The sequence below is a fragment of the Buteo buteo genome, chromosome 13, assembly GCF_964188355.1.
Source record: "Buteo buteo chromosome 13, bButBut1.hap1.1, whole genome shotgun sequence".
NCBI classification, from domain to species: domain Eukaryota; kingdom Metazoa; phylum Chordata; class Aves; order Accipitriformes; family Accipitridae; genus Buteo; species Buteo buteo.
This window is the reverse complement of record NC_134183.1, coordinates 10,351,786-10,423,874: the sequence shown is the minus strand read 5'-3', so window position 1 is coordinate 10,423,874 and position 72,089 is coordinate 10,351,786. Positions and strand designations below refer to the sequence as shown.

Below are 72,089 nucleotides of genomic sequence, written 5' to 3'. Positions count from 1 at the left end.
GGCTGTGTATCATTAATGATGTTACTGTAATGATGTTACATCAGACCAGCTTCAGGGGCAGCATAACTGTTTTTCTGTCAACCTATAAATTCTTGAGTAACAACAAAATTATTGTGATTTTTCTTACTAAATAATTCATATATCACAAAGCATGTATATAACCAGGCCCATGAATCACTAAGCATGTAACAACCATATCTAATGCCATTTCTTCTTCTAAGAATAAAAATAGGTTTGACTTTGTAATATTTTATAATCTTGTTCAAAAATTTCACGTGCTTTAAAAGTAGTCTATTTTGAAATTTACATTTTAAACTTGAAAGTTTCCTTGATCAGACTTTTTGTCTGAAGGATTGCTTTTAATCATGTTTTACAGTTTTAATTCTATTAGGATTATTAATATCACTGAAAGTAATAAATTGGTTTTATAATGAACTAGAACAGGGCTCATAAACTGTGCTTAAAGTGATGCAATTGCTATTAAAATCACTCTAAGCCATATGTATTCTACCTTACTAAGCAAACAGCAACCGTAATGCACCCAAACTGGCTAAATTATAACACACAGTATTCCATCATCTCAAACCTTAGTGGTTTCCTCTGTATTTTTTTAAATGCTGAACAGATATATATTTGAGTTTTCTATAAGACAGCCTCGTCACTGAAAATGTTAATGATCTGGATCATTTATAACTTGAACTCAGACAAAATCATGACCTCTTACAGTCTGCTGCAGAAAGCTCTCATGCTACACAGATATCATTACTTCCTAAAAAGCCTATCGCAGTGCATCTACTAGAACGCTATGATGTATTAGCATAAATAATTAAGGTTAAACTACACTCATCCATGAGTAAGAAATATTTTGTGATACATTAGCCCTCTTTATTTCAGCGGCATTTATTCAGTTACTAATTCACAAAGGTCAGTAATTGACATCGAGTGTCCCAATCATTAATGCAAATTTTAATGTTCTACTGCACACAAGCTTTATTTGAAAGACTTAAATGCAAACACAGTAATAACATCTTACTCTTTTCTAGAAATCAAAAAAAATCTTGTAAATAAATTTGGAACATATTAGTGACAATTTTTATTCTAAATTCCCCTTGCTGTAATGCTGAAGCTGCCACTTTTTCTTAGATGTATTTAAACCAAACCATACAGCCCCAAAAAAGCTTAACGTGACATCTACTTCCATAAATATGTATATTTTGGGATGACATCAAGACAACTCTCAGAATTATTAACTTACTTTTCTGTAGTGAACATGATTAAGGAGTTACAGCAAAAGCCAGTTTAAATTAAATGGCTGAAGTAAATAATATATGAAGCAAAATCTCCTTTGTTTTAGGCAAAGTGGTCTAAACCAGAAGGCTAAGGGCATTCAACTATTAATAAATACCTAAATTTCATCCAATAATAACCTGCATCAGGGAGATCTCCAATTATGGTTTGCAAAGACATTTCAATATCAAGGATCTTTTTACTGCTACTAGATTCTCAAAGGGGACCATCTGGTCAACTCATACGTTTCTACTTAATTTTTCTTGCCTATAGAATGATTCCAATAAATTCTATTTCATCAGAAACTTTAAATCTCTCCATGACAACTGCAGTAACACTTTTGAGTGCTGGAAGAATGAACTCTGGATTCCTGTTTTCTTTTTCCAGAAAGCTTTAGTAATGGAAGGGGCATCAATAGGTTTGAGAATACTTACAGCTGAAGAGTACCAGGCTGAAGCAAGCAACTTCTTAAAACCTAACTTTTTTTGCTTATTCTCAGTCCCATTCTAGACATCCTTCCTACCAAATCCATCCTTCTCCACCTGAACACCACTCCACCCCTTCTGAAAACATTTTTGCTAAAGTCTCTCATTTACTCAGCACATTTGTCAGAAAATGAACATTTTCTCCACTCCATTATCCTGTAGCAGCTCCAGGAGTTCCACATCATCGTTCCCCTTCCCTCCTCCAACTTCTTTAATCTCAGCAGTTCAAAAAAAAAAAAACAACAGGAAAAAAAAAAATTAGTAGCCTTTTTCTCTGTTGATGAGTAATTGCCTTGCCTTCCTACTCTACTGCTGCCAAGTTGGAATAAGTACATTATTTTAATAAGTACATTAACTGATACCAGTGTGCTTTACCACAAGAGCTCCGTAAGGACTGACGGCTTCTTTCAAATGATTGATTCAAATTAAGGCTAAGGTTATTGATGTAGTTATCGTTTTACAGATTTTCAGTATTCATACTTTCATTGAGCACAAGCGAGCCTAGCAAGCCTAAGCAAGCACACCTAGAAGCTCAGACTTGCATACAAGCAGAGATACATCACTTCGTCAGATAGTTCTGTTGTTAAATTTGAGATACCACTGCTCTACTTTGCAGGAGTCTTGAGAAACCGAGATCTGTTCATGCCTGCCAACTTTTGCATGCAAAGTAAGCACAAATATGCAAAACCAAAGAAAAAAACCAGAAGATTCTACCTAATGCTGCTAGGTGCTCCGAATTACAGTAGGTCAACCACACAAAGCAAGTTGAGGACAGATCTAACTTCCGCTTAAGTCATTGAAAGGTCAGTTGGCTCCAGGTTCCTCTGAAGACTGAAGAAAAGCACTGGATCTCGCTCCAGGCAAAGAAAGGAGATCAAGAAGAAGGGGATACAGCAACTTATTTTTGAGACAATGAGAGAGTACTAATCATAAACAATTGGGAATATCAGTCCTTACTAGTATCTACATCTCGTATTAATTTACATTGGAAAAAAAGTTAAGAACTTCATGCTGAAATTGTGTCCAGCTGAAGGTTAGCAAGTAGTACATCTTCTAGCGATAAAAGGAGTGCTATTACGTGTAAAAATTATATTTAAGCACAATGAGCTGCCTAGAATGTTTGCATTACTAGTCACAAAACTTCATTAAAACAAACATAAAAACACCCACATGTTATCATAATTTGGAGTAGAAAATACCAGAAAACAGTATTTCTTGGTGTACTATCATTAGTGCTACACAGTCTCCAGTGAAACATTTGTCAAACATACAAAAAGGTATAAAAGTGAAATATAGTAATTAAAACCTGGGTTTTATCGATTGTGTGGCTTAAGTAATTTTTCACAACAAACGTAAGATTTAATAAGTATAAGTAGTTAAAGATCCTGACTTGGCTGTAGTCATTAGCATGTAATTGAACTGGTAAAAAAGATCAGTTAAACCTATGTTGATTACCACCTTATCTTTGAAAGGCAATTAAGGACCTCAATCATTGCAACAAGATTTGATTGTGCAGCCTTTATTGGACATTGATCTTTCAGCAAAGCGCAGTTACATTTTCCATTAATTTACAGTAACACAGTTTAACTCAGATACCTGAGACCATTGACCTAGGTAAGATGTAATGCTAAGCGCTCGTTTAGGTTAAGATGCCCCCAATAGTCATTACTGTTTAAAAAGACTGCTACAAGAAGTAGCTACCTGATCCTCTGGGTTTAGACTAAGGTTTCATTTACCTGAAGTAGTTGTTAAGTGAGGTGAAACAAAGCTCTCTGCCTTTTTATGTCATCTCTCACTCATTTAAACATCATTCTTGAATACAGTAAAGAGATAATTAAGGCAAGACTTACAAGATAAACTACACTTTATTTCAAATGGAAATGGTGCAGATCAAATCTGTAAAAAATTAGAAGGGTCATTCTGTAGTTCAATCATCTATAAAAAAATACATATCAACATTAGCATATGTTGCATACACAACATATGCATAATATAACACATACAGAAAGGAAGCTGCCAATTAAAACAAGTACAAATAAATTATTCCAGACCAGAGGAATTAACAAAGCCTGGTTCCCTACAAGTTGTCTTTCGAAGCAATGGGTTTACAGGACAACCTGAAAGGACCTTACAGGCAAGAGAGAGCAGTTAGGTGCTACACATGCAAATAATTCATCTTTGAACAACTAAACTGCTAGAAGCTCATCTTAAAAGTCCACTTCAGCAAAACTCTTTAGTTCAAGCATTCGGACTTCTCCACAACAGAAGACCCTGCTGTCCTTTTAGGAGCTGACTGCCACAAGGGAAGAGTTTGTGCTGATGGGGATTAGAAAGGTAAAGCAGCAAAGGTTCAGCTGAGAACTATACACTGCATGCTCATCCTTGCTTGACATTCCTATCTTCCCCCAAGCCTTACAGAAATTTTTGAGTCAAGATAGTATGAATCGTCTTGGATCTTTTGGCCCTCAACATTCCTCTCTTGCATTCAGGCCAAAAATTAAGATAAGTGATGAAAAAAGATACTAAGAAATAGGTATTTATAGCAAAAAGAGAATGAAAGCCAGATGAAGTATTTTACCTTTGGTTGAAGACAAGCAAGTAGGTTTATATTCATACTTGAAAATTATTTTTGTCATGATTTAATAACTCAAGCGTTATCCCTTATAAATAGCACATTTTCCCTTTATGTCCTGTAACAGGTCACATACAAGCCTTTACGAAATGAACTTATGATACCGTATTTGCACGCTGCCCTCAAACATCTTCTAGTTCATCCTTTAGCATGAGCAACTTCATAAGAGCAAGAGGTCTATTGATTTTCATGTAATACAAGAAAATATTACATTTGCCTAATTGTTACACAGTGAGATCATTGAACAAGAAATCAAGTCTCTATTTAATGCTGCAAGCAGCACAGAATTGCAGGAATCAATAGGGTAGTTTGTCAAAGATGTTCTCTAAGGAGACTTGCCCATCACTGTATGGACAAGAGTCATGTTGCCGGCATTTATTGAAAAACAGGTAAGCAAAGTCAGCAACACACATTATCAGAAATCAAACAAGCTGCAGCGAGTGGAGGTGCAACTCCAATGAAGAGCTGTATTTATAGTCTGGTAATTAAAAACCATTTTATCAACCTTGCGTTGAGACTAAACCTTTACAGCAAGATATTGACAAGATCCGTGGCAGTGAATGAGCAGTATTTGACTTTAAACTTATGAGCTGCAGTTATTTATCCAATACAGTGAAAATCAGTTCTAGAAAAATGCTAAGTCATTATTTTTATTAATGAGGCTTCTTATAATACTGTCTCTTCATCTTTGAGACCATTTAACTTGTGTCAAGAATATTCTCCAAAATTAAACAGAACAGTGCAAGCACTTCTCTGATTAAAGTGTTATTTAGTGTTGCTTTTAGAAAAACCACATGTATTGCTTCATTAAGTGGGAAACAGTTCCATTATCTGGAATTAAGTAAAAAAGTATTTAAATGAAATTATATTGTAGTCATAGCTTGATAATAATTTATTTAGGAATAGTGATTACCCTCCAAAAACAGCACCTACATTTATCTTCCTACTTACGAAAACTGGAATAATCAACTTACGTCACCAGACATGGGATTTGGAATAGACAGCATTATTTGCTGGCACTAAAACCAAGCACCAGTAATATAGCCTGTTTCTGTTGTTTGAACTTACTATCCAATAATTCCATATTTCCACTATCCAAATAATTCCCTAAAAGCTTTTTCTTTGCCCAGGTTTCCAACTGAATTTAAGACATTCTATCATTGTATGCTCCTGTTACAGCTGTGCTCAGTTACAGCTGGACAAATCAGTTATTTTGCATCCAACAAATGATCTTCTCATTCTCCTCTATTAATTAAAAAGATCAGCAATTTGTAAATTAGCACAGGGGACTACATCTTCTAGACTACTTAGGTTTTGTTATGTACCTACAAAGCAACCAAAAGAAAAAAATATGCAGGTGTCGAGTTCAAGAATTGCAAAAGATAGAAGCATAAAACATATTTTAGATATTTTATTTAAATATCATTTGAAGAAATATGATACAGCCATTTTTGACTTCTTAGGGTGCTAATTCCAAAGAGTCTTCCAGGTAATTGTGAATAGTCAGTGCCATGGATTCATTCAAACATGCTTGCAGCTATGACAATTAATGCATTATGAAACATCTAGTCAGAGTTTAAACCTAAGCAGCTTAATCTTTTCAGAGACATTCTGAAAATGTCTAGTGTGTTCACAGTTTCCTTGCCCACATGCTACAATTCAGTTATCTAAGTTGGTAGATGTATCTCTTTAAATTATCACAAGTTTGTTCAGCAGTCTAGTCAATGACTTCCATAAATTCTAATACCCTTGGAAATATTAATTCTTCTCCTAAGGCTTCTACTTTTTCAACTTTACTAACCTCTGCAAAAATAAACCTCTTATGACCAAAAAGTCCATCAGGCTTCCTGAAGACAGCATGTTAAGTAAAAGAAAGCACTGTAAAAAAAAAAAAAAAAGTTGCCTTCAGTTCTTTTTAGTCAAAGGGAGTAGATATTTGTAGCAGCTGTAACACAGAAACCCACCAAATGACAGGTACTTGAGGGCATGATTTCAGTACATTGCGCCTTCATCTTCTTTATTTAGAAAATAAATAGTAACTGGGCCATGACTCGTATGAACAGTCTCTGTGACACTGACAAAGAACCAGGAGCCAATTCCATATAGTAAAGTTGGGATGCCTAAGAAAAGACAAAAACATGTTACATACAAAGATAGCAAGCCAGGAAAATTAAAACCACCTACTAATAGTAAAGAATAATGACTCCAAAAATGAAATTAGAGGAAAAGCATTCCTGTAAAAGCTGCCTTATTAACATTTTGCCTTTAGTGAAATGCTTACAAGCAGCTATCAGTACATAATACCACCCTTCTTGTGTATCAAGCAGACAAGAATCAGAAAGCAGCTTAAAAAAAGGAGCAATACGAGGGAATTAATAGAAAAAGAAAAGGGGAGGATAGCAGTATGAAAGAAGTGAAACATGGTCATGTCTACAGCCTGATTTCTACCAATTAAAGAAAATACATGTATATAACCAAACACTAAAACACAAAATCCCTGGACATCCACTTAGATATCAGTTTGGAGTTCATCTATGTACCAGAGTAGAGATAGGAAGGAAAACAAGCAGTGACTTCACACATCAACATGAAGCTGCTCTTGGGAAAATTAGATCAGTAGTCAAGACTACCAACTCCAACAAAACTGGAATGAGTAGAAAGGTGTATATATAAAAAGTGCCATCATTTTTAGCACTGCCGAGCTACACATCTATTACAGACAACAATATTTTACTTAATGTAGGGGAAAAAAATGGAGATGGATTTAGGCCCTGAATTCAGTAAGGTGCAGAAACACCGAATTTAACGTGGTTAAAGTTACCCAAGTCCTTAAGCTAGAGTCTCAGAAGAGAGAGATGAGTTGACTTTTTAATCATGCTTGCTGATCATTTAATTATGAAACATGCAGGGTAGCTGCCAGAAAGATGGGGAAGATAAAAGGTCTGACTATGCAGAGGGAAAAATAAAATCAGATTTAAAATTGTTATTATTAAAAAATCAATCTCTATGATTATATTTTCTCACTATGTCAGTTGGAAAGATCAAAAAATAAAGACTAGCAGACACGTTTTGTAAAAAGTCACTGAAGACTTGCAAAGCCAATGAGATTTATTTTTTTAAAATGAAACATGAAAACAAGAAACTGGTGAAATTAGTTACGTGACTGTCACCACTTAAATAAGTGTGGTACCCACATACTAAGTTTTGAATAATAATGTATTTCAAAACTTACTTATATCCATTTTTATATTAATAAGCTACTGATAGAACATTTTTATTTATAAGCATTTTTATTACAGCAGCACTTTAGGATCAAGCATGGTCCGAGCCCTCCACTACCTTAGACGCTGCCTGTATGCAAGATACAAAAAATTAGCCCAGGCGCTTTCTAAGAAACACTGTTTTGCTTCATCTAGCGCTCGCGTATTTGCTTAGAGGACAGAATTTCATCCACGGTAACAGAACGCAGATTTTTAGATGGAAAGTGATCCATACCAACTGATGTTAGCCATTTAAATAACAAGCGCTGGCGCGTTTGCCTTCAGGCGGTTTAATTTTTCTCTCTCACAACCGGACAGAGAAACACGAACTCGGTAAAACCCCAAAGACTATCGGTTTACAGCTCTGCGTTCTCACAGCTACTGAAAGCTCGGGCATTTTGTGATTCCCGTTTCCTTACGCCGCCTGCTCCGAGCCGGTGGGGGCGGAGGACGAGGCACCCCAAGCCGATTCCCTCACCTCAGGTGGAGCGGAGCGGGGAGGAGAGGGGGAGTGCTGCCCGCAACCACAGCCCCCTGCCCCGTCCCGTCCCGACTGCAGGGGACGCGGCCCCCACCGGCCAGCCCCGCTTTTACCTCACAACCCCCGCCGGCGTGTCCCTCTTCCCGCGGCCGTCCCTTCTGCGAGGGGCGCAGCCCGCCCGCCGCAAGCGCCTCACTCCACCCGCCGGCTACAGGAGAACGGCAAGAGCCGAGGGGGAGCGCCTCTCCGCCCGCCTCACAGCCGGCGAGGTAAGCTGAGGGGAGGCCGCGGAGCCGGCCCGGGACGCGACTCACCGGCGTTGAGGACCTTGAGGGCGGTGAAGGCGGCGTCCTGCAGCGCCAGGTCCTGCGGGGCGGCGCGGGAGCAGTGGTACTTGATGAAGGGGAAGCAGCCGGTGCGCAGGATGTGGTAGTTGGCGCCGTTCACCCGCCAGTTGAAGTGGGAGAGGCCGAACTGGTCGTTGCGCACGGCGCTGTACTTGACGCAGTACGAGGTCCAGTGGGGCAGGCCGCGCTGCCTTAGGTGCTGGCTCAGCACCTCCGAGGCGGCGGGACGGGACGACGATGACGACCCCCCCCGCCACAGCAGCAGCCCCACGGCCGCCTCATGCAGCCGCCTCAGCGCCCGCATCCCGCGGGGCCGCTTCCCCTCCCCCCCCCCCCGTGCCTTCCCGCAGCCACCCCGCACTCAACGGCTCCGGCCGGCGCGCGTGCGCCACCTCGGCGCGTGCGCCAGCCGCCAGAGGGTGGGAAGAGGAGGGGGGGCGGCGGCGGAGAGGGTACCCCGGCGGCGGCTGTGGGAGCGGGCTCTGCGGTGGGCTCTGTCCGTGGAGGCGATGGGGCTGGTCCTTGTCTGTGGGTGGAAGGGAGAGCGGGGCGGTGTGGTGTGTGCGACTCCCTGAGGGGAGGGTCCGGGCAGGGGGAGAGGCGCGAAAGCCCGCGGCGGAGCCCTCCGCGCTGGGGTGAAGTGGGGTGAGGTGAGGCGAGGCGAGGCGGGCGCCGGCTGAGGCGGCCGGGGCAGCCCCACGAAGCGAGGGGAGCGAGTCACCCTGCCCGACACAGGCCGAGAGACGGGCCGGGCGCCCTACAGAAGGGCGCACGTTAGCGCTCCTTACAGCGAGTGAGGCAATCGCAAAGAATCGGGCAATTACATTTTTAGAAATGGTTTTGTTTAACAGCGTGCGTGCTGACGGGAGCACCCTGTGTGTTGCTGGCACATCTCACAGCTGCGGCATTAACCAGATTAACCTGCGCTCAGGAAAAAAATGTATTATGCTGCATTGATTTTATTTGGTGAAATTTGACAGTGATATCAGGTAAAAAAATAGTTCTTTGAAAGTGTTAGACCCCTTGGAAGAGAAACACTTTAAAATCATAGCCAATATTCCATGATATGATTTTTCTAAATAAAAGCTAAAGTTTTGAACCATTAAACATTCTATTTGAGAGGAAAAAAAAAGACTGTACAGAAGAGTAAACTGAGAAATGGAACAGATTTTTCCTTTTAATAATTGCAAGCAATATCTCAAACTCAGCAATCTTAAACCATTGAGCTATGTAGTATGAATGTGCTAATTAATCAATTACTACCCAACAATGTACCCTGTTTATTTACTGTAATGTACTACATGTGTGTAGAACCAGTAATTATTAATCATAGTAACAAATTTCACTCAAGTTCACCTTCCCATAATTAATAGAGCTTATAGTTAGCTTTAGTATCTTTGTTTGTTAGTGACAATGATGACTGAGGACACGAGAAGTTGGAATCTGATAGTGCGGCTTGCTATGGTGAAGGCCTGAACTCATGTATTACACCTGAAGAGTGATATTCTGCTGTTGTATCTCATGGTCAAAATTACCTCCTATAAAGCTATTGCCTATAAAGTGGACATACAACAATTACTTTGGTTTTTAAAGTATTTATTTCAAGCTATTTTGCTGTTAATTTTGTGTTGCTCTTATTGTTAAAAGTGCAAGAAGAAAGGAGAAATCCTTCAGCCTCTGGCAGCATAACCTTGCACTGGTTAAGAGAACGCAGATGCACCTCTACTTGCACAACATACTACAAATGCAATGAAGTAGCATCTGTATTTACAAACGCATAGCAAAACATTGCATACTTCAAAAGTATGCAAGAATCATGACCAAACCTGAAGATGAGGCTGGAAGTTTTATGAAGCATTCTTCCAAATGTATTCTGTTAATAATATTTGGTTGCACAATTCAGGTCTCTGTGTTCATTGGATTCAGCTACAGTCTGAACATTTTTACATCAAAACCGTCTCCTGAAATGCACATCTTTGTGATGACGCTAAAAACCAGTCTAACCATTCTTCAGTGGAGATGATTAAATTATATTAATGAAGGTTGTCAATGATTGTAGTTCCTAATCTTTAGTGCCTGATTGCTGTAACAAAATCTGTAGTCTAAAATGAAGTACAGAGGATCTGTGTACCATAAGAGGGAGTACCTCAGATCTATGACAGGAGATGTGTTAAATGGGAAGTGATGTTAGGTCATCACTGTGAAATGCTGAGGACCAGGTTAGTCTTAAAATTCTAGGGATTTGTTATCTTAACCCAGATTGAAGGTGGTAAATTTTCCTGAACAATCCGTTTGAATGAGGTATCAGAGATCTTTCAGGAAATGGGTAAGGTGAATACTTTATTTCAGAAGACATCTGGAAGTGGTTGTGCTGTTGAACTGCTTTATTGCTCTGTGCTTAGAGTTGTCATTCTAAATGTAAAAACTTGGGCTGAATGCCACCCGCCCTGCCTTTTTTTTTTCCCCAGGGCTTTACACCCAACTATCTGAAAAGGGAGACACAGTTTCTATTATCAATTCCAGGTAATGTTCTCTCAGGAGAATGACCTGAAATGGGTAGCACATGTGCTACACACAGTATGTCAATTCTTGCAAAAACAAACATGAAGTGGTATCAGGTGAATGCACACCTTCATTTGCAGCTCTGGCCTATCGGGAGCATGAAACCTTTATTTTAATTGCCCACATCTTCTGCAGTTGATGCCAAACCCCACTGCCCCTCATCTCCTTCCACAAACATTCCTCCACACTGTGCAGCTGGGGAACCAGCTTGGGCTTTTGCTGTCCCTAGCTGCAGAATTCTCTGCCAATTTCTGATGAGGAGCCACACCTGGGCCACCTTTTATCTTTCCATTCACAGTTGCTCTGTTTTCTTCCTAGTCTAGATCATGTTCTGAAATTCAAGCTACAGTTCAAGAACTGTATTATTCCTTTAGTGAGTGGGAATAAATAATCCAGTTGTGTGAACAGGAGAATCATGACTATATTTCTTTTTTTTTTTTAAAGATTATGATTTTGTTTTATATCTGCTGTATTGCTAAAAAAATACATTTTTGGCACTAGCAGCATGGGAATTGAATGTGAGAGACCGTAAAGTTTCAATCCTTCCATCAGCTCAATGCTCAGAAGTGTTAATAGTAATTAAAAACTTTTTTCCCCTCAAAATACATTTCACACTTTGTACATACTGAGAAATCTCTCTCACCATGGGAACTTTCAGGTCACTTGTTTCCTGCAAAAACAGGTACAGTTTTCTTTTGTCAGAATAGAACAAAGACATAAGGAAGTGCAGGTTTCATTTACTCCTAGGACACTGCAGTCTATTAAGTGCCAGTGAACTAATGAGCCTCTCAGACCTTATGTTGTTCTGGCTTGGATCAAGGCTTCATTTTCCTTAACCCTTAAGAAACTAGCTGACTCCCAGGTTGGTACTGTTGTGCTCTCCTATGCCTCCTTTTCTCCCAGGATATTGCTTCTCCTGACCAAACTGGAACATTATATAGCTTGGGTGTGAAGCTAGGTGAGAAATCTACAAAGAGCTTCTTATCAGTAAAATAGGAGAGAGTGCATTATAAATATGGTGAGGAAAAAGTCAGAACAACAGGCTGGTCTGCAGCCCCTCAAAGTAGAACAGAGCACAAATACATCTTATCTTGTTGCAATTATACTGTGCTTTTTGGCATTATTTCTTGGCAAGTGAGAGATCATTGTTGTACCTACCACAGCCAAAAATACCTCTGTTACTTTCATTTCTAACCATAAAGACTTCCAGGAAGTTTCTTCATTGGCTAAATTCACATTAGAAAAATCTGTGTGGGCTCTGCTATACCCAAAACCAAGACCATATTGAGATTACATGCAAGAAAGGAACAAAACCAAACAAAAATTAAACAAAAATAGTCTTTTAGATTTTTATTTCAAACAGGGAACAGCATTTATGCAAATGTTCCCATCTGCAATTAATTACTTCTGTGACCAAAGTAGAAGAGAAAAAGGGTAACACAAAAGATAATGTATGAAGCCAACAGACCAAAGACTTGGTCATCGGAAAAACCTGGCACTGATTGCTGCAACTGCATGGTCACGTTCATTATTTATCTTAAAAATGGGTTTTGCCCAAGCTTTTGGGGAAGTAATCGCAAAGATATTTGCCAGGCTTGGGACAATAGTATCCATCCAATGGAGAAGATGCACTCTTCTAGAGTGAAATTTAGAATCTGTTGTCTGTTGGGATATTAGAGATTTGATGGATAAAGATAACTTTACAAATGTAACTGTTGCCCTCTAACATAACAGTGCATAGCAATTGTGACAAAAAAAGTCACCAGTATCTGAAATACAGAATCTCTCTGATGGACAGATAGATCCGTAAAAGTCATGGTACACTGGGAATCATCGTTCCAGTATAATTCTAATAGTCCTCTCTCAGAATCCATTGTTGAGTTAGTGCTATTACTATTATTTTTGATAATTTGAAAATGAACATGAAACAGCTGCTGCAAAAATTGTGTAGATAACAAAAGAAATAGCGGACAGTCAGTTCTGAAGAGGAATCCAGGTTGCTAGCCTTACTGCTAGGATGGCATTTAAGTGTATTTGTTTATGGGCAGAGGAACACTAGACCTACTTTCATGTCAGAAGCCTGTCTTTTAGAAGGTTTGAAAGGGAATTCAGGGGTACAGGACTCTTTTCAATGGAGTATGATCTCCTAGTTTGATTTAGTGACAAAGACAGTGTGACCCCTATTAATAAGATTTTAATAACAGATTCTGTACCCTCAGGAATGACAGTATGAACTTCAGGGGCATTTATCATGATCCTCTGCTTTTCAACAGTTTATTTTTGTGAAAGAAGGGATATCCTTCTAAACACTGCGCTTGGAAATCATGGAAATGTACTGTCTCAGTTAATATTACTTCACATGCCAATACAGAAGGAAAACCAAACCTGTTCTTACAGATGAGAAAGTGTTTCCAGAAGCATAAAGAATAAGGCACTTAAACATTTTCCGTTAACTATTCTTTCAGAGCATCTGCTTTCAAAGGTTGCTCCTCTTCCAATTTCAGTTTGTTTTCTGCTGTAATTCCTAGAATTGCTTTGATACCTTGAATTGCCATCTGTAACGGATTCAAGGAATACAAGTTATTTAATGGGCATTATAATGAAATCTAGCAGCCAAAATGCACAGCTGGTAGTACTTGCCTTGAAAAGGTAACCAGTGTTACACAGGACATGATGCACCAATTAAATTTACTATTACTTTGGGGACAGTTGGGGAAATTATTAGTAAATATGTACAAATCTCAGGTAAATAAAAAATACAATTCATTGCAATTTGTACTTCTAATTAACTAACAGGTGTTCTATTTCATGTATGTAAATCATTGTTAACTCACTACAAAGACGAGTTCCTTTTTATGTTTTTCTTCAATGGTTGCTTTCCACTCCCTCATATTGAAAAAAGGGGTGAGTTTTTGTTTGTTTGTTTATTCTGTAACATGCTAAAATTTAATTTTATCTTCTCTAAAACTGTCATTTCATACTCTGCTTGTCAGACGAAAATATAGTCAGAGTTAACACTGGAAAGAATCTGATATAAATTACAGTATGTGCTTTAAGACACGAATCTGTTACACAGTGCTCCCCTTCACCTTTCTACAAAACGCTTACAGACAGGATCTTAGAAACTTTTGATAAAGTTAAAGGTGATGCAGTTTAGCAAAAGAACTCCCTCTGGAAAGTTTAGCTATTCTCTGGAATCAAAAAGCACCATTGTAATGAGTGCTTGTTTCAGGGCATGGGGTTGGATTCATTATTGCTTTACTGTCTCCTTTTGCCAGCGAGGTCGTCACAAAGGAGCTTCTGAGTAAAGGTGGGCGCTCCTGGGGGAACATTCCCAGTGTGACAAGCCCCAGCGCTTTGTCCTGCCTCCCCCCGCACCACCCCAGAGCATCCTCTGGCACTCAGGGATGGGCACTGCGGGCAGATTTAAAGAGCAGAGAAAATTGGGAGCAGAATTGACTTGTGAAATTGATGGCGGGGTGAAAGATGTGAACTAATGGAATAAATACTCAGTGGCTGCCTGCTTAAAAGAAATCAGTGTTAATAATCTAAGGAGCTATTATGAACCGAGAAGTTTGTTTCTAATTTAAGATTCCTACCTTGATGGTGTCCCTTTAAAATAAAACAGACAATTGTGACAGAACTGTCTGAGGCAGTGCCAATAGCTCCTTTGCTCTTACAAAGGACAGTTGAGAGCATTACATTACAAGTAATTTCACACTAAAGTATGTCTCTTTTCAAAGAAAAAGTTTCAAACTTAATTTTAACTAACAGGTTCGTTGGGAGACTTACTATATTGACCTAGACACTGTAAAATACATACCGCTAACAATAAAAAAGGAATGGTTTAGCACTTGTTTATGATACAGCATGAGGTATTTTCAGCCCTTGTACAGAAATTAACCAGGATCGTTAGTTAATTAACACCTCACCTTAAAATTGGTCTCGCCTTGCATATTAGGTGCTGATATTTCTTGATGGATGATGAAGAGATTGCGAGCAAAGGTCATGAGGACCCCCTGGAGATCCTCTCCGATTGTTCTGTTAATGATATCCAAACAAATGAGTTTACCAATGATTCCCTTCACATGCTTAAAAACAATCGCCCTCTCATTTGTGCCTGTCTGGTGATGGAATTTAATGAGTATTTTCAATCTCACAAGGTGGCAATCTTCAGGGAGATATGAAAGATGAGGCTCCATTTTAACTTGTCAACAGAAAGGATTTGTGTAATAAATAATTTTTATTAATCAACTCAGCAGAAGTAAGCAGGAAGGTTTCAGCTACTCCAAGTAAAAAGCTACTCTTGAGTTAGGACTCAGACAGTAGAACACTTTAAACACCTAGATTAGTTCAGAAGAACTGTTGCTTCTGCCTACTATTTGTGAAAGACATCGGAAAGAAATTTCAGCAGTATCAGCATTTCTTAGACTCTTGTAGCTTTTGAGGCTTTGATTTCTCAGTGGCACATACAGACTCTCAATACATATGAACTTAGGGAACAGGATATTATGCTGAGGAAGAATGTACTTCATTTACTGACTGGAACTGACAATAGATCTCCAATGTAGTAAAATGGATGATGATTCACGTAGGTGTTTCTGGTATTTCAGTGATTTTACAAGCTCAAACTGTTACATTCTTGAAAATATTTCCAAATTAAGATAATGAAATTGCATTGAAAATCTGATGGAAGACAAATCTGGGATCAGAATATATGGCAAATAAATTTGAGAGTATTCTGGTAATATATTAATAACTGTCCATTCAAGCTGGTTATCCAAGAGGTATTATTACGTTTCTTACTGGGGAAGCAACCACCAATGTATTGGTCCAAAGGAGTTAGCAAGAATGTAGGTAGGATGCAGTATCTCTAACGTTAGGACTCCATTTTCCAAAGTACGTGACTAACAGAGTGAAACCCCACAAACAGGGACAAGCCAATCCAACAGTTCACTGACTCTGAAAGGGACGGGTCCTTCTCCTCTCTTCACTTCCTCCCCACCTATCTTTCACAACTCTCTTGCTCACTATATACCCCTCTATGGGCTGATTCTATCTTAGCCTCACAGAAAACCAATCCAATAAAAGAAAGCTTTCTGCTGAATTATTCAGCTGAATCAACTCCTGGAGAGGTGTACAAGCACCACAGACTATGCAAAAGGAAGGTCAGGAGGGAGGAGGACTTCATAGCTGGGGTCAGGGAAGGAAAGAGCTCACCTTTCAGCATCAGTGGGCTGTTAAGAGAGTTTAGCAGCTTATGGACACTTTCAGATGCCTAAATCAATTTTTAAATGGCTCCTGTAGATATTTTACAAGTTCTAGTTTAGTGATTTCCTTTCAAATTTATCTTACAGCTCAATCATGTAAGCTGCTTACATTGTGACTGCAGTATAGTATAGGAGTATCTAAGCTTTGAACAAATCTGACTCACTTGCATACTACCAATAGCCTCATCCACAAGGAGCTCAGTACAGGCTGAAAGAATCATAGCCCTAGAAACAATCTTCAGGATTCATTTAGTCCGTTCCCTGTGCTAGGGCAGGATCAATGCTACTTAATATTATCCTGACAGAGGTTTGTCTAATCTGTTACTAAACACTGTCAATGACAACCACACTGAACAATCTAATTAGTTCTTCCCTTAGTATCAGAAATTTTACTTATACTAAACGTGAATCTTTCTTGCTGCAAGTTAAGTTCATTTCTTCTTGTCCTACTACCAAAGACATGGAAATCAGTTTTTTCCTTCCTGCAGAGGCTTTTTATGTGCTTGAAGATTGTTAGCAGATCTCACTCCTGCCCCCCACCCCCTTTAGTCTTGCCTTGTAAGTCATGCTTTCTAGAACTCTAAACATTTTCATTGCCTCCCTCTGAGTACAATGGAAGGATTACTTCCAATGCCTCCCAGGTTATATTGTTTACCTTCTTCCATAAGATCATGACATTGTGAGCTGCAGGCAGTTTGTAAGCCACTGTAACTCAGATCCTTTTCTGCAAAGCTAGTTGTTCCTCATATTCATTACTGCTATTCAAATGTAATTTCTTGCACCTGCTTCCAACTGAATGCAATTCTGTTTTTCATATTGTCTCTTCAATTTGTCGAGATCATTTTGAATTCTATTTCTGCTCTCCAAAATACTCGCACTCACATCCAGCACTCGAGGAAGCTGTTTTCTTATCCAGCTCATTAATGAAATAGCTCCAGCATCAAAGGAATACAGAGCAGACTGAGAACAGACCGTTTCAGCCCCTCACTCTTTATGTCCTACTCTGGCAGTAAACTTTACATAAATTCTCTCTGAGGAGAGGTTTTCAATCAGTATATAGTAGATATGTCCAGATTATGCTTTCTTAGACTTCTTAGGAGAGGTTCATATGTCTAAAGAATTACTAAACTATCAGATCTGCTGTTGCCTGACTGCCAGTGATCACTTTGTGAAGGACAATATAAAAAGGCATTAAACTTCAACCTTCTTTGCGTCACGTATAGTTAGGTTTTTAATAATGTTGCCTGTAAAAGTAAGTCTGTGCTAATCCATGTGCTCTCACAGCTAGATTGCTATTGACAGTGAATCTAGCTCTTGTAAAGCTAATTGCAGTAGGTCTTTAGTCTGCAATGCAGTTAGGCTTTGACCTAAGCAGATTCCTGTACTTTTCTTCTTTTATTACTAAAATGCTTAAAGCCTCCCTAAAACTTTTCAAAAGGCCAATCTTATAAGAAGTCATTATACTTTCCTGAACAGTAGGTGACAGTCATTGAACTTGAGTGCATGGTGTTCAGATTGTTCATTTCCTTCATGACCTTTGTCAGAGCCCAAGCCAGCACACGCTGTGGGGTCACTTGCTTCGGATCAAGTGTGGCAGACTGTGGAACTGACAGTGTATACTTACATCATGCCCAATCTGTATCGCTTCTGATCTTCATACAGTATAAAAACTGTCCCCTGTTTTTCCTGTTAAATAAAAAGACAAAGGTGCTTTAATTATTCCTAAAATAGTGCTAATTATAATAAATGTATTACACAGGGACAGTAAGTACATAACTGTGTCTAAGAAAGGCTAGTTTTGAATTGTGTAATGGATTGTAAGTAGATCATTGCTCTAACTTATTGTAGCAAATACAATACGTTAACTTCATGTAAATAGAATACATAAGGCACAGTCTATTCAATAGCAAGTATTTTTGTTTCAAAACAGTAAGAGATGGTCATAAGTATCTTAAAAATTATCTCCTTACACAGTTATTTTTATCAAGAGACAGGTTAACCCCTGAAAGCCTTACACACACTTAAGTTGAAAGACAGTGAAAATATGCTTAGGTTTTCCTGTTCTTCAAGCTTATGAATCACCTTAGGTATACACAGGACATGAACTTTCATTAACCTTCTTTCTGCTTTGGTTCATCATGGGCCTGATACTGGTAACAGTTTGGTCAGCAGCAAAACTCACCATTCTATTTTTAGATGCGCTAAGCGACAGTTAGCATGTCACTGGGAGAGGTCTCATGAGCAGGTGCCGTCCCTAGGGAGGGTTTATACTGAGAAAACACGTAAAACTCTGCAAAACTCTGCATTTCCCAGTGCAGCCCTGTGCCCTAGGATCTGAAATCTCTATCTGTTGTTCTGTCTTGCATAACATCTTCTAAACTCTTTTACATTTCATTCTTTTACAATTCTGTTCATAAGCCTGAAGCGCTTTGTTGCCTAGCAAAGACTGCATTTGCATTTCTTCATTCTTTCTGTTCTCCATTATCACCTGACCTCTTGGCCTCTGAAGGTGTATCTTCTCTTATGGGTACAGAGGTGTGTGAAAGGGCCATATGATGCCCAAGTGCTCTCATGAAAACTCAGTGCTAGCATGGTCCTAAACCCAAGCACAGCTCCTGGCTGACAGCCACAATCCTTTTTGCCTGCAGAGCCGCGTGAACAAACCTGCCGGGACAGCATTCTCTCCGTAGTCTCCAAGAGAAACACTATCTCACTCCCTACTGTGTAACATAAACATGTTGTAATACTCTTCATCCTTCACTGCTTCCAGTCTTAAGCCAAATCAGACAGATATCTCAGTAGTGCCATTCTTCAAGACTTATACCCCAGCTAAAATAAGCTGACAAGTAAGTGTTAGAATATTGGACTAATTTGTACAGGAACTACTGAAGACCTTTATGCAATTGAGAGTTCATTAATTAGTGTCATGAAAAGAATTTAAAATGAAACAATTCTGATTTATACTAAGTCCTCTTCAAGAAAACTGTAGAGCAACACCTTGCTGTGTTTTTAACAGAACGCTTAAACATTATACTATGCTAAACAGAACACTTCAACTTTACATTGTGCTAAGTGGTTTCACCATATTAGAATTTACATACAAAAATTATGCAGAGTGAATATCATGTTCTCTAATCTTTCCTGTTCATACCTGGAGGTCAAATCCAACACTGTGAGCTTTACACATCTGGAGGAGAACATTATAGTAGATTACTGAAAGGCTGGAGTGCCTCAGTTGACTGCTTGCTACTGCACACCGGTTGCTTATTGGAGAAGGCTAGAGGAAACAACACAGGATTCTTTATTTTCCTACCAGTTTATATCAGAAACCAACAATTTACTATTTAAATGGCTTTTTCTTGGTGAACTCATCTAAGTGTGGAGTAAGACTCCATTTGGAGGAATTCGTGTTCATCACAATGTCTATTGAACATAAACACTTCCATGCAGCAAAATTAAATCCTCACCTCACACTGTATGTAAAATCTTATATTATAGATCAGGTCTACAGAATCACTCTTTATGAACCACATTTTGATATTTTCACTGCTTCATTGGTAACAGAGCCCTGTAAAATCATTCTAAGTGGATCCTCTGAATCCATCCTGCCCTGTGGTAACATACATTGTTCTAGAATCAGCTCTTCTTGATAGCAGAAATTCCAAAGTGGATAATCAGTGGTTTTTGAAATTGGGTTTCTCCAAGACTGAGCATTCTGCTATAGCATTAGTGTGCATAATTTTTCTAGCAAGTCTTTGGGTAGACTAGGCGCAGTGACTCCAAGGAGCTACACAACTGATACAGGTGGAGTTCATACTATGGATAAAAATCAGTACTGCATTTGAGTTTAAACTCTTACTAGTGCTTTGGACAAAAGAATAGAGATGTTGCATTGAGTAGAACTGAATAGAGATGTTCTCCTACACCAAGGCTTTCCTGTGATGTTATTTTTAATACTGGACTGTTCATTCAGAGTGGGGATACTGCACACTGAAGCATATAATTTACAGTATTTTTTCTAAAATGATATTTGTTTTGACATTGACTCATTTAAGTTGACATAGTTGAAATCCTTATATAATACATCTCTGCCTGAAAATTAATCATGTTTATAATATTCTGAGAATTAATAACACCCATTGCTCAAGTCATTAACTTAAAAAAGGAGCTTCCAAAATCTGTTCTCTGCAGTGGGGGACCACAAATAAATGAATGCTTGATAAAATAATCCAAGTAGCAGTTTAACAAGCGTAAACTTGAATGTGGCTGCAATAACACAGAACTATTGTTTAAGGGTTGGCATCAGGTTGATGAGGTGCTTATTTCAGCTACAAAGCATGCATACACATGCATAATGAACTGCAGTATGAATTATTAATGTGTTGCTTATTTAGCCTCATCTGTCTAGAAGATAATGTATCCTAACTATAATGAGTGATTGGTTTTGTACATAATTACAGTAGCAGCAGTATCTAGGAAATTTGTTCTTTCAAAGAAGGATTTCTAAAAATAAAATCATCACACAAACTCAGTTGCTGCTTCATTTTATCAAAATCAAACCTACCAGGATTGAGAATATATAATAAATTAAAAGGGACAGAATCATTATTAACATCATAATTTTACAGAAAGTGTTTTACTTAATCATTCATTACAGATCATGTGCTGTAAAAGCATTTGTCTCTTGGTTTGTTTGTTTCTTTTTCTAAAGATATTTTCCTGAGAGAGTGCATTTTTGTAGTTAACTCTTAAGGAGATAAAACCCTCAGAAATACAGAAAGAAGTAAAATAAAGGATATAGTGACAATTTATGTTAATTCTGACAGAATTTTAATTAAAAAAAGTTGCTACTTGATTACTTTTCATTTCTAAAACTTGTACTACTGGGACTAATCATATCTAATTTACTTCTCTCCAACTAAAAGTGGTTGCTTGACAAGAACAATAGATCAAGAGCTCATTAACCTCTAAATTATAGCTCCATGACATTTTTGGAATGGTGCTACATTCCTCCTCTGTGTTTGAAAAAAAGGGAGTTGTGAATCTTCTGTCAAAATGTGTAAAACAGCATCTGTTTTATATCTATATGTATACATATATATACATTTCTTACTCTGACTTTTCTAAAGGCCTTTCTTCCCTTTTTAGAGGGACAGTGTCAATGTTCAGAACGATAGTAAATCCTGCAGCAAGAGTGTTCTAATACAACAAATCAGCATAATAAACAAGTAATATGTTAACCATGCTTCTGTGACAGTGCGTTGTTTATATGGATTTCAAAGCAATACACAAATATCATCTTATTTAAAATCACATCCCTGTGAGGCACTATTACGGACACAATCTTCAGAGTTTTCAGAGAGATTAAAGGTGAGATCTACAAGAAGCAAGTGCCACAGCACTCATCATTTCAGTACCCAAACCTACAATCCTGAGCACCTCAGCTTTGTGTGCAAGACCCATGGAGAGGCAAGCACACCTGAATTCCCAGCACGTCACACCGAGTGTGGATGAATCCGACCTGGCAATAGAAAACAGATTGAGCCGGGGTTTTCAGGGCTCAGCTATCCTGCTTGGTGTTGCAAACAGGTGCTCCTCCCCCTTGGGCTTTGTAACTTGGCCAGAGAGAGCAAGCAGGAGGGAGTATGACTGTATATTCCTGCTTTGGGAACTCACCTTGGTTAGGGTGCTATGAGTTTGTCTTCCTGTTCAAATGACCGTATCCATAATTTATTAATACTGAATATTAATACTGAACAGTTAGATGGATGCAGAACTGAACGAAGGTTCTGAGAACCAACATTTGGGTTTAACTTAAGTGAGAGCTGGGAGGGATTTAGGTGTCCAGATCCTTCTGCAGCTGTAGCCCCGATTGCTTTACCCTCAGTTTTGTGCATGGAAGTACAAAGCTGGGGTAGAACTTCAGTGCTCTAACTTCTGATCCCAAATCAGACCTCATCAGCTGAAGGCTCAGATTTCTTCTTGACTGCTTTTAAGTTACTCCTGTAGTCAGGGAAGTGCTTTCACCTCCTTCCTTTTTCTTGCAACATATAAACTACCACATTTTTTACAACTTGAAAACTACCTGAAATATTTAGAAGTTAATTACTACCACAAATCAATATTGCTGAGTACACAGGATGAATAATCAGGTACCCATAAGCATCCAGAACCTTTCCTTTAATTTCTAACGTGATAGTAACCCGTTTACTTTATTAACCTTGTAAAATCTAAAAGTAGCAGTTTAAAATCTGAAAGGAGCAGTTTCAGCTCGTCTAGAACAGTGATCTAGGACAGATTTTAACTTTTTGGTAGTTTACATTAATAATTTTATTTGTAAACAAATCACTGCTTACAGTTTTTGTCTCCTCATGCTCAATACATTGGCTTTTCGTTTTCTTTGAACCAAGAGATACTTCAAAGCGGCTAGAGTGACAATCCAGATTTCCATCTGTCACGTACAACATAAGCTGAGTCAAGGCCAGCTGGTCACTATAGCAAAGGTCAAGGTCCGTTGCCCATACCTAATCAAAACACAAACAGGTGCATTAAAATTTAAAAAAAAAAAAAAGAGAGAGAACAAGAAGGGTGAAACTTAGCAATCGCGTAAAGGAACATCTATGCCTTTATTTTCATGCATGTTGGTAGGCTTGCTTACGGTTTCCTTGTGCCAGTGCCTCATTTGCAGTGATAAACCACTTCCAAATGGGGATTTCAAAAGTAGCTTTTGCGAGAAAATTGAAAGGCTTAAAACAAAACAGTGACCTGCACTACCAAGATTTTAGCCACAATTGGAAAAAGCAAAGAGATGAGCTCAACAGCTCTAAAGCCTGTATCATATTAAATAGGTAATTATCCAAACACTGAATATCACACCTGGATTTTTCAGCTGAAGAATAATTAATGTTAAATAAAATCAGCCTTGAGTTACAAATAGGTATTTTGTGATAGAAAAAGGGAAGTTCCAGATGGCAAAGGTAAACTGAGTAAAAGGAGCAGGGAAGTGTGAAATCTGTAAGGATATGTATCGGTCATCACAGGGGTAGAGCAAAGCCTGTTCCCTTTGCAGTACATGGCTTATCAGACTGGATACTTCAGCATGCAGGAAACCATATGACTTGCAGTATGGTTCTGCTTCCACTCACACTGCTGTTTTGTGGTGCTAATGCAGATTTATACTTGCAGAACTACACAAGAAATCAGACCATAAGATTGTAGGGCTGCCAGTGGGACATGTCCCACAGGCAGGCAGAAGGGAAGCCCACCCCACCCATGTGCAGGACTTATTTGCAGGCAATGATAAAAGCCTCATATAAACCTCAAGATGATTTCAAAGCATTAAAGCATGTACAAGTCAAGCAGGATTTGTGAGGCTAGTCCATGCCAAGGGTGTAGCAGAAGGAAGTACTGTGGATTGCTTCTGCGAGGCTCCTCTGCCCCCAATAACCTGAGCATGGCTTTACCCATGAGTTTTTCCCACTTAAAAAATGCTTGTGCCTACTACACCAATGAGAAATGTTAACATACACAAATATCTGCCCTACAGTGGACCCCTTTAAAACAAATCTAGCAGTGAATGACTTGAATAAGCCTTTGAATGGTAAATGGCGTCATTATAAGGATATTAAGAGGTCAGGCAGTCAAGGCCTCTTGGTAAACTGGAGTTAATTTCTGAATCATATGCACATAGTAATGCCCTTTTTATAATGGTGAATAAATCACATCAGTAACAGTTGTTAATATCTAACTGCCAAGTATCTGTTGCTGTATTAAATATCCTATTTGTCAACTTAAATATTTCCTGCTGCATGGTATAAAATGCAAATCGGATGCTAATGGCTGGCTTTACTTAGTAATAGGGGAATGTTCCCCAATTATAATGCTTAATTTTCTTCAATAATTTATTCTTTATCATCACTTCTGCAAGACAGGAAGGAACTTTCATATCGATTTGTACTTTTCCAGTATGTGCTAATGTTTTCAATGAGCTGAATAATAATTATAAACTATACATACTGTAGAAGCATTACATTAATTTCCATAAATATTATCAACAAACCAGTAACAGCCAATGTGTCTTGAACCTTGTTTGAGTTGGATTTTAGATTCTCAGTTAAAGCTTTGCCCCAGAAAGAGATGGCAGGGCTACATGAGGGGACCAGGGACTGCTGAAAATCTTTGATATCCAAGGACTGTTCACTAGCTCAAAGTGAACTGGTTGCTCTTAATCCAGACCCTGATATTACATCTGCATTGCTCTAACCTCAAAGTCTACAACAGCACCATCGGGAAGCTTTGTTGATGCGCAAACAGAGGGGCAGGAGGCAAGTTTGTCTGAAGGTGGACCATAAAATGGCTGAGATGGAAAAACCACAGAAGGTAAGCAAAGATGTCCCTGCAGCTGTAGTGCATCTGGGTAAGTACAAGAGCTGTGTTCTGGCAATATGTAGACAATGGGTTGAGCATTTAACAGCAGGTAAAGCATTAAAAAATGCAGCCTGGCAAACATAAACAGCCATTAGCACAAGACAAATTCATTACACCCTCGTAGAGATTCAGACAAACTGTACCAAGTGTGGGATAGCACATACGTTTTGCAAGACTTACTCAACAAATCCCATGTTATCGGTAACTAAAATTAAAGTACATGCAAGTGACATTGTTTTAATTTCAGATATAGAGAAGAGACCCATTAATTACTTGTGTGATACATCTCAAATAATCTGAACAAAAACTCAGCATGCCAACCTGGCTCTAACATCCCACTGGCACGTTCCCAGTTGCTGCTCTGGGAAGGCACAGAAGCACTCCTGGATCCCTGCCCCAGGGGCTGTCTCCAGCCTCCTCTCTGCCCAAGGAATGGGCTATAACATGGGGAAGAGGAGAAAAAAATTTTAGCAGGGCAAGTTTCATGCTGGAAATCATGAGACTGACCAACTGCTAGTTCTGCTTAGTCTGTGCATCAACCAGTTGCTTTGGACATGGTTTCATCATCTCAGACCGACTACCCTCATACCATTGCCTACAAAATTAAGGGCTCAGATCAATAAGGTGGACAGATGTCCCTACCATGTAATGAAGGAAGGTCTCCATGACCTCCCCTGCCTGTCACTCTTTAACACTGTACAGAAGAAGAGCTCTAAACACCTATTTAAGCTTCAGTCACAGTTACATTCTACATAGGTGAAGTCATCGTATTTTTTGCTCTTTTAACTATAGGGTGTAGGTCTCCATGAGCACAAGGGGGAGGAAGGCAAACATGGCTGGAAGCCACCTGTCCACCTCCTTTCATTCTGGGCCTGAGCCTGAGGCTGAACCACCCCTACTGCCAGCTAAAGCAGCCAAATGGTCATTACTGTGTGCCAGCTGGGATCACCCCCAAGGATTCTTTTCCTGGCTCAGGACTGTCAGAGAACACTATATTGTGGCCATGTCCCCTTCTGCCCTGGATGTGTTCCAGAACATCCCTAATGTCAGGAGAAAGGAAGAAAGATCAGATGGCATAAGATTCCAGCTTTATCTGAGCAGGGGATTCCCTTTTGCCATAGAAATCCAGAAGTGCCCTTTAAATCCCCTTTGTACTGCTACAGAAATGCGAAAGACACAGGGCCTGGGCACTGGGTCTAACTTTATTTTGATGGATAATTTTTTCCCATTTTATTAGTTCAAATGCAGGCCAGATCATTAGTAACTAGTTCACTGAATTCTTTGATGGAACAATTTCTAAGTCCCATTCCAGTTCCTGAAGGTCACAAGTGCTCTTTGCAAAATTGTAGCAATCAGGCAATAGGCAACATTTTTTGGTAGTTTTGAGCAAGGATGGAAGTTTGGCAGGCCTGAGTCTGGCTGGTGGAGCCCTGTGAAGACAACAACTATGCTGCTGCTTATAGTGCTCTTATCCTGGAAGTGGGCAGTGGACATCTGTGTGCTGGCTCTATCAGTCTGGCACCTTTCACCAATAATACATCAATATATATTCCCAAATGGAAAGGAGTAGCTCATTATATCATACTAAGCACATGTTGACCATATTGAAGTTAGCAGGTGTCCCTTGAGCATAATGACCTAAAATTAATTGTAATAAACAAAGAAAAGAGCACCGGAATCCTTTATATCTGTGTCTAAAGAAGTCTAATTAGGTGGAGTCCATAGTTGATGAGTTCTCATTTTCTGTGAAGATGTTACCAGGCTCGTGTTAAGATCATCTATTTCCACTGCTTTGAAAGTGCTCTTTGGCATGCAGAGCACTAAGCTAAATCAGTATGGCTAGGGCTGCTGTCAGCAGCAGATATGGAGAAGAACATGAACTGAGAAAAACATGTAATGTTAGAGCAAGAAGAGCTAAGTGTCACATGTATGTGACCAATTCAGGCAATATAATTTAGACATACCTAGACATACCTGTTGCTCTCTCTTCTGCTTCTTTTGCCATATTGAAATGTCAGAGCACAGGAAGGTCTCAGCTTGGCTGCTCCTTCCAGTTCTGCAGTCCTGATGCTACTGGCCTGCCTTGATGAAGCATCATGCAGTGTGTGAGCAAAGACGTAGGCACAGAAAAGAGGGTATGGTGGAGAAGAAAGCAGCGTTAACAAGGGTGGCACCAATCGCCCCAATGGAGACACGACTCTTCAACTGAAAGAATAGTCTCTGTGAAGGATGATGGAGACTTTCACAGGAGTGCTGATTCCACAGACGGCTCTGTGGGTGGAGGAAGGAGTGCCATTTACAGACCTCCAGCACTGCTCCCCACCATCGCTGGGATTAGATTGGAGGCTTTGCCCACATATTCTTTGGTTCCCTGCATACTTTGTAGAACTAGATTGTATACGGCAAATAAAATGGCACTCATCATTCTTGACATCACCACCTGTAACTAGGAGAAGGAGCTCAGGCAGGCTCCCACTATTAATGCCTTTGAAAACTGTGAAATATAGAAGCGGTTGAAACTGATGCAGAAGTCGGGGCGAAAAGGTAAGAGTGGCACTACATGAGCTCTAAAGAAAAAGCACACAACATCAGATAAAAGCAGTGAAGAACAGATCTTGATATAGTTTCCAGCAATGCCTAGTGTTACAGTGGGGCAAGAAACACCACTTTCCAGCAAGGTTCCCATGTCAAAGGGAGAAGTATCCTCCCAGTAAAACAAGCAGGATGTAACATTTCTATCTGTGGCCAAGTTTAACTGAAAAAACCCTATGTGCAGAAATGTGAGCCTACTGAAATCAATTACAGGCTTTTCACTTTGTCTCAGGACAGAGAATAGTACCTGTTCCTGCAGTCTATCAAAAAAAACCAAACACCCAAACCAAATGAAAACGTTTCTTAGAAACATCAACTCAGCTCCACCTTTGTGGCACATAATCTTCAAAACAGTCTAACAGCTCCACAAAGCTTCAAGTACAGGCAAAACAAACAAAACATCAGACCTACTTATTAGTTTGGGCTGTTCTTCTCTTAGCAGGCTAGAAAGTTCATTTAGGTTCAGCTCTGTAGTAGCTTCTATTAGATTGCAACAGGTTTTCCTTTGAAGCATTATAAAATGGGTGTCAAAAGCTTCTAGAATGCCTTGAAAATCTGAGCTGTGGTGTTTTGTTGGGTTTTTTTGGTTTTGGTTTTTTTTTTATTATTTTATGAACATATTTCCATAGTCTACAAAGCAATGTCTGTGGAGGTCAGGCAGTTAATAACCAGATGAACTATCATCTCCTCCACTAAATCAGAAGCTGTTAGAAGAAGGCCTGTGCAAAGGTCAAGTTTAAGTAAAGATAAAGAATGATACAATCATACAGATGAATAAATATCTATTACTTGAGTCTATCCTCATTTTCTGAGTATATACAATAAGGGCACATATGCAATCATAGGTATTTACCATTGTAGGTGTCACATCCTGATAGGATTGCATGGCAAATTAGCATAACATAAGGAGCTTTCACCTGAGGACTTTCAGGACACTCGTGCATTCAGAAATTAAACTGGAACAGAGCTCACTTGTCAAGTCTAGAACTGATATTTAGTTTTCAAACAACAAATGAAAGTTCAAAGATAGTCAGATCTGGGTTTTTATTATGAGTTATGATTTAAACAAAAAAAGAAAAAGTAGAGGCAGTAGTTAAGATTTTAGATAGTCTTAAGGTTAAGCTAAGCAAAGGACAGATTAGGATTTTCCAGAATCCCACCACTGGAAAAAAAATACGTAGAAATACATCCTACAAGGCTTACTGGCTGTTTGTCCAAGGAAATACGATGAAGTCTGGAATTGCTCCCTTTTACACAGGCTGCCAAGTGCTGCCAGAAGACACTCTCCTTCAGTGTGCACAGCTTAAGAGCCTCTGCTTCATGGTAAAGACATCTCAAGTGAATAAAGTCACAATTATAGTGTAATTCTTTACAACTGCGATAAAAATGCTTCAGCTTTAAAATGTAAACTTGAGAAGGGAAAGAAACATAAATTCTTAAAGAGTTACTAAATTATAGCTTTTCTTTCTCCAGTTCAACTGTTTCATTTGCATCTAGTATTGATGTCTGCATTATTGTAAAGAGCACACCTGCTATTTTTAAAGAAGTGGTTGAATGACACTGTAAAAATGTCAATTAGTGTAATACTAATGCAACTTGGGTGTTGAAAAGAGAGCTTCTTTTAGGACTTTTAAAATTTGCAGTAGAATTGATTATTTCAGCAGCCATCGCAGGATCTTATCCGGCTGCCATCTCGTGGCAGCTGCTGGGATGATCCAGTGCGGGCCTGAAAACTTGAATTTTAGGGCCCTAGAACTGGCGCTAACCTCTATGCTGCTAAATATAAGATTGGAAAATCTTAAGATGCATATGTGAATACAGAAGAACGCATCCCAGAAAGCATCCCTCAAAGCATTAACTAAATTGTAACACCAGAGCTGATCGATGGGCTTCAGAGACATCTGTACTCTGTTCTTCCTATCCCCAGACCTGCCTGCATGGCCAATGCTGGCTGACCGCCCTGAAGCCATCCTCCTCAGGGTCTTTTTAAGCCACTGGGCTGCAACGGAAGGAGAATACCCACCTAAACCTTCCCAGCAATATAATTCTCCTTTCGTTATGTTCTGCCTTGTCTTTTACTCTCTGCCCAAACTGAACAATTTAATCCAGCGTTTTCTCACTACTGCTGCAAAAGCCGTGGGGCTGTGTAAGCTATCAGACTGATGAAAATGGTGACTTACGACCCCGATTCTCCAAATTATCTGTCCACGGATCTATGGATGTAAGTAACTTTATGCATTCAAACAGTCCCAGTCAATTAAATGGACTTACTTAGGTGCAGCTCCTTGACAAGTTGGGATCTGAGCAGCATTCAGTCAATACTGTGCAAGACTTCACTTCAAAGGGTCAAGGCTTTGCTCTTAAAGGTCAGTCTTGGAAAACAGAGTGGGAATCAGAAGAGATTCAGTCCAAGTTATGGACCTAATTCTTCTCCTCCATTTTTTCCCATAAGACATTGAAAACAGTGTGTCTCCATCTCGCTTTCCCTTGGGAACAAATCACAGATGCTTATAACCAAGATAGAAATAGATTCCTGAGGCAAACAGAGAATTGTGTCAAGTCCCCAGCTTTCTCTGCCCCTCAGAACCCTGCCGAGGTGCTCACAGCCAGGCAGCTTGTGGCAGCTGATGCATAATCCCATGGGTACCTTCACCGTGCACAGCCCCACACTGCGCTCCGGGCTGGGCAGTGCAGAGAGTGATGCAGTCAGTAGTAGGCTCTGCCTTGCCACCTTCCTCATCTAACCCAACACTGTGACTCCGATCAGAGTTATACACAAAATAAACAATGAAATGCAAGAAATGAAGTACAACGTGCAGCAGACCGCAGGACAGACAGGTGTGAAGACTATCAGGCAGGAGTTAGATCCTCCTACAGGCACTACCCTCAATGCTGTTAGTCACAAACTGCAACCTCCTCCAGTTCTAGCATAATTTAAGGAAGAGTTACATGTAGATGGAGGACGATACAATCTGTAGGTGTCTCTGAATTACTTGCTGTATGTAGAAGCAGTGGCAAACAGGCCAGCTAGGACTGCACACACAGTGACAGACTAAAAAGCCTTCCTGTGAGGACAAGGGAAAGGGAGCTGTGAGAGACTTGGATACCAAGTAGAAGCATGTGGAAAGCCTAGTGGAAACATGAGGCAGTGTATCTTATATCTGAAAGGTTACAGCATCACCCAGTTCCTCCAGGCCTGAGGACAGCATGCCTCTTGTGACCTTTTGGTCAGTGTAGACTGCAAGAACTGCAAGAGAGTAAAGATATCACTGTGTCTGTGATGGGCACAAATCTCTACAGTGACCCAAACAGAGATTACTTTCTCATTTCTACATCTGCCGTGGCTTCCCATTGACTTGCATGTTTGACACAGACACATTGCTCCTTATCCATCATGCAGACTCTCTGCCACTAGTGCTCCAAAGGAACACAGCAATATGACAACAGCATGTTGAAGGAAAATACTAACAGTAGCAATCTTAAAAAAATATAAGCAATACCCTGTTGTTCATATCAAAATTAATTTTATGCTTATGACATATAGATTTTTAAAGGCTTTCAGATGAAGAGCCTGAATCTCAAAGTACATGCATTTCTTTCCTCTGCCCTGAAGTCCCATTTGCATGAGTGCACAGGGGAAGTAGGTGTGAAGACACGGATTGCAGCATACAGCTGCTCAGTCCGCAAAGGCAGAAATTTGTTTTCACTTATTTGGCCCTTCACATTTCTTAAAGACTTATATTTATGTAGCATGTAACTTTATGAACGTTTCAGGGATTTTTAAGTATTTAAATACTCAGACTGTATTGGTAACAGATGTTCAACGATATATTGAATTTTTAGTTTTACTGAAAATATCATGTATCGGTTGGTATTTTCTGTAAAATATAACTTTGAAAGAATGCCTAAGTGTACCGTACTTCCAGGAAATGTATCTGAGCCTTTCAGCTACTGCATTAAAGTGGGCACTTCTGAAATTAGTGAGCAAATGTTCTAAGAGTCTAATAGGATTTCTTGTTTGCCAAAAAAATAGTGCTTTCAGGAACACAATCTTTTGTGTAATCTCTCTCTCCCAAGACAGATGGCATCATTAATTGCCTCTACGTCTAGTTAAATTTAAAAACCTGTGCTTAAATAATGTTAAAGTTGTGGTACATGCTGACAAACACAGGAAATATTAAGGTAGAATCAATTGGAAACAAGGGAAGAAAACCAAGACAGAACAGACATGCATAATAAGAGGCCACAAGAAACACTGACTGATTTAATACATCCTTGTTCATGCCAGGAAATATCACAACCTTAATAATCTAGGAAGCATTTCTGTGTTTTGGTGAACTCCTGGCTTGAGTGAAGCAATTGGCAAAACTCCCACTGACTCCAGAGGGTGAGAATATCATCCCTTAATCTTTTTAAAGCAACTTTACATGGAAGTTGTCCAATATGGCTTATCCACAGTTCTAATTACAATGCCTGTGTAAATACATTTTGGGAGTCAAATGTAACTGTGATCTCTATTTCAAAGATAACATTATTCCGATTCTCTGGTTTACCACAGTCACCCTACAGTGGTATCAGTTACCGAAAGCCTGATTTTAAGCTTTCTCTGAGCTTAAAATGGAATATAATTGTCATAGCACTGCCAAAGAGCCAGCTTTTGCCAATAGATACCATATGCTAACTCTCTGGTTTTAAATACAAGCCCTGTGTTTAAAGCCTTTTCTCACACCATAGAAGCTGTGATTTTCAGACGCCTAGGAGAAACACACCCAAATGTATATGAGTGCATACAGCCACACCATTTTCTGAAAGTCCATCCTTACTACACAGCCTATCCCATCAAATACAGATATGTTCCCTTTTAAGGAAGGGAAGAAGTTAAACACTTCTTAAACAGTGAGGGTCCTAACTGAAGATTGTAGAAGAAAAGAAAATAGCAAAAAAACAAGGAGATGCATTGGAAATACAAGAAACAATTGAGACTTGATGCTCAGATCTTGAAATAGTATCTGTATTCATATGCTAATTTTGAATTTGTACAGTTGTACCCAGTATGCTCAACACTACTATTCATCACTAACAATAAGGATTTTATGTTCTTTAAAAATTATATTTTCTTTAGTCTTCAAACACAAGGCCACTACCAGAACACTGAGCACTCAGTCTCTCACCCAAGTTGTACTTCATTTTGTTTTATTTTAGCCTGGTATAATGTTTTAGGTTTTTACACCTGGCTATTATAATATTCAATCCTATTGGCCAATATGAACCAGATTTGTAAGAAGGTAAAATTGTCAAATATATTAAACTCCCGTAAGATTCCTAAAATAAGTAAGTGGACAGAGGAAAGAGACCTTACTAGTGACCTTACAATGGGAAAAGCTGCAGGGTAAGTTCAGCTGGAAAACATGTGGGAACTTAACTTCAAGGCACAAATCTATGAGAAACCTGGCTTCACTGTTTCTAAGCTTGAGAAGTGTTTTTATTTTTAAACAGAATACACTATTCAATAATGCCCTTCATTTGGTTTTCACAGCATCTGACTGGTGAAAGTATTTAATAGATTATGTTGTGACAAAGAAATCTTGACTTTATGAATAAAACAAATGCCAGATTAGCATAGAAACATGCAAGATCAATATTTTGTTACAAACTAAGATCGAGGCTGATCATCAATATTCATGCCAGGGATTAAAATGTTTCTTTAAATCCATTCTTTTACCTATTTGTTCCTTGGTACTGAAAGCAGTGTGTGTTGGGACAGTATCTTCCATCACCTTATAAGGTCTGAAATTTCAGTTATAGATTATAAGGGACAGTGGGCACCCCTCTTCTGCTTCCCTGCCATCCATCGTAGGCAGCAGCAAATTCTGGAGTCAATACCCTTCTGCTGTCTTGATTTATTATATTACTTTTTATGTTGTCAAAAGTTCTGATACAGCTGACTATGAGGTTTTGCTGATAGCTTTGTAAACTCTGGCAGGGAGGACTAAGGTCACTTGAGGGGTTTGGATTTTACCTTTTAAAAAGATCCCATTACTCATTTACACAAATGACTCTCCTGGGCAGGATTCCATGAGAAATTTATTTAGTCCCTTCCGTTCTGCTCAGTTATGCCTGATGTAAGTCACACAGCACTCCAGCACTCCAAAACTGCACTGACTTACTAGCAGCATTTTTCTTTCTAGGTAATTCAAGGTGTTAACCTTGGAATATCATTCTTTAAAATACTGTATTCTTCAGTCTAGACTCCCTAAAAGGCCACCCATCTCTTCCACATTAGTGCAACCTGTGCCTGCAGTTAACGTGCCCATCGTATGAAGTTTTCAGGACTAGAGGAAGTATGATAAACTGTCAGACACTATCGTAAAGCTGAATTTCATAATGTGTCACCCAGTACCTGGATCTGCTGATCTTCTGTTAAAGTATTTTTAAATACTCTAAAGCAAACAAACTACTAACTGTGTACACATTCGTGCTGCAGCAGAAAGCGGTGTGTGGCCTCAGGCTGTTGGGAGGGGACCTGGAATGGTGTCTTGCACTCCTCTGCTTCATGCACTACTCTTGATACCATGCATGCAGGAAACCTCAGATCTTTGATACACCAAAAGGGCTTGATAAAAACACTCAGAAGCCTGTGCAGCCCATGTGGAAGACTCATTAGGACAAGGACCTACAGAAGGAATTCCACAGGAACATTAATGCTAAAGAGCTTAAGCTATCACATGCGCACATTTTAAGAAGTTACTGCCCCTCAAGTGAGATGACGTAAACGCACTGCAGTCATTGCTCCCAGACCCCTACACCTGGGAAGCGATGCAGGTTCATTTCAATCCATGCAACAATTATCTTTAATCATCTGCACTGTCACATGCCACACATTGACCTCAGTCTGTGTGTTGATATTGGGGAATAATTTTGTTTTCAGTGTGAGATCGCAATCTATCTTTCTTCTCTCAGACATTCTAAAAGCCAAATGAAGAGCAAAAGAAGTGGTTTGAATGAGCATGTTTTCATTCATGATGAACTAATATCCCACTGTCAGTCAGAACAGTCAGCTGTTCTGTACCAGCTAAGAGAAAGTAACTCCTGACCCACGGCTGTAACTTCTTGAGACATGATAACTGGACTGCTTTCCATTACCTCTCTTTACTTAAGTTAGCCATTACGATGTAAACCAAATTGTTCATCACTACCATCCTATTTGCTACAAGAAATTGTCAATATCCCCTCTTCCTTAGATTCATCCTCAAACCTCAGAACTGCATTCTTACAGACACTGGTTTACTCAAAAGAGTACAATAATCCCTGTATTTATTTTTACAGAGCAAAATACAAGCGATTCAGAACATTTTGAAACTAAAATCATCTAAACATCTTAGCCATAAGACCATAATCTGTAATTACCAGCTTAATGCGGAATGCACTTATTTCAGGGGGAAAAAATTCATTAGAAGGAATTTAGGGGGAAAAAAGTCATTAGAAGGAATTAAAATATTATTTTCTTATCACTCAGCTTTGAAAGCAGCCCTACAGGCTTTGTTGGTTTGTTACTCTTAAGGCTCATGAAAAAGGTTCCTCATGTCCACCTGGTAGATCAGGTCTAAATTTTATGCTATTGTTAGAATAACCACGTGCTTTACTTCCCTCCACATGCCTCACGGCTTAGAAATAAAGTTTGTTCAAAAGGGCAAAGCCTTATCCTGATATCTTCCAGAATCAAGTAGGAAAGCAGACATTTCTTGATCTCAGGGTGATAACGTGAAGTAACGTGTCTGCCCCACTCACCTGCTGCTCCATCGTTTGTGGATGGATGAAAGTCACAAAATCAACAGAGAAGTAACCAAGCACTCCTTTAGATTTACAGGTTTCTCCAATTTTTAAGCAGAGTGAATTAAGAACTGCTGGATCAACAGAACATTGTGGAATGGTAGTGCCAGATGATCGCAAAGGACCGTCAGCATGGAGCTGATCTCCAGATGACACTATTTTTATCTTGCCTGTTGGCTCTATCAGCATATCCACCGTAAGGTTTGTGACATTTTCTGAGAGCGGGAAGGCTTCTATCACACCACCTAGTAAGAAATGAATTAGCTGTTAAGCTAGTAATCAAATTCACATGTGATGCTCTTCAGAGTGCACAGAATGAAACCATCCAGCTCCTATTGTGCTCAGACATTGCAGGCAGGACTGCTATGGAGATACAGCAAGTAAATAAATGTAATGTGAGCAGTATAGCTAGAACCCATGAATCTCTTAGAAGAGAAAGGTATCTATCTCATCTGCTATAGCACTGTACAGTTCAACCAGTGGCTTCTCAGCTACAGATGCTTTGCAAGCAGTTCCAAACTGGATATATCACATATCTGACAGGAGAAATATGTTCTTGGGTAATATGAATGAATCCTGTGCTGTCCTACAGCCCAGTTAAATGCCAGGCCCAGAATAGTGGTGAAATGCAATGTTGGGACCTCAGGGGAGTGGCATCTCCTGCTGTGAACTTATCTTGGAGATTCCCATCTATATGATGGTCTGAGATAAGTAGTCTGCCTTTTGGTATTCATCCACACGAGGAACTTGGTGTGTAGATGGGAAAGCTTGTAGACGACAACTTCTAGCATGGTTTTCCATAGGAAAATCACAAAGAAAACTGCTTGGCATTCTGGATTTGCCTTTTTATTGCACATAATGCCATAACTCAGTTAGTTAGGATAAACTAATATGTCATAAAAATGGGGTTTATATATGTTAACTAGCATTATCTTTCAAAAAAAATATTTTTAAAGCTTTGAATTATCCTTGTCTCTTCCACAGATAAAGAAATGTATGAAATTTATATATCCAGTTTATATAATACAAAATGATGGCAGGGCAGAATCACCACAGAAATTTACTACCCAACCACAAACTCCTTTTCTGTCCAAAATTTGGCATACAAATTTAGCATGTTAACACGTCTGTGCAAAGCCCACGTATGGATACACTGATTTGCAGTGATTAGACAAGGGTTTTATCTGCACTGCCTCTTACAGACAAACATGGGCTCACTTCTGAGCTCTAGGCCAGTTGGGTACTGGCCAGCTTTGATCCAAAGGTGCCATGACTGGGTTTAATGCAGGAAGCCCTGCTGAGGACTCGGCACCACATGAACAAAACTATCCAGCTATCAGATTGGAACTTGTTCATCTTCCTTTGGTTGGAGGGCAAGAAAGAACACGGCAATGGTCTAACGAGGAGTCTGTGCCAACGTACTGTAAGGGACAATACGGCATTACATTATGGATCCTCAGGGGCAACACCACCTGCCTGGAAGGCAAAAACTGGGAAGAAAGCTCAGCTCTTCTCCAAGCTATTAAAGGTTATGAGCACATTTGACTTCATGCAATGTATGTATATAGCATCCAAAGTTTACATGTAGCTCCCTTTCTGGTCCTATGGGAGGGAAAAGCAAGTCTTGCAGATGTTTGCTGACCAACACCTAACAAAGATTCTCACATTTCTCACATTTACCTACGAGCAAACTCGATGCTAACATTCCCTAAAGCCCTTTGCCAAATGTTACAGTCTCCAGTACAGTAACCCAGGATTGAGGAGTTCGTGCTTATTGATTCAGAATCACGTGAGAAAGGTAATCCAGGATTAATACAGGTTAAAAGCTTGGATAGGACATATGAATGATAGAATAGTTGCCTATAATTCATTCATACATGAACATTTGAATCATAATGGAGAAATAAAAGGAGATAAATATTTAAATGGGCCCAAGATTAACAAGAATATGGCATACAATACGGTATAATTACTCCTTATAACACTTAACAGCGACTTTGCAGTCTTATTTACCTTGACTAAGAAATGTTTGGAGGAATTTTTCCCATGTAGGGAATCGTTTCTCATTGACTGGCTGTACGTGCTGTGCTAAAAGGCCCGGCAGCTCCTGGGAGATCTTCACCAAAGCTGGCTCCTGCAGAAACAAATTAAATAGAACCACAAGCAATTTTACTACAGAAATGAAAACTGCTTGTGGGGTGATTAAAAACCAGGCCTCCAACAGGCAAAAAAAAAAAAAAAAAAAAAATGTGGTTACTGTTTATCCACAGTCAGGAAGCCTTTTTTAATTTTTCTACTTAGTACTCTTCCCTCCTATTGAAAACTGTCCTTCTCTGAAAGACAATCCCCCTCTTCATTATAGAATCTATTTCATTATAATTTATATCAATAATTTGATCTGGCAAGTGAAAATGCTAAGCACTTGGTAACTGCTTAGGGATCAATACCAGCAGTCAATAAATTCTACATTGTTTATATTTTGAAACTGAGCGTACTGAGTCACATATGCCAGAAATAGTTTTACTGATTCTATGTTTAAGCTGTTATATCAAACTGAACACCCTTTAGTTATTTAAAAAAAAAAAAAGAGGAATAACCAGCCAAAAATGTTTCTAAAGCAGGAGATATCCTTTTACACTCTCCAATCTGTAACATCAATTCATGAGTGTATTTGTGCCTCTATCTTTGGTAGAATTTGATGAGTCATACTATAGGAGATAAACTAGCTTCTTCCTAATTTCAAATTCTTTACTGTATTATCACACACACAAAACAACCCCATTAAATACAGAAACTAACTGCATTGCTTTTACTGTTCAAAAATATCCCAGAAGTACACCAGCATATAAAGTGCAAGGACCCTGACTCTATTGCTTCAGGCTGCTTTTCTTGCTGCTTCATAAGCATTCGCCTGCTTCCCCTGGGTCTCTTTGCTTCTGTTGTACATCCTCTCTCTTCAGCATCCCATGCTTCAGAAGATGACCGACCGTCTTCTGATCTTGGCAATATCCTAAGCCACAATCATATTATCTTGAGCTCTGGAGGAACATGATAAAACCTTATGGCTAACATCTAAGAATAGGAAAAAAAAAAAAAATCTATTTTTCCAGACCAATGAGTTCGAAGAGATGGGCTTTGTCATGAAGCGCATGATGTGACATAACCAAAAATATGAATTAAAAATCAGCTTACTGTCATTTATCTACCAGAATGAGGAGAAGGAGGATGGGCCAATGACTAAGGTATCAACTTTGTGTATAGGAAACCTAGATGTATCTTGTTCCTGAATGTAGTCTGCCTGTGAGACTTTGGGAAAATTACTTTCTATCTGTGACTCAGCTGTCCAGCCATGAAAGGGGGACAATTGCTGTCCCTACCTCACATGGAATTGAGAAAAAAATACCTTAAAAATATTGAGGTGCTTAGATGATGATGCTGATCCAGGCTATGTGGGCTCCTATTGTACACTAAGGAGAAAAGTATGATGTTGACTTTAAACATCTCAGAAAAAATGCTAAAAAAATGGTTTGGGTCAGTATATCAATATACTAAGCAGCACAACCTTAACTTTACGGCAAAAACAAAGGACCACATAAAACCAAGTTCAGAATTTACCCAGATTCAGGTCTTACACTGCTTGTTTCCTTAAAATCTGTAAGGAGGAATTTAGGTTTTAGATATCTTAGCTGACTAAAATAACAGAGCAGTGAGCAAATATCAGTTGGCCTTGTCTTGATTTGTATTTGCACTGAAATATTGCTAAGCCAAGAAGTGGTTTGTTGCACAGTGAAAATAAATGCAGCTTTGGAGAGAGAATGTGAGCCATGATGAATGTCATGGAGTTGCTGACCTACAAATCAGTTTGCACCCGTCAGTGCGTTCAGCGATACCTCTGTCACACTGAGTCTCATCCCTGAGATCTAATGACTTTGGGTATTGTGCAATTTAAACAGAAATATCAAAACAAACAAAAGAAGAGGTATGTAATGACTGCCTGAAAGCTTTTGATAAATTACTGGGGAAAAAACAATAATCCCTGCTGGATATGTAGAAGCATTTGAGAGTGCTGTGACCAAGCTTGTATAAGTAAAACTTAAACTATGGACATGTCAACTGGGACACAATTTTCCACTGCAACAATTCCAAGGGACTTGAGGGCAGCCATGTCGTCTCCACGGAACAGTGCTGGGGGCAGTAGTATCTCCTTTTAAACAAAGCTGTTTTCGAGGATCACACATGGGTGTGAAAGAAAGCTCCCTAAAGTGGGTGCAAAATCAAGCAGAGCTTCCAGACTTTGAAGTATCTTGAAGGGCGCGCTTACAAATGGAGGCTGCTGGTAAGACACAGAGCCTCCACTCACATTATCTATACATATAGTAACATCATATGCTACTACTTTCTGTCCATATGATGGATGTTAGACAGGCAAGACTGTTGTGGTACTTCCTCAACAGACCCAGTGTTGCTTGCTTAAATGAGGTCAAATAGCATTTGAAGGGGACCTGAACACAGGATGAACTCAGAACGTCTGTTAGGGCAATGCGGATGCACAGTGCCCAGCTCAGGAGCATCTTGCAGTTCAAAGCACCCTCAGAACTCGCTGACTGTGAACGATACAGGCATCAAAACCAGTTGCCTTACAGAAAGAAGAGAGAGGCTTTTAAAGAAATAACTAATTCAAGAAAATCTGAAAAATGTTCTTGTGAGATCAAACCCAACGTAACAGTGCTTTTAACAAGTAATGCGTAGATAATCAAGGTGTTCACAGAAGGGAGTTGGGCAACCGCTTTTTAAGGATCAGCACCTGGAATTCTACTTGAAGTTTTTTTGCAACCGTAAGCTCTAAAAAGGCAATAATCCTGATTATAGGGAGTTTTAGTAGGCAAATTCAAGGCCGGATCCAACATTCACTCATGAAGTCAAACCTTTTAAAAGGATCAGTGCTCAGTAGGCTAATTTCATTTAAATTGGACGGTATCTCCAGCAGAGCTTACCAATGTCTTATTTCTTGATGTGGCCCAAAACAATTCAGAATCATAGGCTCAATGGAAACAGGGAGCATTTGTTCAAATCTTTCAGCTGATGTTTCTTAGTACCAGTAAAAAAGGAGCAGCCCAAATACTGCTTACGTCACGCAGAACTCCTTAACTCTATCCAAATCTGGTTTGCACCTTTTTATAACAATGACTAAGCCTGAAAAAAATTACACCTTTTTCCCCCTAAACGTAATTTCTTATCCTTCTGCAAGATGAATTTTGAAAGGCTTTCTTAGAATGGCAGTTGCAACAAGAAACTAGGACCAAACATGACATGTGTTGAATGCACCAGTAGGAAATCTACTCGAGACAGATCAGTCAGCAAAGAAAAGCCTGTTGAGTAATAAAGTAAATAAGTAGAAAGAAGAAAAGAAGAAATAGACTTAGAAATAGGAAGAAACACCTGGGGACAGAAAGAGGCTGCAGAAGAGAATGCATGAGAAAGACCTACAGCTTTTTAGCTAAAAAGCAGACTGAAAGGAAATTATTTAAACCTTGCAAGCAAATAGAGTGAAGAAAGTATCTCTAAATAACTAAAGCTGACTGGGCCAGAGAAGAATAAAATCAGCAGACAGATCCTTAGCAATACAAACTGCCACATCTCTGCTGAAGTCAATGAAGCTACAGCAATTTATGCCACTTCAATGGCACTATGACAATTCATACCATTTGTACAGTATATCCTTTATATTGTGATCAGTGGAGCTATGATAACTTATTCCAGCTGCCTTGACATGAATTGGTCCAGCCCAGCTTGTTCTTATATTCTCAGCAACATCAGCAAACATGGTTATATTGGAAGAGGCCAGTAACTGCTGTCTGACTGTCCAAATAACTTTCATTATTTCCTATTTTGCAAATTAAACTGATTTGGCATTTTTTCTAATTCAGACAGGTACATGCTGGCCAGAATCACAATCTACTGCACCGAACAAAACAATTCGAGAGGTTTATGAAAATGGAAATGTTTTTGGAAGTGATACACTGAATACCCTATCTACTTAAAGTTTGCAACCTGATTTAAAGCCCAGGCTTTTACTTGTTAACTGCAAATTTTAAAATTAAAAAGTGCCAATTTTGCTTTCCACGAGCTGGAGAAGTATGTTCTGATAGAAGGTAACATCATGTAAAACAGCCATCATTACCAAGTAACACAAATGTTTTTCGTATGTAAAATTGCTTTGTAAAATATTTGCTCCATCTGCTGAAAGTACCAAAGACAATTTTCCCTGATAGCTAATGGCCCATTTCAGCTGTATGGCAAGCGATTCACCGTGGCTGCGACTTGCATTAAGTAGAATGGTGAAAACGGTGCACAGAATTCTCCACTTATGTAGTATTATCTACTCACTGCTTCCTGAGAGCCCGTCCCTCATTATCATGGCCTTCGCTTTGGATCAGCACACAGGACTAGGGTTGCTTTGACTCAAGAGGCTTTTTGTCAAACTGAGGCACATATGCTGTGCTTCAATACAAAAGCACAAAACAGCCACTTTCCTTGACTACAAGAACAAGAAGGTTAGTTCTCTTTCAACTTTCCAGCACTTAAACTGCTGTTCCTTTTTTCACACCACATGGGGCCATGGTTTTCTCTTCTCGCTCATGCTGTCACTCTGCACGCTGAGGATTTCAATATATAAAGATCAAGCACTTCTTTTAATTCTAAATTCAACCACATACACAGACAGACAAAAAAGCAAAAAAACCCCACTGGCCTAGTCCACAAAACCCCTCCCAATTGCTTGTTTCATTGTATACCTTGCTATTTCCATTGAAAAACACATGTTTACATTGTGCCCTGAACTACTTCAACATCTGCTAACAGACCAATAAAAAATAAATAAACCAGGATTGTTTAGAAAGAGAGATCCTTTCTATTTCCTCTGAACACTCCTAAACTGGCAACAGCAATATGCTGCGCGATCCCTTTTTGTAGATGTCATCTCGGAAAACAATATATGTGGGGAAATCAAATATAAAATCACTACAGCCTGTGCTACCAAAAATCAGAGAGAAAAAGGATCTTGAAAGCTCTACGAGCTTGTCAAATAATTCTGCGTGTTTATGCACAGCATGGTAATTTGAGATTAGGATGATTTTATTAAATAGTTTGCTTTTTTAATCCAAAAAAATACTCCATGTGCATTGCTATTTTATGCATAAAAGCATGTCTTTTGCGAGGTTGCAGCCTTCGTTTTTCAAGGTTCCCCACATCTCCGTTCAGAGCAAAGAAAACATAACATAATTGTCATAATCTTAAAAAATCTGTATTTAAAAAAAAAATCACATGTTTATTTCAATGCAGCATTTGAAAGTTCAGGGCACTGAGATGTTAATCCTCATACAAATGAGATAGGCAATATTTGAATGCATCTTTTCTGTATTTTAATGAGATCTCTGCAAACGCACAAACAATTCAGATGCCCTTACATTAATAATATTTTCCTAATTTTGTTTTTTTTCTCTATTTCAATCTCTATAAATTTTGTCCACTTTTGTTCACTTGCTCTCCTTTCTGGCTTGCATCTCTAAAAAAAGGATTCTAATGAATTAAAAAAATGTGATTTCAAAAGGAAAAAAGACATCATATAGATAATCCACAGTCACTTCCCAGGAATTTTATCTAAATTGCTGAGCTGTAATGCTAAAGGAATCGTCAGGCAAAACCTGCATCGCGTTTCACAAACAATACACAGTCAAACTTATTTTATTCTTCGAGTTGCCTATGTGTTACTTTTTGGATTTTAGCAAAATAAACATTTTTAAAATAATCCAAGCAGGCATTTTATTGGATGCGATAACATTAACGGATTTCAGATTTCTTTAGTGCTCTTGCTTTATCCTCTCCTTCCACACTGTTATTGCTACAAACTGGCACTTAAATTCAATTGATTCAAAATATTCTGGATCCATATGGCCTAAAACCCTGGAGCTGAAGTTCTGATATTGCCTCACTGCTGTTTTCTAGCATTTGCCTCTACTCCAGTCCCCAGATGGTGGAAGTAACATTTAAACCTCCTTTCCTCTGCCTTGTACAATAGACCTTGGCACCATTTCAACTGTTTACTCCGGTAATTAACAGCACTGATACCACAACAATTACAACTCCTACAATCTTAACACAATAATGCTATGAATTAGTGAGAGCTAATGGCTGGAAGGTATAGTGGTTCCAGACTGCGAGATCTGTGCATTTTTAGAATAAAATAAAAGGTACAAACAGCACGCTTGCGGTAGACAATGATTACCTAGTAATTAGTTTACACAAAGCTTCCTATTTAATGGCAAAACGCTGTAATTAACGCGTGACAGAAAATCAAAGGGTACTTTGTAAGCATATGAAAAATTAACACTGCAGGCCTATAGCTTTATGTACTGATTAGAAGCATATTAAATCAATAGGACATACAAACCAACAGCTTGCATATCTGATTATTGCAAGTCTTAGGAATGGATATCATGGCTTTAGTTTAACCAAGGGATACAATTATCATGCTTTATTTTACTTAAGATTTGAGAATCACCTGAAACATCACCATGGCAGATACACAGATATATTAATAAACTGAATAAGAGCACTACAGACTGTTCACAGGTACAGTGAACATTTAAACTATTTAGGATATATTGCTGACAGAGCACTGCCCATACTAGGAAAAAACCTGCAGCAGTATTGCTTTATAGGTAATAATTTTCTTTCTTAAGTCTTTGGGTTCTTGCCCTTTTCCTGTTAAACATCATATCAGTTAGACGAAATTTTAAAAGCCTGTCAAAATGCTGTAAATGCATCTTCTGTGTATCTGTCAGAGCTTCTGGCCCTCTTCAGGCTGAAAAAAATACCACACCTGCAATTGCATGTGTACAGTAACAGCAGCAGCAAATACTACTTGCTTAAGAACCCCCTCGGTAGACTTTAGGTGTTATACTAAGACCAATTCAATTGCTCACAGTTTATTCCAGCTTCAGTAATATTTGTAGCGTTGCCCTAGAACAAAGCTGGTGGCATTACAAAAGGTGATTGGAGTGGTGAAAATGAGAATGGGTAGCAAAAAGGAAAAAAACATTGTTAGGAAGCTATACTATGTTCAAAGATGATCAGAAACAATACCGTGCTGGCAATGCCATGTTTCTAAAATTGTCTTTGACAGTATTACAGTTGGTTTTATTTTGACCTGTTTACAAACATATACTCTCTACTCTGAATTCCTTACTTCAGTAATGAAACAAGATGTGGTATATATGCTTCAGGTTTCATATAGTGAATGTGATTCATTCAACCAGGAAAGAACCTGCTCACCACTGTTCCTGATTTTCAGATAATTGCCAAGTTTATATAATACTTATTACAGGACTTCTGAAAGTTGACCCAAAAGTTTTTAATTTAAAGGAACAGCCAGCATTTTGCATCATTTTATCTTGGCCTTTGAAACTGTAATTTTCCAATAACAATCAATGCAAAATCCTGCAACCAGTGTCTGAATATTGCTTTATGCAACACAGACTAGAAAGTTGGATTTTCCAGATTTGTCACCTTTTGAAAAGATTTTTACTTCCTTTTACACGTTTTGGTGAATTAACCAAGATATATTCTATAAGGAAAACAAACCATGACAAAATACTGTGACACAAATGGAGGCAGTAAGCTTCAAACACTCTAACATTAAAACAGTAGGCTGCCCAAGTGCATTAAATAGCTTTTTTTTCTTCTACAACAGATAGTTAATGGAGAGTTTTGAAATGGTTGTGTAGCTATGGCCAATTATAATGGCTTACTGAGAGAATATTTGTTGCTTGTTTGTGTGTGTCTTGTTCTATTCTTGTACTTTCAGCTCTTTTCTTCTTTATCCCCACACTTACCCCTTTTTTAGTCTTCAGGCTGACCTTTGTTATCTTTAGGATTGCTGCTAGGTAAACTCATATCATATTGCTGGTCCTGGTGGTTAATTGAGAGTCGCAGTGTAATAAAAGATAATTCTAAAATTAATTTGACTAGTAATTTAATCTAGTAATTTAGATAGTATTTAGAGTTCTGTAGTTATACAAGAGGATGGGATCCCTGCACAGTCCTGTATTATTTTATGTAAAAGGGAGACTGTTAACAGAGGAAAAAAGGCAACACTAACAGGAAGGTGATGTTACCTTTCCTCTAAAAGGGAAGAGGACTGCAAGTGTTGTGAGAGTTTGAGGTGGCAGTTAAGTCCCAAGATTTGAAGTCAGAGACCAGGAGGCATCGCAGACTTCGACAGCCTGGTGTCTGTTCAAAAACAAACAAAAGGCCCCAAATATACTTTGTAGACCACTTTTCCACCAATCTTCAGCTTGAATTCTGAGTGGGCATCTGAGCATCTTTCTTCAAGGTCATGAAAGTACGGCTGTATAAGGGCTACTTAGCCCCAAATCTTGACTCTGACAGTGGTCACAAGTGGATTCTCAGGGAAGTATGAAAACAGAGCAAGCATATCCATTCCCCAGATACTCTCCCAGCCTCCAACAATTTGCAGCTCTGAATCCCTCTAAGCCGAAGACTGTGTCAGCCGTAATAGTTAATAGTTTTCTCTTCCATGAATTTATACAGTCTCCCAGCAAGGGTCCATATAAGTATAGGTGAGATTTTTCCAAAAACTGAACTGCTGACTTCAGCAGGAGTGAGATACCCAACTTCTTAGCATACTTTGGAATACCATATATTAATAAGTATTATGGATATCTTTCTCTAGATATTCCAAACAGACCTTCATGCAACTGTCCTATTATTTTTTCACTTACTCTAGTAGTAGCAGAACCACATTTTTTGCTATGCACAGACTAACTGAAGCTTGAATTGGTACAGAAAATAGGTGGGAAAATCACAATAGAATGGCATAAGAGCATTTCACACAGCACACATGCCTTACATGCATATGTCAACCAGTTAAAAATCTGTGAATTTATTTGCTCCCTACAATAATCATTCACATTGCAAGATACAATTGAACTGCTAAGGTGTCCCAGTACTTACTGATCTTTTTGCATGTAACTGGGGCCAGATCTTGACATTCTTTTTCACACTGGAGAATGTCTCCACAAATGGCCTCATGATTGTCAAATGTACACTTGTGGAGCCAGCAGTTCTCTTGATACTGAATATCATTAGAATCTGTGCCTCAGGATGAAATTTTTTATAAGCTGACAGACTTCAGCAGTGCACAGTAGGATGAAGGCCTTACAGAGACATTCAGCATAGTTTGTGAATTCTACCCTTTATGCAGCAGCAAAATAATTGTTCAGATAACTCAGATGCTGCATTAAGTTAACAAGGTAAAATACATCGATAATCCTGTCCTGCATTTTTGTTTGCCCAATGTTATGTTTGAAATGAGGCATCTAAAATCAGTCTCATTTTCAGATGGAATAGATTTTTACACAGTTCAAACTCACAAACTACATTATTTTTAATCTGTTGCCTACTACATACCAATAAGGAAAATCTGGGTATCGTGTCTTAAACTGCTATGCAAATGATGCTATTTGTAAGTATTAACATAATTTACTGCTTACAGTCATATTCTCATTTCTAATAATTCTACCAAAATGGAGAGTCTTTTCACTGTACTCTTAGCCTGCAGGATAGTCTTTCATCAAGAAGCTGAATTTTTTAATAACCTGCCAGCATACGTTTTGTATGTGGCAGCCTATGCCGATGACACAATGTCTTCATTATCAAAAGAAACAGGTCTACATACTGTAATAGGACATTAAAGCATGCCTGTGCTCATAAACTAATGCTTTGATGTTTAAATGTGTATCATTACAATGGTATTCCTTAACAAAGGATGATTTTAATCCTCTGCTCTCAATGGTAATATTCAGTGGAGACTGCAATTCATTATATATCAAAAAGGTCTCCCATTCTACAAAAGAGGGCTAAACTCAGAAAGCAGAAAAATTTGGACCACGTATTCAAACAAGACGTTCAAAATGGCAGCAAGTTTCATGCTTTGCCAAAGCCCACATTAATACTGGTCTGGATTTGTGGAAGCTTTCCTGCTGACTCTAGGAAATTAGATCAAATATGTTATTCTGTATGTATTTTCCAACTTCCAACAAATGTTTATGTTTAAGGGCTTCTAATGGGTTGATTCCTTGTTCCATCAAAGCTCAAGGTAAATGCACTATAAAAGGGAAACTAGAGACAGACAGTTATAACTACGTCCTTTATTCAGAGTCACGTAGCCATGAAAGAATTAAAAAGGCACAGAAACAGGAACACTAATACTAACACTAGGTAATACTACTTATACAGGGAATTAATACTAGCAAAGAACTAGACTTGATGAATCATGTTTTCTGCCCTGCTGATTCAGATGGTGGGAGCAGGGTCTGGGTATATTCTGCTAGCTCTATGTCCCAGAGAGCTCAGGGGCCAGATAATGCTTCCACTAGGGTAGCTCTCCAGTTCTCCACACTGTTTGACTTGCGCAGAGTGAGGGATCTTTAGGAGATCAGAGAAATTAGCCCTTTAGCTTCATATAATAAGCTCTGTTTTATAATGTGGAATAATTTTGTAGTTGTCAAATGCAACAGAATTGTAATCAGCACAATTTGAAATCTTAATATACAATATCATTCAATCAAACAAAAATTTTGAACCAGTTTTGATTGAATTAAAAAAAATCAAAAGAGCTATAATGAGTAGTTTATGTAAATTAAACAATTCTTTCTGGATACATTCCTTCTGGCTTTAAAACCATTACATTAGGAATGAATTTGGCACAATATACAGAAATATCAAATGCTTATTGAAATTAACACATTTAAATACCAATGAATATTTAAACTACAAATAGTTCTCTGAATGCCAGAACTAATGAAGTGTAGTTTCATATAGATTTTTCTGCCGTTGAAATGTATAATCTTACAACCTCTCTCAATTGTGGATTCTTAGGAATCTAGTAGTGCAAGAGTTCATGCTATACTGTTTCCCTCAGTTAAGTATCTACCTCTCCTTACCTAAACACCCACTGTAATGAAACATGCAGGAGTCTAACGGTCTTGGAGACCTCAAGTGTTCTGTCTTATACAGCTGAAAATGGCTAACAGGTTTAAAAGTTATTATTGAGGAAAAATGTACAGAAAAAATGATCCTTAGAAAGCCAGATTAAAAAGTAATCAGTTTGTATGTGGTTTCAAATTGATTAGTGTTGTTCAACTATATTAGTACACCACTTTGTTCCAATGATTCCAAGTTTCTATGTAGATATAAGGCTCTGCCGCTTATATACTTTCATTTATACATGTCCTCACTTTGAATAAAAAAACCACTAACATTTGCACATTATTGCATATGAATGAAGCATTATGACACCCAACTTATTCCACAGTTGGATGCCAGGTATTCATTTATATTTTGGGATCTTTAACTGCTTCATTTGAATTACTGTTGCCTATTGCTTTGTACAAGCTAGTCTGGACTCTGTAATATCAACTCTTACCAACGCCTTAAAATGAAAGCTCCAAGAAAAGATTTACTGTGAGGAAGAACCCCAGTGGACTATTAAGAAGCCATGACAACAAACAAGACACCCTGCTCCTTTGTTACTTACATGTGCCCACTTCTTACTCCATATCTCAGGGCTGTATCTCTGACGTTCCTTTTGAACCCAGTGGTAGCATTTCAAATGTAAGATAATGTCGCAATAGGCAGTGCCATTTCCTCCACATTCATCATTCACTTTAAACAACCAACGCTGCACTTCCATGTTGTCAATGATCAGCTGGCTGAGAACACTAATCATCTGTGGAGCAAGCAATGACACAAAGATATTTTGCACTATGATAATATTAAATTGTTCCTTGATTTAGACTTCCAGTTCTCATATTTGGACTTGAAATTTATTTTCTAACTATGGTTTCTGTTTCTTAGAGATGCTAGTGTTGCTACAGTTATATTGGAGACTTAGCAAAAGCAACCCTGAACATTTTTTGATGAAGAATCTGTGGCCTTCATCCTGTACTTGAGTCCACTTGGGCAGACTACCAAACAGCAACTGAGCACCTCTGGTGGTCAATGTATTCTGCAGAGAGGAATTTGCCTGTCCAGGCTTTCTTGTCCAATCAGGATCTTAGGTTTTGGATAATCAGTACAGCTCAATACATGTTTGTTACAGGGAATAACATGGGATGGACTACGCTATTTGCAAAATCTGAGAAACAGTTGTGCCAGATTCTAACACCAGCCTAACATCTGTGAAATTTTCCTACTGGAGAGTACATTATAAGGTTATAAATGTATGAAGGAGTTACCAGGCAGGCTTTATAAAAATGCTAATTATTTATTTGTGTATGTATGCAGATTTAAATGGCTTTAAAATGCCTTTTGCCCAGCTGGTGTAGGATGCAATTAACTTCTTAGAAACTGCAAATGCCTTTGAACCTGGTAAAAGTATTACCAGATCTTGTTGCATTGGCTAGAGCCTTCTACATTTTTACACAGTAATTTTGGGGGCTTTTGTTTATTTTTTTTACTGTTGACCTAAAATACAATTACATGTGTGTTCCGGATGCTGTTTGCGGCTTTTGAGAACCACATAAATGTGGTTTTCTTGATGACTCCCCTACAGTAATGGAAAGGATCAATAATGTTGTAAGGACTGTACCAATCATAAAGAATCATGTGCTATCTTTAAGTGAAAATTGAATTGTGCTTTAACATAGCGTCAACTTGCTTTGATTATTTAACCTAAAATGTCAGTATTTCATACAAGCAGACAACAGAAGTAGAACTTCTGTAACACTGTACTATTAATCAAAAGTATTAGATTCAGATAAATTATTTAACAATAAATCAGTTGTTTTTCAGATCATTGATTATACATTTATTTCATTTACTATAGAAGCTGCAATGTATTTGTGTAGCTTAGATTGTTTTCACTGTTAAAGGTGATTAATAAAAAGCAAAGCAATGTGAAAAGCCTCTCTAAGAAGTAGGAATACCTACAAACCATGGCACTGATTATTTTCCTGTATGAGATGTAGCACCACTATAAACATATTTTTAAAAAAATCAGTATGGATCATTCTTAGACATATCACTGCAAATTGCAAAATCAGCTTATAGAATGAAATACTGAGGCACTGAATGCAAAATAAACATATGTAAACTGAACACAGTACAGAACACTCTTGTGCCTTGTAATTTCAGTGTAGTAATATTTTGTTCTTTTCTTACTGGTCATGCTAACAAGATAGGTGAATTTACCAATGATAAGCCAGGTACAAGGTAAAACTCCAGTTGCAAATATGCTCAGTGAACCTCAATTTGAATAGGCTGACTTCCTAAGCAGAAGAAATTCTTCCTTCATCAAATACTTAGTTTCCCAGAAATCCCTGTTCTATTCGCGGTCAATGGTAAAACTCCTATTAATCTCATTGAGGCCATGACTTCATTCATGGAACAGCAACACAAACTGTTTGAAATAACTGGACCAAACACTCTTGTATATTCTCAAGAAAGACCATGAAGAATACCAGAACATTTGTATAATTTCCTGACTAGGATACAAATTGCATTTAATTGGTCAGATAGAACCAAAAAAGAAATCATATATGATTTAATCAAACCCAGTTAGGGTCTAATCAATTGAGTTGTTGCAATTGTACAAAGTTTGCATCCTATCAAGTGAAAACAGGCATCTGCATGTTAACACATCCCAGACCACGTCCTGCTTACCTGTTCATTGTTGTAGATGTCAGATGCTCCAGGAGGGGTTGGCACACAAGCACTGGCAAAAATTCGTTTACTTCCAGACTTGGTACTATAGACATGAGCCACTTCTGGCACCGAGCCTAGTATAGGCACATTTAGCATGTCAGCCACTGCTAAATCATCTTTGTGGGGAACCCCTCCAATAATGTAGGCATCTCTGCTCTGGATAAGAATTTTTATTCTTTCGATTGTCTTGGGACTGTACTTCAGCTGAGTGGCTAGGCACATGTGATGCTTCTGTATAAAGATAACATTATTCTTGTTAAAAGGTGTTCTTTTCTATTCCATGAACCTAATTTATAATGTTGCACACAATAAATACATTATTAATAGCAGGCTGGGTTATGACCTATCCTGTAGCTTAGCAGTTTAAATTGATAAAAGCTGTTGGGGTGAGGCTCCATAATCGTGCACATCTTTAGTGTGTTGGAAATGGGCTCACTGGGAATAGAACTAATTACTACACATCTGTATTTATTTGATCCATGCGGAATTATCCTTCTGTCAGTCGGCAGAGAGGCTGGTGGCCTTTGGATAATAGTGATTCATCTCAGCAACACTTCTGGCATGGTTTAACTCTAAAGCTCCTAAAAATCAATACAAAAATGAAGAAAAACCCCTATAGCAGGGAATGTATTTCACCATACAGTTCAGCAGTATTTTAAGTGATTCTCTGAGAATAAAACACTTTGATTTACAAAAGCTTTCACTGATCACATTAAATTACTGGGGATATACATTTCCATTACACAGTAGTTCTGATAGCTACTGTAAACGCAACTGCAGAGTACTCAAGGAGAGGGTAGTATTTTTGTTGTTGTTTAAAGTACAAGGGTTTCAACTTTTTGGAAGGAATTTTTAATTTCTTCCAAAAAAGATCTATTGCTGAACAAGCTGTTCATGACAGATGCTATAACCTCTAAATTTAAACTAAGAATATTAATCACGGCAGGTGAAACCTCAAAAATATTTGCTACAACATATACTATGCATGGTCTGCAGATAACCCAATTATCTTTCCAAAGATATAGAGGCGTGCTGAGGTTGAGACAGATAGGAATGGACATCATGCAGAAATAGTACAAGAGACATCCACTGTGATAGATTGCCATAAACAAATCATAATCGTAAGAAGAAAATCTTCACATTGAGATTTCATCTAATTTAGGCCCTAGTCAGGGAAGTATTCCTTTTCAGGATAGCATAAATACCAAATTTGCTAGGGATTTCTAGGACTGGAGAACCCAGAATATTTTCCTTCAAAGTCCTGGATGCTCCTTCACAGGAACTGAAGTATAAATCCTGATTCCAATACTTGGATGGGGACGATGGTGGAAAAGGAGATGTGGGAGCCCATGGCAGTGGACAAAAGCAATCCCCTTTTGCCAGTTCCTCAGCGCTTTCTCATACCAAACACATGGCTCCAAAAAGTGCCCAAGTGTCTCTGTAGAGGAGTCAGACATACTGTAAGGACAGTGAGGATATAAGTCAAAGAAATGAGATACTCTTCAAAGTTCTGGCAGGAAAAAGGGAGTCACAGAATTATAAGGGCAAAAAGAGCAACAAACATGTTTCCCGAAGTCTTTTTCCTTCCATCAGTTTTAAAACCGAGACTCTTAATGTTCTGATTCATTTGTTTCCTTTCTCCTGAGCACTGGTATAAAAGCAGGGAGATGGCCCATTCTGTTGGTCTCATGGCAGAGTTCTGCCATGTAGAGAACAGGATCAATTTCCAGCCCCGGTCACTTGCTCCCTGGGGACACGAGTGGTGATGTAGGGATGAGATTTGCTTTGTGTCTCTCAATAATGGATTTTACAGTTAATTAAGGAGTGCAGGAAACAGGCTGTAAAATCTAGTTCATTCCTGCTTTGAGAGTGGTATAGCCGCCATGATATATAGTAGTGTGAGTGAAAGCAGGTAAAAGCAGGAGAACAGAGGAATCCTCCAAATTCCAGCAGGTCTGCACAGAAGAGTGGTTAGGAGGTTAACCAAAGGGCTAGTTCCTGGTTCTCAAGCCTGTTGTTTTTTTTCTTTTAAACTTCTCAAGATCAGAGAAGATGACCTTGGCATCAGCCTCACCATGATGAGCAAAGCTACCGCTACACTGTTTTGATACGCTACTAGCTGAGAATCAGCATAGTGTAACCCTTTGTTGGAAATGTTTCTCATGGCACCTGGATGCACTGGGTCACAAGAGGTCATTCTAATAGCTAGCAAATGCCTAAGGACAACGGTATATGGACACCCTTTCCTCACAGTCTCTCTCTGCCTCCCATCTGCAGATGCCAAGGAGCACAGAGTTATCTGTGTCTGGGTGTCTTTTCCACAGATTTTCCTCCCATCCAGTTTCATCAAAACAATTAGGAAACTGGCCAAAGCTGATTTGTGCTTCTATAATTGCTCAAAGGAGCCTGCTAAGGTGGCCTTCAAGCCATACTTTCATATATTAGGAATAAATTTAGATACATTAGGTACAACAAAAGCTTTTTATTAAATAACCCAGAAGAAATATCCTTAAAAAGAACCTTACACAGACAAAATGACAGCTAAATCCACGGTCACTGAAGCCAGTGGATGACTACGATCAGTTATGAGTACACATTCTTCTCTACACAAAAGATACATTTCTTGGACACATTAGTTAATAGATGGTAAAGAACACATGCTTAATGAAAACAAGGTAGTTTGAGGACTTTTGCATGTAAACAGGTGCACCACACTGAACAGCCAAGGGTATACCTCAACCTGGTATCACGTGAAACCCGTGATTGCCCATTCTTTCTGATGGCACTTGGCACTAATACACTTCCCAGCATTCCACAACTGTGTGAGCAGCATGATCCATAGCCATGAAAGAACCATGTAGCCCTTGTAACTAAGGTAGTTCCCTACATCAGAGCATGTAACTTCTCCCAGTAAATCATAGCTGCATAATAAATTTTCACAAAGCTGTTTGCTCTTCACCTGGAAAAGGAACTTTGTTTGGAATATTTCAACAGAAATGGGAAGAGTGAAGGCTATACACAAGAGATGCATGCCTGAAAACAACCTGCTTTTACATTGAAACTACTTCAGCCAAATCACCATGACCAAAATTGTCCATGAAAGACATTTTCCATTCCTGGACAGCCTGTCCATGTTTAGCAGCACCTTTTATCCATAATATGATGTGGTTTAGATTTTTTTTTAGCATGTTTTATGTAGAAGGCTTCTTAAAGCTTCCAATATTTGGTAGTTAATACTGGAAAAATAAGCCAGTAGCCAGAGAAAAACCAGCTACAATTGTCAAAGAGCAATTTAAAAATTAAAAATACATCACTGGTATTTATCAAGGATTTACCATCCCAATAATTTCACTTTACAAGGTGAAGGCCCAACACAGGCAGCTGTGATTCTTGTAGGTTTCCAGTATTCAGATAAAAGGATGATACTAAAGAAAAGCCAGCTCCTAAAAACTCAAATATAATCTTGATGCTTTTCTCCAACTTCAGAGAAAACAGAACACATTCATACCTACAGAATTCATTTTAACTACAGCAAAACTATCAGAAAGCTCTGACTCGGGGGTCTCTCCCTACACAGCAAAAGAGCTAAGCACTTTTCTCACATAGGTGCTTTCAGACTAGTTCAACAGAAAAGGATTCATAGATATATAAAAGTGTTTTGCTGAACAGTATGCTACTATAGAACTACATTTGAAACCCAACACATTTATAAACATAAAAAGCGTCTTTACCTTCTGAAACAATCAGTTTAAATCAGTACATGGTATAACCAATATTTGTTCAACACAATAACTAGAAGAGGGTTATTAATATATATTGAAAACAGGAGCAGGGCTTCAAACATAGAACCTACAGATATAAATGTACCACAAAGTTTCATAAAAATCAAATCTCAGCCAAGACACTGTGGACTTAAAATTTACAATATAAAATTATTCTCCACTGTAAAGAGTCTTCACTACCCTACAGCATTTTCAGAAACACTGTACATAGTGTACATTAATTAAGGTCTCTTTTTAGACCATATTTTAGCACATGGATTTAAAACTGACTTGACAGGTTTGGAACTAATATTTCTGTATTACCCAACCTAAGTTGTTTTAAGTTCTGTTCTTTAAGAAGCTCTGCATTGGACTTAATTGCAAGAAGCACTACGAACATATGAATGATTGAATGCTGGGCTACTCAGAGATAAAGTTTGAGTAATAAGAATGGTTTATTGCTACGATTTGCTCAGAGATATAAATCTATCAAGTTCCCAGTCCCAAGCATATAGTAAGAAGGGACAGTGATCTACAAATAGCCAATATAGGACTATCTCAACTAAGTCTATAAAACTAAACCAGGATATTTATTTCCAATGCTCTAACTAGTAGTCTAATCAGTAAAGCCCTTAAACTTGCAATAATATTTCACTGATGTGTACCAGAGCGTTACAAGTTATAAAATTTCCAATTTAATTTTACTGCATCCCTCAAGCTGTAGTAATTAGAAGACAAACTCACAGGGAAGCTGTTTATAGCTTCAGGGGTGAGAATTTTGAACCTGTCCTGCAGGTCACCCATGTCCTCAGGGTTCCCAGATCTAACAGCTGCCTGCAGACCCAGGAGTTTATTGTAATACTGCAGTAACTCCTCACTCAGATGAAGGGGGCAGATGTAGATGACGTCCACGTTGGCATCTAAAACAAAGGGGCACAATATTCATTACTGGAAGAAAGGTAGACTCCATTCAGAACAGTAATCTGATAATTCCTGATCATGTGCTAACAAACAGCTTCCCTAAAAGAGCACTGGAAATAAAAATGAGATCTGTAATTCCCAAATCTTAGTGGTTTAAACTGCTTTTCTGTGCTTCAGCATTTCTCTGAAGACAGGTCAGTAACCCAAAGAAATAGCTAGTTTTCAGAATTCAATCTGCAGAACATATTGGGGGCAGAATTTTGAAAGTGTTGCAGGGGGATTTATATGCGCGACTCACATTAACATCAATGGGAATTGCGCACTGCTTTAAAAATATATCCCATTAACTTCAGTAAATTATAAAACTGAGCTATTAAGTTTAGAAAGCTGATGAAATTGCAATTTCATACGCTGCCTGGATTTTGCATGGCCTGTTCCTATTCTTGTCCTGTCCACATAAAAGCTCACGGTAGGATACCATTAATAACTATTGCTGAGCATGTGAGTGTGCAGATTAGCTAGTTAAATACCACAGTGTGAAAATCTGTTTTTCTGCATGTAGAACAACTTGAGCTGAGAGACAGTGTATACACAAACACTTAGAGGTGAGAAAGTGAAAGTCTTCAATATATGCCGTTTTGGAAAATTTTAACTACTTGGCTTTTATAAAATATTAATGTTAATAGATGAGCTAATGAATTAATGGCCCTTGCAACATCAATAGAATACACTGCCAAAAAGCACTCATAGATTTTGATTCAACTCCTGCTGAAATTAGTAGGAAGTCTTCCATTGTCTTTACTGGGTGCAGGAACAAGAGCCTGGAAAGTGCCAGGGACAACTGCTATTACATGTGAATGAATCAGAAGCAAAGCAAGTGTTGGACTAAGGAAACCCTGAGCCTAATGTTATAGAGGAATAAGATATCCCATTCACTCACTTTGTTGTGCCATACTGCTGCAGGCAAACAACCCACATTAAAAATGTAAGGCCAGAATCTCAACTGAAGCATTAAAGCAGTACAGCATCCAACAATCAGTCCTCTATCTGAAGCCCCGACAGAGCCTTTATATAATACAGTTCATTACCATATAACTTTTAAAAATAATTAAAAGAACAGTTCACTAGAACTGTTAGTCAATACTCTATTGCTTTTAGACATTTACTCAGACTTGCAAAATGAGCCTGAGAATTTACCAGCTAGGGTACAAAAAGATTACTTGCAATGTCGGTTGTAATGCTGAATGGACTGCACTGTCAAAAACTGACAAACTCAAGTGAATTTGTTGAGTAAAATGCTGCAACATATTTTACTACTCTTAGCACTGCCCTATAAAGAGATACACAAGTTTCCTTTGGACACAGTGGGGCTCCAGAGACAGATTAACTCAGAGGAGGTCACAACAAGCAAGGAAATCCTCTGGTATTCTAAAGAAAAAGAAAACCAATACTGTAAATATCAATGCTCTTCGGCCAGGCACAGGTAAAGCATCTGATCTAGTTAATAATTTAGTTAATATTTAACTAGCTTGTATCTTACTCATGGTCTGTTTTACATTTTACAGCAGAACCAATCTTCATGTTCACAGATTTTAAAATGAGAAAGAATGCCTGTTAAATGTGTTGACTTTGTCCCTTTAAGTTTCTAACTATCATTTTAGAGACAAAAAATATCTATGTTAAAAAAATAAAACTGTACTGTGGAAAACCAATATTCGTGCCTAGATAATATATAAAGGCAATTACATTATTATTTTAGGCAACTGTAAATTTCTGGATCTAATATATTTTTGTTACAAACTTACTAAATGGCATTTATAAAATAATAATGATACTGAAATATACATGAATCATGTAAAGTATGTCATTCCAGGGAGCCAATGAAGTTGGTCACTGACAAATAATATTCTTCACTGCTTTGCTTAAAAGAGGACTGTCATTCTAGGAAAAACTTTTAAATGTATGTCTTTTGCCTCATTTGCTAATTTAAAAAAGATTGGTTTAAATAAGGGCTTGCTCTTTTCTAGCACATCTTTCTCTCTGTATGAGCCTGAATGAACACTAGCAGAATTAGCTACCTAATTTTGTAGAACACTAAACACTTTTGATTGTTTGTGGTGCTCAGCATGCCACAGGATGAAGCTGCTTTACCTTAGCACGGAGTTGGAAAGAATCAGCATGTTTTTCTTATGAATAAAGTGGACAGAAGCAAACGCCATAGCAGATAAATCACTTTTGATCTTACATGTTCTCTATATTTAACATTAATACAAAAAGAAAGTCCTCATCAGTCATTCTCTTTTACTCACAATTATGGGCAAATAATGATCAAAAAATAGGCAGCCAACAGCTCATAACATACCCAGTATGTCACACAGCCTTCCCATCTGCATATTCTGTTGGAGAGCAAGATCAGGAATATGGTCACGGATGCATTGGGAATATCCTGGAAAACAAGTAAAACCCCCCCCAAACTGTATTCAGAAAACCCCTGGTACATATTCAAAAGAAATCAGACTTTTGGATTAAAAAAAGCTGTAATAGAAGTATTTCAAATCCCAAACATGGTCTAGCACTAATTGCATCATCTTTATGAATTTACTTTTATTAGTGAACAGATGTAACATCATGTTTTTATGTCATGAGATTTTAAATACAGACCTAAATGTTACAGACCTATAGAGCTTTATAAACATGTAGACTGAGTATATTCTTTGGGTCTTCTATGTTGCTGGATTATTTTTTTTAAGCACTGAAAAAAAAATGACACCATCATTAAGCAAGAATCCTGGTACATTTTGTCCTTCTCACAGATAAAACACAAAAACCCCACTTCATTAAGGAGATGTCTCAGTGATACCTGATCACTTTGTTGCAGACGATGAATGAGTGGCAGCCTGTCTGAGCTTGGATTATCTATCTGGAGGTGAGACTCCCCACTGATTGCATACTCACATTCAAAAACACTGCAGTAAATGACATGACCACTGTAACTATAATCTCTAAGCCTGTAATTTCTAAATTCAGCTAATTCTAAATTAATCAGTGTGTATATACACACACACAACCACACAATGTGAGTTGCTAGTGGCAGTAGCTGTAATTGAATCAATAAGGAAGTTAAGCCTAATATTCAGTGTTTGGCATAAAATCTTGACTGATCTAGTGACAAGTTCCTTACAATACTTCCATATATCTGCACATGACCAATCATCTGAAACTTAGGAAAAACTTAGTTTGACTAAAATCTGCTCAATATTTCAGTGCTTTCATTTTGGAAGATAGTAATAGTGGATCTTCCAGGCAAATTACAAGGACAATTATTACAAGTAATCAGCATTCTAAGGTGCTGTGGCAATGACACTTTGCACACAGGAAAGCAGAACATAATAAAATACAGAGAAATGGAATTCACCAGTTCCATTTTTAGTAATTTCTTGTAAAACTTACATATTGTAGTTAGCACAATGGTACCAGGCACCTGCAGAACTACATCAATGTAAAAGATACTGATCTTTTTTCCACTCTAATATTAAACTACAGTAATTTGAAAAAGCTTGCTCTGATTACTTAAACTTTAGTCTCAAGGCTTCATTTTGTTCTCTCAGGTGGGGACCAATTTTAAGCCACTAACAATGCTGCCTTAACAATTTCAAAACATTTATATTTCAGATGTAGAAAGTAGCTGATTTCCCTACACTAAACTGTCCTCTTGAAAACACATTTGTTTTTAAGAACTAAACCTGGGCAGAAAAATAACATGCAAATATCACTTGGAAAATCAGTAATTATTTGAAAGGAATAATAGTTAAAGTAGCAATTGAACAAAAGTTAAAACTTGCGCGTTGCTATGGTTCTGCAGATACACTATAGCATTATACCAACTACCACATGTGCTTTTCTTAGATATGTTAATAAAACTTATTAATCACAATACATTAGCTTCCACTGACATGGCCCCGTTAGATTTAATGAGAGGAATATTCACTCCTTGTGAATCATTCACCTTCCAATGGACATTATGAACCACATTAATCCTCACACCTGATACATTTTGAAGACTCTGTCCTTACATGGCTGGTCATCTGACAATGCTTATTAAAGGCAGAGGCTTAGTATTCCTTTCCTTGTAGTTTAAACAAAATTCCACCCAAATGAATTACATATACTGTGATCATAGTCTACATGTTCCAGTACAACTCTAACATGCACCATCATTTCTGTTTTGTTACCTGTGCCATCATTTCTGTTTTGTTATGTACAGCTGGTTTACGTATCGGTAGCATTTTGTGCCACAGCATTTGGTCTCAAATGCATTAAATATTTCAGATAAATTTGCATTCGCCAGAAGCCAAAGATCCTATTTTGACTGAAAGAACCACTACTTTAGTTGATCTATTAGTTGCAATCTGGGTAAGTTAAACTCCAAATGGTGTCTGAAAATAGCAGTGTTGACAAAAGCTGGAGGTGGCAGAGCACTCGAGGATGTGGTTGTTCATTTGCACAAGGGATCAGTGCATCATGGCACCCCACTGGTGGAGCTGGTCTGCAGGAGGGTTGACCTTGCAAAGTGAGAACTAAGAATTTTGATTACTCAGTTCAGTGGCACTGAAAGGACACTGAGGGCCTTCCTCCTTCATGCGAGTTTTATGGTAGCGTATGGCACAATGACTTCAGTGGAATGCTCCCAGTTCACACAGAGGGAAGTGTAGGGAGAGTTATAAAAGTACTAGGGGTGTATGAATTAATGGTAAAGGGCCTGCTTTCACCTCCCCTTTCAACCTCAGCCATGACCTACTGCCCTTTAACTGCCATTTTCTTAATAAATTTTGCTCATCTCAAAGCGTCTTCTCTCAACAAAGAATCCACAATACTTTTCAAACTTGCTTTGGAAAAAGAAGTAGCAGTACAGAGTAGGGGGGGACATGACATGACAGTTTAAGAAACCATGGGGTGATGCCTTCCAAGGGGAAGGAGGAAAACAAGCTATCTAAGATTCAGCCACCCTGTACTTTTGAGTGCTTGGGACAGGTCTAATGAATAATACCTAACTTTTCTCACTATACTTGGCACACCTACTGTTCAACTGAAACTGCTTTTAAAAAGGATTCATGTAACACACAAGAGGAAGCTTTGAGATATATATATATAGAGAGAGAGAGATACAGTAGCTTATATAAGGTGACAAATTTTATTTATTGTAAATGTAATTATTCAGGTAGAAAGATTGATTGATCATTTGAAAAACAGTTGAATGAAAAAAGAAACAGTATTTGAACCCCAAATATTGCAGAAGTGTATTCATCCATTAGAGTGTGGGAGTAAATCAGATTGGAAAGTTCAAATTCATTTTTCCTAACACTAGCTGACAAAAATGCTAAACAATCTTTAAACAATGGAATCTACTTCCTTTTTTTAGCTCTACTAGAAATCCAAAGTTTTTGTTTTGGTGAAATAAATGGAAACATTTGTTCCTCACAGCAGTATAATTTAAGCCCTTCACTATCCCTTTTCCTGGATTATTTCCAGATACTTGACATGAATCTGAAACTGTTGTGAAAATGTAGACTGCTGAGAAATTCACAGTTACGACTCTATCTCCATTTACTGGAATTCCACTTGCATGGGAAGAAAAATCAGACTCTGATTTGCCCTAAATGCTGAAGTCAAGGAAATGTGAGTAGAGAATTTCAGGCTCTATTTTTGATTTACAAAACTGAACAGGGAAACCACTAAGAGTGTATCATCAAAATTCTGTCTCTTGGTGTTTATCTGCTCTGTCCCAGTCCTTGTAGTTTAGAGACATTTTTAGGATTACCCAGACTCAGGCCTTAAAAAAAAATCCTGCTGAAATCAGCTGTCATTTTGCATAGTTAGTCCTCTTAGACTGAAACAAATACTACTTGTTTAAATTGTCCAGCTTCCTAGAAGTCTACTCAAACAGACTTCTTAATTGTAACATTCCATAAGGCTAACAAAAAGAAGGCAAAATAGTTCAGTGTATTTAGCTGTTCTTTTTCAAAACAAATATTGTATGACATGGCAGATCAAAAGCATAACTGGAAGATGCCTGAGAACAAACTACACAATGGTATGAGCTGGAAATGTTCCAGTAATGGGCCCAAAATTTTACAAATGTTTTTTAAAATGACAAACATGAAGGAGCAGAATAATAAAACATTTAAAATTATTTCTATTCTTACATTTAAAAGGTTTTTAGTTTACAGACTTCATGTTTTCATCTTTTAAATTTTAAATATAAGCTATTCTTAAAATTGTATAAAACCAAATGTGGCCAATTTCTTAGTCATTTTATGCTGATGTTTCTCAAAACTAGTTCAATCTTAACATTTCAAAAGAAAAAAAATGCCATGTATTTACATTACATTTTAATAAGCTAAATACTTATCATGATTTAATTCACATAAAAACCCTATGGAACTCTACCAGAACTCTCAATATAGTCAATGCACTTAGTAAAAACAAGCATAAATAACTTTTTCAAACAGCACTTTCAAATCCCTCCTTTGGAGGGCATAATATATTTTTCCATGCCCTACTTAAATAGGCTTCCTAATTTTCTAAGAAAACATCTGCACTCAAACTATCTTTACTACTTACTTTCATCCTCATTAAGGGAAAATTTCCACTTGAATACTGCAGCCTCCTATGCATGCATATACAAATTCCTGTACTTACAGCAGAATGTTGTATAAAGTGTGTTACAGAATCAGGGCCTGGGCTCCAGGTGAAGTGCTAAATGAAGTGGAATTCCCTAGAGTTTTAGAATTTACTTAAGAGGTTGAAATAATTTTAAAACTTTTATAAATACCACTGCATGCTACAAATCCTTCAGAGGAACAGGGACATAATGATTAATTTTTTTTATGTTAGCCTGTTTTGATTATACTGAGATTTTTTTAATACAACTTTGAAAGCATCTGTTGTGCAACAACTCTGCTGACTGTTGAATTCACACACCTAATTAATAATTGCTTTTTCCTGTATAAATGCTCTCCTTCACATTTTTACCCAGTTTAGAACACTGGAATGTATAAATTATTTTTAAATGATCCTGCTTTAACACAGGATTTGGTCACATGATTTAACCTAGCATATTCACATGAGGCTTTAAGACAGAGGTGTAATTAAAAACAGTTGTTCATCAAATGTATATTTATGTTAAACATAGTGAGCAGAATCATGAAATAAAGGCTATCTGGGCTCCAAAATTGAGAGCTTAAAACTTATTTACAGTCTTCATTAATTCAGGTCTTAACCAATTCACTTTACCAAATCCTGAATATCTCAGGTCAATTAATTTGCTATGTAAGTACAAATTATAAATGAAGTTACAAGCATTTTGACAGGATTTCATGTTTTAAGAGATTATCAGTGCATTTTAGAAATTCCCAGGAAATCATATTCTGTAATTTCTGAACACCTACACTTTGCCATTGCATTGTAGAAAACAGCTTTTAAGCTCCCCAATTCATAAATGTAATTAAATAATTACATTAGTGCTAATTAACATGAAACTGCAGATTATTTAAGCGCAAAAAACACTATTCAACTTCTTAATTATTCTTGTTCACACAGCATTTCCTTTTGCTCAGGCGCCCTAGGTGCAAATAAAGCATCCCATCTGCTCGTAATTAGAACTAAATAATTTCAGAGAATGTAGCTTATCATTTTGACTGCACATTTGATTAAAAACAGTGTACAAGCAATATCCTGGCTTATTGCTGTAACAGCAACAACACACACAGGCCCATGTTTTCCTATCATTAAAGAAGACTGAAAACATTATCTGTTATTTCAGGGGGAAAAATACAACTTTTTAGTTCATTTCATACAGATGAAAGCAAATTACAGCAAATCACCTCTCCACTGAATAGCGGCCCCCACATAATGACTTTATTTGCTTAATCCCCAAATTAAACGCCGTTTCGAGCGAAGGCCCTGTGTTATTACTCTCATCATGTCGAGAACATTTTCCTGCCGAGACCAATTTGAATAAAACAAGGGGCCTTCCTTGAACTCAATCAAGGAGTCATAATGTGGTGGGTAATAGAGGTTGCTGATAGATTTGCAGGCAAAAGTGTTATACCTAATGATGGGATATGGATAATAGTCCTCCTGGAGGTCCTGATGCGATTCCAGTTGGCTGCCAGATGCTAAAAATCAAGAAGAGCATTGATCAGTGACAGGAAGCGGTAGTGGATTCATCTAGTCAAACTTCAGCTGTTTTTCCACTGTACAGTTAAGCCAGGCATAAATTATATTAATTGATTTAATTACATACTTAAAACATCTTCCCCAATTAATTTAATTAGGTGGCTACATGAAGCTACTGGCAGGGGAAGATTAGAGGCTGCTCACTTAATTAACAGAATATGAATGAAAAAAAAGAAAGCAAACATAAATGAAATTGTGAGCACTAATTAAGAGGCTGTCTGCAAACTTAAATACTTTCTGACAAAGTGGTGACAGGAATGTAGACAAGAGAGGGATTTTTTTTCAGCAAATTAAGTGCCACAAGGTATATATAAGGAACTAAGGTAATGCAGTTAAAACATTGATTTTCTGACACAACTACTGAAGTCAAAGTGAAGGGACATTTTCAATAGAAACACTGCAACAGATTTTGCAGCCACAAAGGCTGAATCGCTGATGAAGGATGAAATATGATACTCGGACAAGTGTATGGTTAAAGGGGAAAAAAATGGAAACAGCTTATTGCAATCACTGAAGCAAGAGATGTTTAGAAAAGAAGTGCTGCCGTAACAGCTGGTAGCACTGCACACCTTGGCCCTGATGTAAAAATTCTCCAGGTGTCTCTGACGTGATTCCTTCAGGGTCTTTTTCACACGTGCCATGTGATTATGCAAGAGCCAAGAAATGGCGATCACACCTGATGCCCACTGCTGCTGCCTGAAATGGACGTAGGTTTTTCTGGCCTGATAACATCGCCATGTTGCTTGGATCTTTGTAGCGGCCATTTTGGTACCCCCTTGGCCTTTGTATCTTTGGCCAGGTCGATTTAAGATCTTTTCCACAGTTGATTGATTCTTTATCACTGACAGAATGTCACTTTTGGTGGGATTCTCAGTAAGCTCAAAGTCTGATGCAACTTCCACCAACTTTTTACTGTTTATCTTAGCCAATGGTACAGCATAGTCCTTGAGAAGCTTTTCTGTATGTTCCAAAAAAAAGACAATGCTCCCCCAAGATAAACAATAATGTTGCTTGAATGCAAGAAAGCCTGGAGCTTTCTGGTCTATTGTGCCATGGTAAACAACAATGTCACAATCAAAGCATGGATCCTGTAAGGACTGACGTGGAGACATTTGCAGGGGCTGTGGGAAGAGAATAACCACATATTAAGAGTAATTGCCATTGATCGTAAATGAGTGGTCAAGACACACTACTGTATTTCTATTTACAACTTAACTGTGGGAATTTATGCATCTGAAATACACTTATACTGATTTATACATCATAATCACAAAGTCTAGCCCAGCTTCACCATAAAACCCATTGCCACACAAGGACCTCAGAGGTCACGCAAGGTTATGAGCATTTTTACGGCAATACATTAATTGTACAGAGGAACTATGTCTGATTTACCAAATACAAAAATTAAGCTCTACAGTGATTCACTGAACTACAATAGCATTCTTCCACCGAGACTGCCTCCACCTATCCCAGGAGAATGGGTAACATCCTGCACACAGGGTAAAACTTGGAACAGAAATGTTCCTGCCTCTTAACAGAACTCCAAATCTACTGGCAACTTTAGCCAGCAACTCATTAGCTCTGATTTTCAATCTAAAGTGCACTATTTTCAAACTATTTTTAGGGAACTATTTTTATTTATGTTAACAACTCATTGATCTCCATTTCTCAAGTTTGCTTTATCTCTGATTTTCAGATCTCCTCTTTCATTTTCAGATGTCCTCAATGGCACAAAAGTCAAGAAGTCTGGAAAGATCAAGCAAAACTCCAGACAGTTTGCTACGGAACACAATAGTTAGCTGTAAAAAGAAAGAAATGTCCCTTTTGCATGGGGATCAAGAACAATCAGCAAGCATTAAGCAGTCAAGGTCAAACTCCCCTATAGTCTTCTGTAAATATAAAGGGAAACACTACATTTGCTTAACTGCAGTGAGGGAGATTTAGATGAGACATTAAAAAACTCTTTTATAAGAGTAAAGATAGTTAGTTAAGCACTGGAACAGATGGCCTAGGGAGACTGTGGAGTTGCTATCACCAAGTTTTCAGAACAGGTTAGAAAAACATCTGTCTGCTATATTACAGGTACAGGTAATTCTGCCTGGAGGTCTAGATAACCTCGTAACATCCTTTCTAGACTTATTTTCTAAGATTCTGTGAAAAAACCAGACAAATTTAAGTAGAAGACTTGAGAAAGTAGAAACTGACAATATATCAAGTATTTCCTATTTTACTTCAATACTCACTATTTACTGGATTTGGTTCAAACCCTCCTGTACTAATTCAGTGATATACAGTCACTTCCTAAACCATCTCTGGTGAAGACAGTATTAAAAAGATGAATAAAAACCTCATTATCCTCACTGTCTAAATACCTGTGTCTGAGACAGAATCTGTAGCTCAGATTCCAACTGTTGAGCTGGACACGTCCACACCGGCTTTGACTTCCTTGCTGAAACCATGGAGCTGCTGGGTGGAAGTGGTGCGATGTTACCTTTACTAGAGGAATATGCGCCATAAATTGCTTCCTTTGAGTTTGGGAAGGCGGTGGTGCCTGTATTCTCAGGGTCCACCCTACTACTAATCTCTCCTGTACCAAAGAAAAAAAATTGATCGCAGGTTTCATTGTTAGAAGTGCAACAACAGCATCAAATTGATACTCTACCACCTACCATTAGGTACTGGCATGCTCCAGTTTGCTCTCATGTCCAAGTGGGTTGCAATTTTCAGTTTTAATCTATAATGTTCTAAAGTTTGTAGTATGCCAGCCAACAGTATACCCAGGATAACAATGTCAAAATATTAGCACTTATACTCCAGGTTATTCCATATATAATTTCAGTTTTCAACCACCCCTTTTCATTAGGAGAACTTTTCAAATTTATGGGATTGCTAGTGAGTCCACTGCTCATTTTGTTTACATTCCTTTCCATACTGATCTTACATGCCACAAGCAGCTGTAGCAACAACAGTTTTGAGTACACTCTGTGGTAGATCAGAATCCCATTGCCCAGAGTATATTCACTTATCAGGAGACATTCATATAATCACCCTAGCAAAACAGATGCTTGATCAGCTTTCTAAGTCATGACTTACAGTAACATTGGCTTTACACTAATGCCAATACTCAGATCTTCAGATGCAGGTGCTTAGAATTTGAAACATACAGGTAGGAACCTACCAGGATCTCAGAAATGAACAAGGACCAAATCCTTACAGGAATTAAGAAATCTGGGTCCCATTCAGTTGCAAGACACAGGATACTCACATACATCTTTATGCGCTTAGTATTCTTAAGAATTTGAGTGAGTGCTCATTAGACAGCTGTTCCCTTGTGAGGTAAAACAAGGGCCTGAAAGTGAAGTTGGAGATGCAACTGATGGTTGTTATCAATCCTTTGTACTCACCTACAGCTGATTTCTTGTGCTGCCTGTGCAATTCATGGAAAGGTGCTGCTTTGGATACAACAGGAGGTGTCTGGAGAGTTATCTTTGCTGCTGGAGGGACAAGCCTTTGCTCAGTTAGGCTCAGAACACCTACAAGAAGATGACATTACTGAACAATTCATACCTACTCCAGCTATGAAAGAAAAAAGTAGCAATAAAGTAGTAGCAATAAAGTAGTAGCAATAAAGAAAGAATTAAACAAAGGCAGACCCAAGTTCTTCCTATTCCAAATCAAAACTAGAAATGCAGCGGTTTTCTTTTATTTCAAGATTCATATCTTTCAATATTCAGTATTTTACCTTCAAGGAAGGTGAGCTTTGCCTATAAAAATTGACAAACACATGAAAGATATTGTAACGCTGCTGATTCTGAAAAGGAATTATATGCTTGTACAATGGCAAATTAATATGCAGAATGGATAAGAATTAACTCTTGTAAATGTAATGTAATCATGTAATCATGAATATGGACTGATTGCTAAAATAGTCCAAGTGCAGGTCTCATTAAGATTGAATGATTAATAACCAGATGTTAATCATGACCGTTTATTTTGACCATGTTATTTAGTCATATAAGAACCCTCCATCACACGCAATTCTTCTTTCCAGTAGCAACTGAACTCTGTGAATTACAATATAACTGACTCAGGGAGGATGATGCTCAACATAACATATGCTATGTCCTAGGTTAGCTACCACACGGAATAAGTACTCTGAAGGTGATCTCTACCCATTTGTCCTGGTTTCAGCTGGCATAGAGTTAATTGCCTTCCTAGTAGCTGGTACAGTGCTACGTTTTGAGTTCAGTATGAGAAGAATGTTGATAACACTGATGTTTTCAGTTGTTGCTAAGTAATGATTAGTCTAAAGTCAAGGATTTTTCAGCTTCTCATGCCCAGCCAGCGAGAAAGCTGGAGGGACACAAGAAGTTGGCACAGGACACAGCCAGGACACCTGACCCAAAGTGGCCAACGGTGTATTCCATACCATGTGACGTCACATCTAGTGTATAAACTGGGGGGATTGGGGGCGGGGGATCACCACTCGGGGACTAACTGGGTGTCGATTGGCGGGTGGTGAGCAATTGCACTGTGCATCATTTGTACATTCCAATCCTTTCATTATTACTGTTGTCATTTTATTAGTGTTATCGTTATCATTATAATTATTAGTTTCTTCTTTTCTGTTCTATTAAACTGTTCTTATCTCAACCCACGAGTTTTACTTCTTTTCCCAATTTTCTCCCCCATCCCACTGGGTGCTGGGGGGAGGGAGGGAGCGGCTGCGTGGTGCTTAGCTGCTGGCTGGGGTTAAACCACAACACCTTTGCAACGTTTGAGATCACAATTCTTACAAGTTTTGATGTGCCAGAAAATTTGATTACCAGATATCTGCTGCAAACAGCAAACAACACTGTTTATGTAGCATATAGCTGGTGGCAACAGTACCCAGGTGGGCTTCTGTGACTCACCTTTTGTTATATCTTCTTCTAACAGGGGTAAGGGAGAATCCATGTAGCGAGAGGCAGGAAAACCCCAAAGGTTGCTAACTGTATGACCTTTCACTATCTTCTGACTACACATCTAGGAAGAAACAGAATCTTCTTTTAATAGAGAGAAATCCGGGATTTGCAAAGACGCACTTTTCTACTCCCGCAATAATAAATAATAAATATAATTTCTGCTATGAATAGTTTCATTAAGATTTAATAACGTATCAGTACAAGCACTGCTTTTACTACTCATGAACATGCTACAGGATTGTCTACTGTCATTACTTAAGTAATTTAAAATAAAGTTAATTAAATCCAATTGATGTCTTGTGACTTCTGCTATGCAAAAATCAGTGTACTAGTTAATAAAGGAATCACAAGAAGTTTGCTCAGTTTTAATGACTATAGTGTAAACACAGTATTTCTTGACAGAACAGTCTTTAAATATATAAAATACATACACAGCCAAGGTACCAGAAAGAAAAGGAAGTACTTTCAAATATGTAAATAAATTTTCATTGGAAAGAATACCAATGTAATTAATATATGTGAAACTACTCACAAATCAGGGAACAGTGTGTATCAGACTTCTGAAGTTTCAGGGTTCCTCAAGGACAGCAGGGAATGACACAGCCTGATAATGTGATGTGAAACATGTGCCACACTGGCTGTGCTAATGTGGGAATTAAAGCTCCCTTACTTCCCCAATTAACCTGTGCTTGCCTGAAAAAACAGAACCTGCTGGTTCTAAGTGCCAGGAATTCAATCGGTGACACACATCACTTTGGGAGAGTGATATCATGTGTCTTACTGTTATGGTTATTATTGCACATAGAATCATGGAACACTGCACAGGGAAAAGAATATATTGCCACCTTATACTTCAGTATTATAAATACAAAACCTCTGTGTTATCATCTAACATTTTTTTCTCTCTCCAGTATCCTAAGTATCTTCAGTTTCTTTCTGACTAGGAATACATATACTATTCCATTTGCAATGTAGGTTGTACTCAACTCCTAAAGAAAGGAGTTCTCCTAAAGAGAGCTAGATATTCAGTGGGTTTAAAGCATTACAGCACATGCAACTTCAAGGCAAGTAACATCACTGAGATCTCTCACTTGATGATAGTGAACCACCACCAGCAGATTATATTTTCTCTCACCTAGCTGATGCTAGAAAAATAAGACAATGATGAACCTAGAGAGACATGAAAAATTCAACTTAAACAAACTTAAATGTTTTATGAAGCAAAAGGAAAATTTAACACTAGTCTATCCAACCTTACTCTGTCAACAGATTTTTGGAAATCTAGATAAAGGTTTCTTAGTTTTAGCAGCTAAACTACCTAGGGATTGGGTGTGCTCTAATATATGTTGCTCAGAACTTCCTCTGCAACTTTACAGGTTCTCCAGTAACTTTCATGCTGGGTCCAGGCAACACAAGAAGGAAGTGACTAAATTTGAATGAATAGGGTAAATAAGTGCCAACACACAGGTGTGAATATATTATCAATCTCAAGAAGAAGAAAGGTAGTTGGCGGGGCATACTGGGTCTTTGAGCAAAGAGGAAAGCCAGCAGGCAGATTGGACAAGGAAAAAGACCTGGGGGCAACAGGGTCAGGAAAGAACATTGAGACAAGCTGGACAAAGAGCCTGGCAGATAGCCTGGGAGCCTGGCAGAGAATCAGGCAGGTAAGACTAAGATATGTTCTGGAAGCAGTCTCAGAAGACAGTCTCAAGGAACAGAGAGACTGGGGCAAGATAAAAATGGCAAAAGGGGAAACTGGAGCAGACTGAGAAAAGGAAGCAGACAGGTTTGTATGCAACAGGGAACGTCTCCCTCACAATTTGGAGTGGACCTCAAGATTCTACAGTCTCATCTTTAGTCAGCGAATAGCTGTGAAACCCAATAAAAAAAAGTCCCATGCTTTTGTGGGTGACAATCTGTTACTGCTTACTCCATTAGTCTAATAGTTAGAAATTCTTACATTGGATACAAATGTTTGAACCCTACTGATGAGCTATATGGAAGACAACTTAATGCCATGTACTGGAATTTTTTTTATTTGCTTTTTAAAAACTTATTTAATTATGAATGATAAACTACCTTAAAATAATATTAAATACATAAAGTCAGAAAGCTAGGAAATATTGACAGATCTGCAAAATGGGAATAATGGTATATACCTCTTTTATAGAGTACATTGGAACTTCCTGGTTTAAAATATTAGGTTTTAATGTCTAATTATCATGCTTGTGTACAGCTTTTAGTACAATAGGATCCAGGCCATGATTGGGATCTTTGAGCACTATTGTGTCATAATTAGTGAATAACATCAACCATCAACTTTATAGAAAGGGATAGGCAATTCTAAAGAACTGCTTATAATCCTAACAGGGAAATGAGATAGATCAAAATAAACTATTATAATTTTTCCTCCCAATTTATATAATAACACTGTCCACAAGAGACATTAGGGAGAGAGAAAATATGTACACTTTATCATAATAGAGAATCTTTCAGAGAAATCATAGCCACTCATTTTAGTTATGACCATTATGAAGCATTATGCTTCAAGGGATCTAGAGGTACGAATCTTCATGTCCTTTTGTTCCAAGAAAATAGCAATAAGCATGTAACAAAGATTAACTTTATAAGAGCTGGCATATAAGTGGCTTGATACTGAGAAAAGGGAATAATAAACCACACTTTTCTACTCACTCTCAGCCCCAGCAGTTTGTTGGGGACACAACAAAAATACATAAAATGAAAGAAATTTAATTAAACAGTGACTCCTTTTTCAGGCTATTGCTATTGTATCAGTAAAGCAGCACTGATTTTACTATTGGTCAGTTTTATCCTAGTTTAAATCTCAGGAGTTTTGTTGGGATAAACAGCACTATGAAACATACATATTTCATTTGTGTTCATAGAGATGTAGTACGCTACAAAGAAAAGTGATTCAGGTGGAGTGTATGAGTTCAAAAGCAGCCTAGAGGTTTTCTGTTTGGTTTTTTTTTAACTGGAAATGGATATTTAATTCTTCTTTGCTGTATCCTTTAATTCTATAAAGTCCATGGCAGGTGTCATGTTAAAATAAGGACAGACCAACTGTGATGTAATTTAAGCTCTCATTTACTCTGCACAGTGCCACTATGATTCGCTTCATTACATAGTACAGGCAACATAGTGGAACTATAGAGCTGACCCAAAACAGTTACGGAAAATCCACCCAATCTGTAAACCCTTCTATGTTGTTTCAGCATCCTATTT

At 38.2% G+C, this 72,089-nt stretch overlaps 2 protein-coding genes across 3 annotated transcripts; both read right to left on the bottom strand.

Annotated features, from left to right (window-relative positions):
* Positions 1-5,386: 5,386 nt before the first annotated feature.
* Positions 5,387-8,844, bottom strand: C13H15orf61 (chromosome 13 C15orf61 homolog). Of its 2 annotated transcripts, XM_075044656.1 has the most exons (3): positions 8,460-8,844; positions 6,369-6,524; positions 5,782-6,282 (listed from the first exon to the last, which is right to left on the bottom strand). In XM_075044656.1, exons 1-2 carry the CDS (start codon positions 8,794-8,796, stop codon positions 6,397-6,399), a joined length of 465 nt encoding a protein of 154 aa, XP_074900757.1. In that variant the 5' UTR covers positions 8,797-8,844; the 3' UTR covers positions 5,782-6,282; positions 6,369-6,396. The 2 variants fall into 2 exon arrangements, with proteins under 2 accessions (XP_074900756.1, XP_074900757.1); XM_075044655.1 differs by having other exon boundaries at positions 5,387-6,524.
* Positions 8,845-13,279: 4,435 nt separating this feature from the next.
* Positions 13,280-66,429, bottom strand: LOC142038449 (IQ domain-containing protein H-like). The gene is made up of 11 exons (XM_075043889.1): positions 66,252-66,429; positions 64,449-65,000; positions 63,752-63,818; positions 58,004-58,087; positions 55,465-55,640; positions 48,792-48,983; positions 37,187-37,307; positions 35,132-35,418; positions 17,949-18,010; positions 14,987-15,095; positions 13,280-13,609 (listed from the first exon to the last, which is right to left on the bottom strand). Exons 1-11 carry the CDS (start codon positions 66,336-66,338, stop codon positions 13,508-13,510), a joined length of 1,839 nt encoding a protein of 612 aa, XP_074899990.1. The 5' UTR covers positions 66,339-66,429; the 3' UTR covers positions 13,280-13,507.
* Between the last annotated feature and the right edge of the window lie 5,660 nt (positions 66,430-72,089).

Excerpts from the sequence above, each read along its gene's own strand:
- C13H15orf61 (XM_075044655.1), bottom strand. The coding sequence starts at position 8,796 with ATGCGGGCGCTGAGGCGGCTGCATGAGGCGGCCGTGGGGCTGCTGCTG. Across the intron at positions 6,525-8,459 it reads CCTCAAGGTCCTCAACGCCG|GCATCCCAACTTTACTATAT; the intron begins GTGAGTCGCGTC and ends GTCTTTTCTTAG.
- LOC142038449 (XM_075043889.1), bottom strand. The coding sequence starts at position 66,338 with ATGGTTTCAGCAAGGAAGTCAAAGCCGGTGTGGACGTGTCCAGCTCAA. Across the intron at positions 63,819-64,448 it reads ATTTTTACATCAGGGCCAAG|CATCTGGCAGCCAACTGGAA; the intron begins GTGTGCAGTGCT and ends CTTGATTTTTAG. Across the intron at positions 37,308-48,791 it reads GGAGTAAGAAGTGGGCACAT|GAGCCAGCTTTGGTGAAGAT; the intron begins GTAAGTAACAAA and ends TTGTTTCTGCAG.